This window comes from Eubalaena glacialis, chromosome 2, assembly GCF_028564815.1.
Source record: "Eubalaena glacialis isolate mEubGla1 chromosome 2, mEubGla1.1.hap2.+ XY, whole genome shotgun sequence".
In the NCBI taxonomy this organism is placed as follows: domain Eukaryota; kingdom Metazoa; phylum Chordata; class Mammalia; order Artiodactyla; family Balaenidae; genus Eubalaena; species Eubalaena glacialis.
This window is the reverse complement of record NC_083717.1, coordinates 26,452,587-26,504,194: the sequence shown is the minus strand read 5'-3', so window position 1 is coordinate 26,504,194 and position 51,608 is coordinate 26,452,587. Positions and strand designations below refer to the sequence as shown.

The 51,608-nt window shown below is 40.5% G+C and overlaps 1 protein-coding gene across 3 annotated transcripts; it reads right to left on the bottom strand.

The window, feature by feature from the left end:
* Positions 1 to 12,171: 12,171 nt before the first annotated feature.
* On the bottom strand, positions 12,172 to 50,138 carry LOC133084870 (dihydrodiol dehydrogenase 3). Of its 3 annotated transcripts, XM_061181665.1 has the most exons (11): positions 50,026 to 50,138; positions 35,124 to 35,173; positions 30,074 to 30,111; positions 26,402 to 26,569; positions 25,433 to 25,549; positions 24,201 to 24,278; positions 23,344 to 23,466; positions 21,636 to 21,745; positions 20,539 to 20,704; positions 18,113 to 18,195; positions 12,172 to 12,244 (listed from the first exon to the last, which is right to left on the bottom strand). In XM_061181665.1, the coding sequence occupies exons 1-11, from the start codon at positions 50,136 to 50,138 to the stop codon at positions 12,172 to 12,174; spliced, it is 1,119 nt and encodes a 372-aa protein (XP_061037648.1). The 3 variants fall into 3 exon arrangements, with proteins under 3 accessions (XP_061037648.1, XP_061037649.1, XP_061037650.1); XM_061181666.1 differs by lacking the exons at positions 12,172 to 12,244; positions 30,074 to 30,111; positions 35,124 to 35,173; positions 50,026 to 50,138 and adding exons at positions 15,850 to 15,892; positions 28,885 to 28,968; XM_061181667.1 differs by lacking the exons at positions 12,172 to 12,244; positions 18,113 to 18,195; positions 20,539 to 20,704; ... (4 more) ...; positions 35,124 to 35,173; positions 50,026 to 50,138 and adding exons at positions 25,340 to 25,342; positions 28,885 to 28,968.
* Between the last annotated feature and the right edge of the window lie 1,470 nt (positions 50,139 to 51,608).

The following is a 51,608-nucleotide window of genomic DNA, read 5'->3' as shown; positions in this document are numbered from 1 at the left end:
TACTCCAATATAAAATAAAAAGCTTACAAAAATCACCCCCTTTAAAGTATACAATTCAGTGGTTTTTAGTATATTCATAGAGTTGTTACCACTACACAACTTTAGAACATTTTCATCATCCCCAAAGAAACCCACAATCATTAGAAACAAGTCCCCACCCCTCCTTCCCTTCAACTCCTGGCAACTGCTTTCTGTCTCTATAGATTTGCCTATTCTAGACATCTGATATTAATGCTCTCATACAATATGTGGCATTTTCTGACTGCCTTCTTTCACTTAGCATAATATTTTCAAGGCTTGTCCATGTTGAAACATGTATCAGTACTTCAGTCCATTTTATGGCTAAATAACATCCCACTGTATGGATATGCCACATTTTATTTATATATTCATCAGTTGATAAACATTTTGCTTTTTCTACCTTTTGGCTATTATGAGTAATTCTTTTATAAACATTCATGTACAAGTTTTTGTGTAGACTTGCACTTTTAATTCTCTTGGGTATATACCTAAGAGTGGAATTGCTGGGTCATACAGCAAATCCATATTTAACATTCTGAGGAACTGCCAAATGTCTTCCAAATTGGCTGCACCATTTACATTCCTAACAGTAATTTATGAGGGTTCCAATTTCTCCACAACCTCCCAACACTGCTTATTATCTTTTTTTATTATAGCCATCTTATGCAGTGTGAACAGTCCTGCAATGAACATAGGAGAACTAATATCTCTTCAAGATCCTGATTTCAATTCTATTGGAACAGTACACAGAAGTGGGATTGTTGAATCATATGGTAGATCTATTTTCAGTTTTTTGAGGAACATTCATTCAAAGTAGTTGCATTATTTTGCATTCCCACTGACAGTGTACAAGCTTTCCAATTTCTCCACATCCTCTCCAACACTTATTATCTGTCAGGTTGTTTTTTTGTTTTTTTTTTATAATAGCCATTCTGACAGGTATGAAGTCATGTCGCGTAGTTTCAGTTTGCATTTTCCTGATGACCAGTGATGCTGACCATTTTTTTATATACCTATTGGCCATTTGTATGTCTTCTTTGGAGAAATGTCTATTGAAGTCCTTTGCCCAATTTTTAAATTGGATTATTAGTTTTGTTAGTTTTGTTAGTTTAAATTGGATTATTAGTATTGTTCAGTGTTGATGTATAGAACCACAACTGATTGTGTGTTTATCTGTATTTATCTTGTACCCTACAACTCTGCTGAATTTATTAGCTCTAGTAGTTTTCTTGTGAACTCTTTGGGGTTTCCTGTATGTTGAATCATGTCATCTGTGATCAGAGATAGTTTACCGCTTTCTTTCCAATTTGGATGGCTTTTATTTCTTTTTCTTGTCTAATGGCTCTGGCTAGAATGTCCAGTATGATGCTGAATAGCTGAGGTAAAAATAGGCATCCTATCTCATTCTTGATCTTAGGAGGAAAGCTTTCAGTCTTTCATCATACCATTGAGTATGATGTTACCTGGACTTTTTTCATATGTCTTTGTTGAGAATTTGGCTAAACTACTCTGTAATATCACTGCGTTGGCATCTGTTTTGTACAGCTAAGTAGCCTACAGGGGCCATAAATCGACACTACCCCCTCCAGAAAGCTAATGCCTTAAACAAGTGTTTTCTGAATGCCCCCCAAAGCAGAAACGGCTTATTTAGATCCCCGGGAAGCCACTTCAGCTTGTGAGGTAAAAAACAATGGCAGCAGCCTTGTTTGTACCTCTTCAATCAGAGCAGCAACCTACCATCAGAACACAGAACACTGATATGTGGAAGACAAGCTCCTTATTTCCCACCCTGGATACAGCAAACCCCACCAGAACCTCGGGTTTCCTTCCTCACAGCTGCCTGCCCCAGGTCTGGAAGGTGGGCGGTGGGTAAACACCACCCTGAGGGCTGTAACTGACCGGTACTAACGGCAATTTACCAGCCAAGCTTTGCTCTGGATGCAGCAAGCCTTCAAATAGACTCTATAGTTCCAAAATATTTACTTCAGACAGATTCTACCAATATAATTTTTTGTCAAGGTAGAGAGATGGATTCCTGGTGCTTCCAATTCTGCCATTTTTCCTGAAGACACTCTATAAATTCTTTGGGTTGATCTTTGAAAGTATTGTTTTACTCTAAGATCTGGTAAGATAGAAATAAAGTTAATTTTCAAAAAAAAACCTACTAATTTTTGTGTTGCAAAATACTAATATCATTTCATTAAAATCTGATAATAAAAAAGATGTTACTATGAAAATATACATAGTTTAGAATTGACTATAGTAAAAGCATATTGGAGAATGCAAATATATTAACAAATACAGAGATTCTAGTAAAAAAATTTACTAGAATATACTAAAGACTTTTGTCATTGATGAAATAGAAGACAAATACACCGTATATATACAGTTAACCCTCCAACAATGCAGGGGTTAGGGGCGTCAACCCAAGCACTGTTGAAAATCCACATATAACTTTGCAGTCTCCCTTTTATATCCACAGTTCTGCCTCTGTAGATTCAACCAACCGTGGATTACTAGTGTGGCACATATTTACTGAAAAAAAGCCACTTGGCCTCACATGGTTCAAACCTGTGTTGTTCAAGGGTCAACTGTAAATAAATTCCAAATACGTAAGTGACATAAAGTGTGAAAAATGAGAAAAATACAAGAAACTTCAAGACATAATCTTGTCTGAGAGAAGAGCTTGTTAAATAGACCAGAAAATCAAATGCTATGAAAGGAGAAATAAACATATTTGGCTATATAAAAATCCAAACTTTTAACAGAGTTAATAGGAAAATGATAAATTTGGAAAATATTTATAAACTAGATAACAGGGAGCTGATATAGCAAAAGCCAAGTAATTTATAAAAATTTGACTGAGGCTATGAAGATAAATTGCAAATAATAATACAAACCCAAATGTCCACGAGCATAGTAAAAGATTCACTAGTCGTTAGGGAAAAGCAAGTTAAAGTAACAAAAGAGATTTCAGTTTATAGCCACCTGACTGGCAAAATTTAAATGAGTCATAGTATCTATTGGGTAGCCGTGTGGATAAGAAAGTAATTTCGTATATTGCAGCTAGGTATGTGAAATTAAATGTGAAAAGCAATCTGCCAACAACTATTGAAACTAAAATTTCATAAACCGTTTAACTCATAAATCCTGATCCCCAGAAATGAAAGCGCCTGTGTAATGGCACATGTATAAGGATATTTTACATAACCATATTTAGTGCCAACACCCAGAACCAAGTGAACACTCACCCATAAGAAAATCAGTAAATAATTACAGTGACTTCACTCCATGTAGTATTTGCTCTGCTAATGCACTTGGAGGAATTTCCATGTGCTGAATACAGGATCTGGTTTTGTTAAAACATGACAAATAATTTCCATATGTTGTATATGTGTACATATATACATACATATATGTTTGTGTATATAAATGTATATATAGGTATATATTATATAAGCCTGGAGAAAATATAGGAAGTGCGTATTAAGCTGTTAACATTCATTATTGTGAAGTGTTGCTGAAACGAGTAAAGGGGGAAAAAGAGGGCATGGGGGACAAAAAGGGCAAAAAGAAAAAAATTCAACAAAAAAGCAAATATATGATCATTTACATATGTATTTAAAATTATATACTTATCTTTTTTCTTCATGTATAAATAAAATAATTCAGTAAGCAATATCAAATTACAGAGACAGCAAAGGATAAAGCACTCAATATAATCACTTAAAAGACCAAGAGGTGACACATACACACTACTATATATAAAATAGATAACTAATAAGGACCTACTGTATAGCACAGAGAACTCTACTCAATACTCTGTTATAACCTATATGGGAAAAGAATCTAAAAAAGAGTGGATATATGTATATGTATAACAGATTCACTTAACTGTACACCTGAAACTAACACAATATTGTAAATGTTATGAAATGTTGTAAAAAAAAAAAAAGACCAAGAGGTACGTACTATAATTCACTGTTGAGTTACTGGACATGGTTCCACACCAAGAAAGGGAGAATCCCTGACTTCAGAGAATTATTTCCTCTATGTAAAGATTTGGGTACTTACCTCTAAGTGGATATCTAGTATATATCCAACCTTGAACGTGAAAAAGCAGACGTAAACACTGAGACCGTTGCCCGGAGGACACTGGCAAGGTATTTATGTGCTCATCTGCCCTTGATTTTTGTTTGCAAAACCTACACATAGGTGCTGATTGGCACCACACTGTTTTTGAACCTCTCTTCTATGCCACAATTAAAGTCATACACAAAATCATGTATTACAATCAAAGAGGAAACAGTCAAGCACAGTTTTAAATATTAGAGAAAGGGAACAAAATCATCTCTGATGTTCCACATGGCAAACACCAACCCTTCTCGAACTGTGAAAACAGCCATGAATCTGTCTTTCAGGAACAGCTCTGAATCTGATCTGGAAATGCAGAATTTACCCAGACAGTATATTCCATTGGAGAGTATTGACTGTCCTAATATGGGTACAATTAGGCTGTCATTTAATTTTTATTTATTTATTTATTTATTTTTGGCTGTGTTGGGTCTTCGTTTCTGTGCGAGGGCTTTCTCTAGTTGTGGCAAGCGGGGGCCACTCTTCATCACAGTGCGCGGGCCTCTCACTGTCGCGGCCTCTCTTGTTGTGGAGCACAAGCTCCAGACGCGCAGGCTCAGTAGTTGTGGCTCACGGGCCTAGTTGCTCTGCGGCATGTGGGATCTTCCCAGACCAGGGCTCGAACCCGTGTTCCCTGCATTGGCAGGCAGATTCTCAACCACTGCACCACCAGGGAAGCCCTAGGCTGTCATTTATAGAGCTAAAACTACTGATACCATGATATGAATCAATCATGTGAGCAATGAGAAAAATGTTACTTCATTGGTTAACTTTTCACCCCTGACCACTAAGGGGAGCAAGTCCTCTGAAAATCCTTCACACCTTCTTTTCTCTTTCTTCCCTCTGCATTTACGACAATCCATTGTGGTAGGTGGGGTTACAGGGCTCTTGGATTCACCAAGACTCTGGGAAAATAAGTAGGGGACTCAGTTAATCAGCCCATATTATATTTGCAAAAAGACCTTCTCCAAGGTTATATTAAAACTGTCAAAAGTCAACAACAAAGAAAATGGCAGCCAGGGAACAAAGGATGGTAACCTACAAAGGAACCTCCATTAGGCTATCAGCAGATTTCTCAACAGAAACTTAATAGGCTGGGGGGAAGGGAGAAGGGTGGAATGACATTTTCAAAATACTGAAAGATAAAAACTGTCAGCCAAGAATACCCAGCAAAGTTATCATTCAGATATGAAGGCAAAATAAAGATTTTCCCAGACAAACAAAAGTTGAGGACCTTCAGCAACTTTTCCTGCTTTACAAGGAAATGTCAAAAGGAGCTCTTGTACCAGAAACAAAAAGGCAAAACTTTGAGCAAGGTGATAAGTAGACAGAGTTAATCAGAAAGTTGAAACTCTATATCAGAATAGGTTTTTTTAAAATGCTTTATTATAGCATAAAGGTTAAAAGGGGGAAAAAAGCAGAAAAAATAACTATAGCTACTTCAATTTGGTAACAAACTCACAACATAAAAGGGATAATTTGAGGCAAGAAAAACATAAAAGGGAAGTGGAAAAGAACAGAACTTGTATAGGCAAATGAAAATAGATGCTATCAGCAGGAAAAGGACTATTTTATCTATGAGATGTTGTATGCAAACCTCATGGTAACCACAAGACATAAACCCAGAGCAGAGACATGAAACATTAAAAAAAAAAAAAAAAAAAGAAACTGAAAAACACCATAGAAAACCACCAAACCAAAATGGGAGACAGAAACACAAGGAAAAAAATAATGGAGATATAGAGCAACCAGAAAACAAAAGATAACATGGCATTACTAAGTCCTCATCTACCAATAATCACCCTAAATGTAAATAGATTGAATTCACCAATCAAAAGACACAGAGTGGCTGGCTGGATTAAAAACCAGACCCGACTATATGCTGCCTCCCAGAGACTCACCTCAGCTCTAAAAACAAACACAGGCTAAAAGTGAAGGGTTGGAAAATGATACTCCAAGCAAATAGCAGCCAAAAGAAAGCAGGTGTAGCCATACTCATATCAGAGAAAATAGACCTCAAGCTAAAAAAGGTAACAAGAGACGAAGACAGACATTATATAATGATAAAGGGAACAATTCATCACAAAGACATAACAGTGATTAATATATATGCACCCAACATAGGAGCAACAAAACACATAAATTATTAACAGACCTAAAGGGAGGAATTGATGGCAGCACAATAATAGCTAACACCTCACTTATGTCAATGAATAGGTCATCCAGACATAAAGTCAACAAGGAAACAGAGGCCTTAAATTAAACATAAGACCAGATGGATTTGATAAATTTGTACAGAACATTCCATCCAAATGCGGCAGAATACACATTCTTCTCAAGTGCACATGGGACTTTCTCAAAGACAGACCATATGTTGGGACACAAAATAAGTTTCAATAAATTTAAGAAGATTGAAATCATATCAAGCATCTTTTCTGATAACTATGGTCTGAAGCTAGAAATCAGCTACAACAAGAAAGCTAGAAAAATCACAAATATGTGGAGACTGAACAACATGCTAGTAAACAAGTTTTGATTTCTTCTTTTCAATGAAGAAATCAAAAGAGAAATCAAAAATTACCTGAAGACAAATGAAAATGAGAATACAGTGTACCAAAATCTATGGGATGCAGCAAAAGTGGTAATGGGAGGGAATTTTATGGCAATACAGATCCACCTCAAGAAACAAGAAAAATCTCAAATAAACAAACTAAACTTATACCTAAAGGAACTAAAAAACTAGAACAAATGAAGCCCAAAGTCAGTAGAAGGAAGAAAATAAAAATCAGAGCTAAGTGAAATACAGACTAAAAAGACAATAGAAATATCAGTGACTAAGAGCTAGTTCTTTGGAAAGATAAACAAAATTGACAAGCTTTTAACTAGACTAAGAAAAAAAGAGAAGTCTCTGATAAATAAAATCAGAAAAAAAGAGGAGAAATAACAACAGATATCACAGAAATTCAATGGATTATAAGAGAATATTATGAGCAGTTATATGACAACATACTGGACAACCTAGAAGAAATGCACAAATTCTTAGAATCACGCAACCTTCCCAGACTGAATTACGAAGAAATAGAAAATTTGAATAAACTGATCACTAGCAAAGATATCGAAACAGTAATCAAAAACCTCCCAAGAAACAAAAATCCAGGACCATACAGCTTCACAGGTGAATTCTACCAAACATTCAAAGAATATTTAACTCCTATCCTTCTCACAATCTTAGAAAAAATTGAAGAAGAGGGAACACTTCCTAACTCATTTTATGAGGCCAACATTACCCTGATACCAGACCAGACAAAGACAACATAAAAAAAAAAAGAAAATTACAGGCCAATATCTCTGATAAACATAGATACAAAAATCCTCAGAAAAATATTAGCAAACTGAATACAACAATACATTAAGAGGATCATACATCATGATCAAGTGGGATTTATTCCAGGGATGCAAGGATGATTCAATATTCACAAATAAAACAATGATTCACCATGTTAACAAAATGAAGGATGGAAACCATATGTTCATCTCAATAGATGCAGAAAATGCATCTAAGATTCAATACCCATTTATAGTAAAAACTGTCAATAAAATGAGTATAAAAGGAATGTACCTGAACATAATAAAGGCCATATATGACAAACCCACAGCAAACATTATACTAAATGGTGAAAAAATGAAGACTATCCCTCTAAGATCAGGAACAAGGCAAGGATGCTCACTCTCACCACTCTTATTCAACATAGTATTGGAAGTCTTACCCAGATCAGTTAGACAAGAAAAAGAAATAAAAGGCATCTAAACTGGAAAGGAAGATTCAAACAAATTCATTGATTCACTCATTTCAGGTTTAGAATTTGTCTCTTCCAGATAAAGAGACATCAAATAGGTGCTAAAAACAATCACTCATTTAAATAAAAATTAAGGGCTTGCCTGGTGGCGCAGTGGTTGAGAGTCTGCCTGCCAATGCAGGGGACACGGGTTCGAGCCCTGGTCTGGGAAGATCCCACATGCCGCGGAGCGGCTAGGCCCGTGAGCCACAATTACTGAGCCTGCGCGTCTGGAGCCTGTGCTCCGCAACAAGAGAGGCCGCGACAGTGAAAGGCCCGCGCACCGCGATGAAGAGTGGCCCCCGCTCGCCACAACTAGACAAAGCCCTCGCACAGAAACGAAGACCCAACACACCCAAAAATAAATAAATTTTTAAAAAATAAATAAATAAATAAATAAATAAATAAATAAATAAAAATTAACAGCTGTTGTGTCTAATCTCCTGCTTCTTGCATCTATTGAAGTTTTCCTTTTTTCATTCAGATAATTTATTTTTCATAAGACTTCCAATTAGTTCTTTCTCCCATCTTTTTTTTTTTTTTTTTTTTTACTTACTTAGTTTTCTTCTCCTTTCATAAATGTTTGTCCCTTCTTAATTTCCTTTGAGAATGCCAAACCACATTATTTTTACATCATGCTCATACTACATTATTATTTTTATGTCTTCTTGTGTGATTTTTTTCCTATTTGTTACATCTTTTGGTTCTGTTCCATGGTGGTAGATTTCCTCATTTGCATCGTTATTTTTCATTTGAGAAACAATCTTGTGCCTGCATGTCTTGGGGTTTTGTGGTAACTCTTGTGGTTCCAGGTCTTATGTTAAGATTCAGGATTATTGCAGTCCAAATGTCAGGTTTCCTAACATCAATTCCAAATAGGCCAATATTGGTATGACCTTTTAGTATTTTACTGGGAGTATCCTAGCTGAATCTCTTGAATGAATTCCATGATATCTCAAGCCCATAGTGTTTGGAATTGCAATTTCCATGGGCTCTTGTTGGCAAAGACTATTTTTGACAGCTTTGATTCCAAAGAATAAAATACAGAAATTATCACCGAACTAGGAACTTTGTCCCAGTTGGCTCAGTTCTACAACCACAAAGCTATTCTTTCAGTCTGCCTTGGGCATGGGTGCCATTCATAAGCCATGCCATCTCAGGCTTTATCTTGAAACTTCCTATAGGCCCAGGGAATATCTGTTCTTTATCTTTGTGGTACTGCAAGTCAGCATGGAATGAAATAGTTACTTTGCTGTGCAGGTTATGAAAGAATTTTGACATCTCTAAATGCTGTGCAGGCAGGAAATATCTGGACAAAGAGAGCTGCCACAAAAGAGCAGAGATAAGCAAGTCAATTCACAGAAATGGAAAGTTCCTTGAGGTCTGATTCCACTTTCCTTAGGAGGGAAATACCCCTTTGAAAATGAGTTTCTCCAAAACTATTCCACACAGTCTCATGTGAATAAGCCTGGAAACCTGCTAACCTACTTTACTAAGATGTAGATGATGACCAAAGAATGGCCTATTTCCCATTCCAGTTCACCTCCATAGACCTGAGAACTATTAGAAACACTGACAATTTGACTACAGGTGCATCAAATCCTTTAACCGTGGTGTCATGAGATAATCACAAAATCTGACTCTTAGACTCTCAAAAAAGTTTTTTTTTTAATTAAAGGTAATAAACTGTTAGAAAGAATAAAAATTGGATAATACATTGTTTATTTTTAATAATAGACTATTTTTAGAGTAGTTTTAAATTGACAGGGAAATTGTATACAAAGTACCGCAAGTTCTCATACCCCCTCTCCCCGCCCCCCACTTTGCCCTGTTATTAGCATTTTGCATTACTGTGGGACATTTGTTACAACAGATGAGCCAATATTGATACATTACTATTAACTAGGGCGCATAGATTACATTACGGTTCACACTTTTTATTGTACAGCAGCTCTATGCATACTGAAAAATGTGTATTGACATGTATCCACCATTACTGTATACATAATACAGAATAGTTTCACCACCCTAAAAATCCTACATGCTCCACTATCCATCCTTCCCTTTCTCTCTTCCTCCAAACCCCTGGCAACATTGATCTTTTTACTGTCTCTATATTTTGCATTTTCCAGAATGTCATACGGTTGGAAGCATAGAGTGTGTAGCCTTTTAAGGCACTCTTTTTTCACATAGCAATATGCATTTAAGTTTCCTCCGTGTCTTTTCATGTCTTGATACTTTATTTCTTATCACTGAATAATATTCTACTGATGGATAAAATTATGTATCCATACCCAATGAACCTCTATATATAACCTGGCAATTATTAAAAGCTAGTATAATCATCCATGTACAAGGTTTTTTGTGGATATAAGCTTTCAACTTATTTAGGTAAATACCTAAAAACACAGTTGCTGGATCACATAGTAAGAGTATGTTTAGTTTTGTAAGAAACCCCAAACTTTCCTCCAAAGTACGGGTACCATTTTGCATTCCCAGCAGCAATGAATGAAAGGTCCTGTTGCTCCACATCCTTGTCAGCATTTGGTGCTGTCACTGTTTTGAATTTGGCCATTGTAATAGGTGTGTAGGAGAATCTTTTTTTTTTTTTTTTTAGTTTCCTATTCCTAATGACAAATGATGTTGGGCAAATTTTCATATGCATATTTGCCATCTGAATATCTTCTTTGGTAAAGAGTCTCTGAATATTTCTTTCTGTATTTCCAGAGGAGAAAAGTGAGACTCAAAGTTTAAGGACCAGTCCTTTGTCATACAACTACATACACTAAAGACAAGATGGACAGCAAACTTTCTGACTTCCAGTCTAGAGACTTGTGCACTAGCCTCTCTTATGTCCAAGCACTTAAATTATGTTTCAATCAAAATACGGTAACAAGGACCAAGAACTGAGACCTTGCCCTATAAGATTGTGGCTTATTCCTACAAATGATATTATATTTTCTATTCAAGATAAGTTTCCAAGCAGTAACAACAGTACAAGGCAAAACACAGGTGGAGTATTTCTCACCTGGCACTCAGCAGGCTACCCCATAGATGCCCAGAAATTCTCTCCTATCATTTTCCCAGCACCTCATCTTCAGGACCTTTTACATCAACTATTTCTTTGGGTTATGTCTTCCTGGAAGGAGGAAAGGAATCTTGAATTGATGAAATATACAGAGAAACCACTCCCATTACAATCAATCTCTAAGCAAAGCAACTGACAGTGTCCTTGACAGCTGAGTCTCACCTCTTCTGCCAAGCTGGGAAAGAGATGCAAACTAGAGGGAAACCCAGAATAATCGGTAGGTGACTGTATGATCAGGCCCTGATGTGGAGTGAAGACTGAATACTTTCTCCCCTTTCATAGGGGATGGTTCTAGCCTGGTTAGTAGAACAAAATGGGCCTCCCAGAGTCACACAGGAACTCAATGACTTGACAACCCACACTGGTTTCCACTCATATTAAGTCTATTTTCTTTTGAATCCTCAACCCCAAACTACTATTGTTACCTCCTCAGGTGCATAGGTGTCAAATTCCATACAGGAATGACATGACCATCATTAAGTTCCAAACACTGGCGTTTGGAACCATTACCTGTTGCTCCTCTGACTAAGCAGACACTGATTTTTTCTTCTGCCCTCACAGGTTATGAATAACAGGAAGGTAACACCCCAACTGTACTGACCAGCTATTAGGAAATACGTTGGAGGAGAAGCAAGGTTAAAGCAGTTCCCATGGAGTAAGAAGAGAATTGAAGCCAGTTCACTTGGTTGTACTTCTATCAGAGTGGTCTTAAGTAAAGTGTTGTAAAATAATAAAGACATCATTAACTTTTTGCAAAATTTTAACTCATATTTTTAATGAGTAAATTTTAAATTCCAGATACACTTACATTACTGTAAATTATTATAAGAGAATGTTGAACAATTATTAACCATATGCTGGACTAGAAACCCCCACATACCAATATCTTTCTTGTTTTTCCAATGATGAAGCCCCTTCTTGACCACACATCGTTTGAAACACTTAGCTATCTTACACTGCACTACACCACACACACACACACATACACACACAATTTAAAGGAATGATTAATGAGCGTTTTTCAAAATGTTAACCTTTAGTAAAGAAATAAAACTTCAAAATGAAAGAAAATTTGCTTTTTTACCTTTTCAATCAGAAAAAAATTATTTCATTTCTTCTTCTTTGCTTTATAATAAGAATATCCAGTCCTGACAAGGGTGCAATCCTGAAAAGGGTAACAAAAAAAGACTTGCTGGCAAGGTGCTTAATGGAGGTTAATTATTGATAGTTTTTGCAGTATGCAAACAGACTGTTGGAGGGGTCATACCTTTCACCCAGTGTATGACTTTTAAAGAACTATCACAATGTAACTCCCCCCAAATGATAAATATTTTATATAACTTATTATCTTGCTCAACATTATCCATAAAGGAAAAACCTGTAAACAAGTTAAATTATAATAAATTTGGGAGGAGTTAGGAAAATCATGAAACATTGATACAATGGAATGTTATGAAGCCAAATAAAATTTAACATGTACAGTGATGTCAACAAAATGCTAAGCTGTGATTTTGGAAATTGTGTGTCCATTTTCATTTGTCTCAAGGGATTTTTTAATTTCCTCTTTGATTTCTTCAATGACCATTGGTTTTTTAGTAGCATATTGCTTAATCTCCACTTATTGTTTGTTTAATTTTACTTTCTATAATTGACTTCTAATTTCATATTGCAATCAGAAAAGCCTCTTGATACAATTTCCATCATCTTACATTTACTGAGACTTCTTTTGTGGCCTAGAATGTGATCTATCTTGGTGAATGTTCCATGTGCGCTTGCAAAGAATTTGTTTCCTGCTGTTTTTGGATGGAATGTCCTTTAAATATCTGTTAAGTCCAACTGGTCTAATGTATCATTTAAGTCCAGTTTTTCCTTATTGATTTGCTGTCTGGATTATCTAACCTTTGATGTAAGTGGAGTGTTAAAGTCCCCTACTATTATTGTATTCCTGTCAATTTCTCTATTTAGGTCTGTTAATATTCGCTTTATATATGTAGGTACTTCTAAATTAAATGCATATTTGTTCACAAATGTTATAGACTCTTCTTCAATTGATGCCTTTATCGTTATATAATGCCCTTATTTGTTTTTTATTATGGACTTTGTTTTAAAGTCTACTTTGTCTGATATAGGTATTGCTAGAACAGGTTTTAGTTTTGGTTTTGCCTCCATTTGCATGGAGGATATTTTCCATCCCCTGACTTTCATTCTGTGCGTGTCTTTAGCTCTGGAGTGAGGCTCTTGAAGGCAGTATGTATACTGTTCTTATTTCTTTACCCAATCAGCCACTCTGTGTCTTTTGATTGGAGGATTGAGTCCATTGACATTTAAAGTGACTGATAGTACTGTACTTATTGCCATTTTGTTACTTGTTTTCTGGTTGTTTTTGTAGTTTTTCTTGTCTTTTTCTTCTTTTAGTCTGTTATCTTTTGATTTGATAACTTTATTTGTGTTATATTTGGGTTACTTTCTCTTTAATTTTTGTGTATCTACTGTAGGTTTTTGATGTGTGATTACCGTGAAGTTTATATATGTCAACCTATACCTATATCTACTTGTTTTATACTGATATCATTTAAGCTCTAACACATTCTAAAAGATCTACATTTTACCCTCTCCATCCTGACATTTTGTGGTTTTGATGTCATATTTTACATCTTCATGTCTATCCCTTAACTATTTAATTTAGTCTTTTACATTTGTACTAGTTTATTTAAGTGGTTGATGCACCACCTTTACTATGCATTTGGCTTTACTAGTGGGATTTTTCCCTTTTTATATTTTCTTATTTCTTGTTATAGCCTTTTCTTTTTCACTTAAGGGAGACACTAATATTTCTTGTAGGGTGAGTTTAGTGGTGATAAACTCAGTTGTTGCTTGTCTGGGAAACTCTTTAGCTCTCCTTCAATTCTGAGTGATAATCTTGCTGAGTAGACTGTCCTTGATCATAGGTTTTTTTTTCCTTTCAGCACTTTAAATATATCATGCCACTCCCTTCTGGCCTGCAATATTTCTACTGAAAAATCAGCTGATAGCCTGATGTGGTTTTCCTGGTATGTGACTCATTGTTTTTCTCTTGCTGCCTTTAGAATTCTCTATTTTTAACTTTTGCCATTTTAATTATAATATGTCTGGGTGTGGGCCTCTTTGGTTTCATCTCGTTTGGGACTCTCTGTGATTCCTGCACCTGGATATCTTTTCCCTTCTCAGATTTGGGAACTTTTCTGCCATAATTTCATCCAATATATTTTCTGCCTCTTTCTCTCTTTTCTTCTCTTTCTAGGACCCCTATAATGCAAGTGTTAGTGCACTTGATGTTATCCTAGAGGTCCCTTAAACTGTTCTTATGAAAAATAATTTATTCTTTATTGCTGTTCTGATTGAGTGATTTCCACTATTCTGTCTTCCAGGTTGTGAAAGCATTCTTCTGTATCACCTAACCTGTTGTTAATTCCTTCTGGTGTATTTTGTATTTCAGTTACTGTATCCTTCAGCTCTGATTGGATCTTTTTAATATTTTCTAGTTCTTTGAGGTTCTCATTGTGTTCCTCTACTATCTTCCCACATTCAGTGAGCATTTTTATTACTATTGCTTTGAGTTTTTTATCAGGTAAATTATTTATCTCTCTTTTGATAGGGTTTTTTTCCCTGAGGTTTTATCTTGTTATTTCATTTGGAACATGTGTGTTTTTCTTCTAATTTGTTTGGTCTTTTCTGTTTGTCTCTATGAGATTAGGCAAACAGTTACCTATTCCAGAGTCTAAAGGTGTGTCCTTGTGTGGGAGCATCTCTATGTGGTCTGCCTGTGACCAGTGGCATTGGTGGGATCTAAAGTGAGCACAGGCCATGTCTTCTCCCTAGGTGAGCTGGCAGCTGCTGTTTTGGTGGGAGATAGGGCTGGAGTCAGAGGGACCAGAGCCAGAGTTAGGTGTGAGCTGAGGCTTCTTCTAGGCTCAATGGCAATTGGTGACCTGTTGGGGGTAGGGCTAGGGCCCAAAGGGCTGGAGACACACTTCTGAGTTGCCACCACTTTCTCCCTGTGCATGTGATGGCTGTCTCTGCCTTAGCAGGGACCAGTGCCAGAGCAGGAGGGGATGGAGCAGGAGGCTTTTGGCATGCACTGAGGTAGTCCTGGCAGACCGGCCAGAGCATCAAGCAGAATCCAATCTGCTGTCTCTGTGTTGGGACTGAAAGCAATCAAGTCCGTGCACACGCTCTTGAAGAATGGAGTCTTGGTTTCTTACAGCTCTCTGGTAAGCCCCACTGGTTTTCAAACCAGCCAAGGGGGCTCATCTTCCCAGTGCCAGTCCTCAGACCTGGGGTGCCTAATATGGGTCTTGTACCCCTCGCTCTTTAAGGAGGATCCCTGAGCCTGTTTATACTCCTCTGGGTCACCTGCTAGGGGTGTGGGTCCTGAATGGATTGCTTCTCCTGCCCACCTACTAGGCTCTGTGAGGTTCTTTCTTGATAGCTTGGGTTGTAGAGAGCCATTCTGCTACTCTTCAAGTTGTCTGCAGTGAGAGTTACTCTATGTGTAGTGGTAGTTTTGATGTCTTCATGGAGGAAGGTGAGTTCAAGGTCCTCCGACTCTGCCTTTTGATCCCCCTCCTGAGTATCCTTACTTTGAAATCTTTATTATTTCACACACACCAAAACATGCAAGAAGCCTTAAACTAGAGACACAGATTTTAATTAGCTCCAATGATTATAGCAATTCTCACCACACCCCTAGAATCAATAAATTCTGATACAACCATGGCGGATCACTCATAATCAATATTCTTCAGAAAATGGATAGTCAGGGTGATCAGCAATGCTGAAAGAGAAGGAGGGATATTAATTTTATTAACTCTGTCTCACACTTGTCAAGGAGAGTGTTCCTCTGTGGATGCAGTTAGGATGCTCTAAAACTCTAAATTTACAACCAACTCATTTACAACATACATATATGCAGGCTCCCGGTCCATATGTCAACTGCATCTTCATATCCAGTTCCCACATTCACATGCAACATAAAAGCCACAGTGATATCTACCTTGGTTGGAATTACAATTTCTAAGAAGGTCTAAGAACTATAGATGAAATGCTAAGGTCACTTCAGCCCCAGGTGGAACATTTGGCCCTGGATGATGACAATAATCACAGTAAGAATTTTGCTGATCTTTTTCACACATCCATCCAACACATAAACATGGAGCACCCCCCAAAATAGAGGGTGCTCTGTTAAAAAACTTCTAATCTCTTGAGATATCATGTACACATAAGTAACTATACCGATAAAAAGGGATTACTATTTTCTTAATTTATAATGTATTAAAACACTGGTTATCAAGGAATTAGTATTACTGCTGTTTTCCTTTTTTTCCATGTTTTTACTTTTCTTTCTAAGTTTGTCTTTTTCAATTCAATTCATTAAAGAGTGCATTCTGAGCAATTCCACGTGCCAGGAGCCATGCTGTTGACCTACGTCCACAAATATGAGTAAGTCTAGGCATTCACAGCCTAATAAGGAGAACACAGAAGTATACTTCAAAGATTTGAGTACAGAAAAGTAGCTTTCCACCTTTTTTTCATTTATAATATCCTTTCTCAGAATCATGATATAGCTTTACAAACAAGAGAAAGAGTTTTGACATCTTTCATTTGAAACTAGATCTTTATCAATAATTTGTATTCCCTTCTCTCTAAATTCCCTTCCAAATTTCTCTGTTTGATTAGTCTTCTTTCTCTTCAGTCCTGATATCCTCCTGCTGTAATTGAACATGGAATTCTATGTTTGTGAATTAAGTCAAAGTCGAGGAGGTAGGGGCTCCCCAGGGGGTGGACTCCTGATGGACAAAGGCAACACTGAGGTAAGTCTTAAATCAAGAAACCAGAGAGACCCACACGATCTTATCTGGATGTATCCTGCTAAGGACACAGCAGTCACTCACTGGAGGGTCAGTTAAGTTCATGACCTAATTGTAATTCAGTTTGGTGAGATTACAAGGATGAGGAAATGGAGTTGTAATAGGGAAAAAGGTCCAATGAAGAGATAAATTTGGAAGAAATGGATGATGTCTTGGGAAAGAAATGCACATTAGGGAGAAAAGCCACCAGACATTTAGGGGAGGGGGTGGAAGCATGCCCCACTGTGCCTTCACAGCACCGACGCACATTGGCCTTTATGGGCTCCTCCTCCATAAAAATATTAACATGACATTTTACAATTGTGTTAGGATAAAAATGAATGTATCCAGGCTGGATTCACTGTTACATAGTCATTACTAATACAAATCATTTTCCCCTGATTTAAAAAAAAATAAAGGTGAAACATTTTCCTAGGTCCCTAAAAGAATAGAGGGCTGTAGGCACTGTGCCTTCTGTATCTAATGGGTACGTCAGCCCTGAGAGGAAGTACACCAGGCACAGAGATGAGGGGCATAAAGTAGTGAATTCACCACAATGTGAACTTTGGTGATTTTACTTATGAGTTGTCCTGGGCCCTGCTAACATTTTTGTTAGGTCAGAGACTAAGCCCTGGAAGAAACCTCTGGTCTGAGGTCTACAGGAAGCCCTGGTTTACTCCTACACTGGAAATCAGGCCTGCCTTCCTGGTTAGGGAAGCTCAGTTTCTCTGCTGACCTGCATGCTACAGAAAACAATGTGTGTGGACCTCCCTCCCACCACCCCCATCCCACCACCCCCATCCCACCCATCTAGGTCATCACAGAGCACCAAACTGAGCTCCCTGTGCTATACAGCAGGTTCCCACTAACTGTCTATTTTACACATGGTAGTGTATATATGTCAATCAAAATCTCCCAATTCACCCCACCCCTCCACCCCCCACCCCCATGTCCACAAGTCCGTTCTCTACGTCTGTGTCTCTATTCCTACCCTGCAAATAGGTTCATCTGTAAGGGGATATATGTATACATATAGCTGATTCACTTCTTTGTACAGCAGAAACTAACACAACGTTGTGAAGCAATTATACTCCAATAAAAAAAAAAAAAAGAAAACAATGTGTGTGAAATATATACAAGTCACTTACAAGAGTAAATCATAATATCGTACATTACTGTTGAGGCCATCAATTGCTTTCATGTCTTCTGGAGTCAATTCAAAATCGAGAACCTGGAAGGAAGGGAAGAATCACATTAACCTCTCCCCCAAGGAGTTGGCCTCCCCCTGGGAACTGGAGGATTTTCCAGCTGGATGGACGCAAGAATAGAGTACAGGGAAGACTTGCCTGTCCTCAGCTTCCAAGTGAACCAGCCTGGGAACACTTTTGCGGGGTTCTCCACCTCTCTTTCCCACTCCCTCTCCTTTTCTGCTCCATTTCACACACACACACACACACACACACACACACACAGTTTGCAAGGCATCAATCCCAAATCTTTCTAAGTGAATTACTTGTGACAGAAAACAAACAAAAATCTTCTTTTTCCAAACAAAGGGGCAGTTGGACAACCTGGACAGAATACTCGTACTTGACCAAACATTACACTGATTTTTCCTTCCCAACACCCCTAAGCATGACACAGCTTTGAGCTTAAGCAAGTATTGGAAGGAGGACCCCCCACACTCCGTGAAAACCTATCCGAGAAGCCCATACCAAACTTACTCATTCTCTATGAATAAATTGAACAAAAAAGATTATGTAAATGCCTTTGTACAGAAAGTTATGAAATGTATTTGAAATATTAAAGAATACCTAAATAATTAGAAATTCATATCATAGTCATGGAATGGAAATCTCAATCTTGAAAAGAAATCAGTTTTCTCTAAAGTGATCTAGTGTTTCAATGCAACATGAACCAAAGACTTAAAGATTTTTTCTTTTGCAGAAGTTGGTAAAGTGATACTAAATTTTATATAAAAGAACAGCTAGTCAAGAGCAGCCAAGACATCCTTAAAGAAGAAAAATGTACCGTTCTTTAAAGCAAGACTTATTTTCCACTACAATAAGACAGTGCAGCAAAGTAAATAGCTAACTAGAAGAAAGAGGCCAGAAATGTACTTATGGACACTTGATACATGACAAAGTTGACAATGAAAATCTGTGGGAAAATATGGACATTTAGGTTTCTATTTAAGTATATGTATATATATCCATTTTCATGTCATATTAGAAAATCAGTTCCAGGTGTATTACAGGGCTAAATTTGAATGGAAAGACAAAAACAAATTTTCAGGGTAATATTTCCCTGCCCCTTGAATTGGCCTGACCTGTAACTTGCACTGGACAATGAAATTTGCCAGAAGAAGTGGCGAGTCAGTTCTGAGCCTAGACATGACAAGGATTTTTTTTCCCACTCATTGCCTTGGTATCATACCACTGTGCTGAGATGAAGACCAGGTTAGTGGCCACAGTCTAGCCGACTATACATGAAAAACCATATGGAGAAGAGGGCTGGCTCCTCTGACAACAGCCAAATCCACCTGCTAAAGCAGCACTGCCTAGCTGCTCTGCATTTGACTGCAAATACATGAGAGGGTCCAGCCAAGGAGAGAACAGCTTAGATGAGTGCAGGCTAATTGTCATACCACAGAATCATGAGATGCATAAATGATTTCTGCATTAAACCCCTTAATGGGGGGGGAGTTTGCTGTACAGCTATGGCTAACAGTATAATAATCATCTCATACATATAAATCAAAAGACAGACAACCTAATAAAAATGGATGAAGTCTTGAACAGGAACTTCACAAAGGCAGAAACTCAGGGAGATTAGAAGTATGAAAATGAAACTACGTTACTATTCAGAGGAATGCAAAATAAAACCATGATGACATGGAGGTTGAAGATCACTGCTGTAATCTGCGTGCTCCACAAATTCGTATGTTGGAAAACTCACTCCTACTGTAATGATATTAGAAAGTGGGACCTTGGAGTGGTGATTAGGTCATGATGGTGAAGGCTTCATGAATGAGATTTAAATAATATCATATATCATATAAGAGACTCTGAGAGCTCCTTTGCCCCCCACTACATTAAGATACAAGGAGAAGCCTGTGACCTGGAAGAGGGCCCTCACGCCACCACACGGGAATCCTGATCTCAGACCTCCAGCTTTCAGAACAGTGAGAAACAAATTTCAGTTGTTTCTAAGCCACCCAATCTGTGGTATTTTGTTATAGCAGCCCAACTGTCTAAGAAAATCATAATTCAATTTCGTCAACTGAGAATAAAGAAAATAAGATATCACTTGCAGGGTGACAGAATAAATTGCAGATGTAATGCTGGAACTAAAATCTCCATTTTCTGTCCAATCTTAATCCTATCCAGCCATGCCACCTCTCCTGTTGCCACATTAGGAGGAGAAAACCATTAGGAATATACATAAGGCATATATGCATGACAAATAACAGGTAATTCATCTTGGCCCAAAGATAGTCTTGAGAGCTGGACAAAGAATGACCCTCGTGAAGGATATTATTTAGACCCCCTATGCCCACAGCCCCACTCATCACCTGCATGTTCTCTTTGATCCGCTTCTTATTGTAACTCTTGGCCAGGACCACAACCCCACGTTGCATCTGGTAGCGAAGGGCAATCAGCGCTGGGGTTTGCTTGTGCTTTTTTGCAATGGCACAAAGAACTGGGTCCTCCAAGAGAACTGGGTAGCTCGGGTTCACCCTGGAAGGAAATTCAGAAATGCTGAAGATCTGAGACTGAGTATTCAGTTTGTTAGGAGGCTTCCCAAACAGACCAAGTAAAGTAGGTCCACTCTAGACCACTGCTTCTCAAAATGTGGTCCATGGACCAACAGCATCAGTATCACCTGGGACCTTGTTAGAAATGCAAATTCCATGGCTTAACTGCAGACAAACTGAATCAGAAACTCAATTGTGGCACCTGGCAATCTGTGTTTACAAAGCTCTCCAGGTCATTTGGATGCATGATTGAGTTGAGATCAATGCTTCCACAATCATGGTTTTTTTCTGTTTTACATCTCAGTGGCTGTTTTTATTCTCCAATCACAGCCCCAAAGTAAGTACAAGAGCATGAAAGGAGAAAGAGAAGGAAAAGACAGGGATATTTTTTAGTTTAATTTTCTCAGGTATTGATAAAAATTGAGTAGTCTCAAAATGAGAACTATTCATTTCATCATTACTTACAGTGCGCAATAATTCTACAGATGTTTACAAAAATGGTTCAAATTGTAATTTTTTGGATCATGATAGACCTGGGAGTTACATGTTATTATCCTGATTTTATACATAAGGTAAGTGAAGCTTGGAGAGTCTATTACTAGTAATGTGTTCCTTAGGTAATAAATAAGTAAATCATGATTTAAGCTTATGTCTTAGGTCTCAACCTGGGGATTATATATAGATTTTAATACAGACACATGTTATTGATCAATCTACAACAGGACACATATAATATAAGAAAATTGGCTGGGTGATGGGAATACAAAAGAGAAGGATTCCTTCCATTCCTCCCCTCTCTCCCCCAAGCAAGTTGAGAGTTATCTCCAGAGCATTGAGTATGGTATGACTAAAAATATTTCATCAAAAACTGAATTTTAGGTAAACTCTCCATTGTCTTCATTAGGGTTCATTACCAATCTTTTAATCGTTGGGATCCCAGAGCACCATAGGCAACAAGAACAATATCGTTTGACTTGCAGAAGTCCAACAGTTTGCTCTGATTGAGATAAGGATGACATTCCACCTGTAGAAGGCCAACATAGAAGAGTTTCAGATTATATGAAATGGTAATGTAAATATGACAGAGAAATGTTAGAAGTTAAAAAAATCTAAAGAAAAAAACTGTGTAACATTAAATTTAAACTGGAAGTATCAACGTCAAGTAATGATTTTTTAAAAAAATACATTTTATATCTCTGTCCCTGAAAAGGTAAAAAATAATGACATTCCTGAGAACAAGCAACTCTAGGGACCAGATCTCAATTACTAAATACACTACCAGGAGACACGCCTAATTCCAGATCTGAGACAGGAAAACAACTGTTTGAGTCTTGGACATCAAATTTTGCAAAGAATTTGCTCCAAGGCTCATGAAGAAATGTCTGAAGTACTAAAAGAACCAGTTTGATGGGGATCCCACTGGTGACATTTGGGTAGATTTGAGCATCAAAAGGAATAATGAATAAAAGCAAATGTAACACTGAGAGTAAATAAAAATCCCTGAGTCCCAAGTGATGAGAGAGAGAGAAAGAACAAAAATATTTGCCTCCACTGATGGTGATTATTACAATAAATCCTTTCTCAGAAACTGAGAATTAAGGGGAAGGAGTTAAGTTTTTACCCTGTCTTATAAGAATAAGGTATTTTATGCTGACTTAATGACAGAATTTTATTTTTGCAATAAAATGTCAGGTAAGAAGATCAAAAAGGGTATTTAAGTTGAAAATATTGAAAAACATCCCAATGAAATAACTAATTCAGGTGAAAGTCGTTGATGGATTCTCAACCATTATGTGAAAATTTGGGGAGAATCTAACTTCCCCAGATGACTAGGTAATTTCAACAGGGAAAATACACATTTCCAAACAAAAAATCTAGCTACCACTAGCTTTACCAGGAGAACAAAAGTACCATCATTCACAGTGGGACAACCTGTCATCACGTGCTTCCTACTGGGGTGCATTTGAAGGGCACAGCATGCAAAGGACGTGTTCTTGTCAAAATGTTTAACCTTAAGGTAGTAAGGAGTTCAGCTCTATCTACTCATTTACAGGAATTGAGAATAGAGAAACAAATTAACTAACATCACAAGATGATAGTCTGATAAATCTATTATATTTGTCAAAAACCTGTCTGGATATCATGGTTAAAAAAAATGATTGAGTGACCACCATGCTAGGTTAAAAGAGCTTGAGAAACATGTCTCAAAGTGACATGTGAATTACAATGAGATTCAAGTCAACAAAATAAAAGTCAACAAAATTCAAGTCAACAAAATTGGATGACCATCCAATTTCTGGTCATCCTTTACAGCTCAGGGAAATGCCACCTTCCTCTAAGTTCTGGGTAACTATTCTAACCCTCCTTTGTCTCCTTTACCTTCCCTAAATTCCTACCCACAATTTAGCAGGAAGCCCTCCCCATCTTTTCCACCAAGACTTTATCACACAGAGATACCATTCTGGGTTCTATTCACGCCCTTCCAGGCAGAGGCTCTGCTCTCTAGAATCTTCTGTCCCACAAAGGTAGGATGAATATGAGGGGAAGACAAATGGACATCTGGCTCTACTGCAGGAAGGAGGTTATGAAGAGCAGAAAGGAGAGGAAACGGAGGCTGCTCACCTGGTTGCAGACGGGCTTGTACTTGAGCCCCGGCTTGTTCAGGATCTTCTCCAGCTGTTTGCGGTTAAAGTTGGACACCCCGATGGACTTGGCCAGTCCTGCATCCTTACACTTCTCCAGGGCCTGGGGAGGAAGGGGTGGTGAACATGATTTGCAATGGGCTATAGAGCAAGAATAAATGCTGAAAAATGCTAACACTGTCACCTGTCAAGAATTAGCATGGATTATCAAGAAGAAAAAAGGGGAAGAAGGTTGTGACACAAGAATAAGAATTACGGGACTTCCCTGGTGGCGCAGTGGTTAAGAATCCTCCTGCCAATGCAGGGGACATGGGTTTAAGCGCTGGTCCGGGAAGATCCCACATGCCGCGGAGCAACTAAGCCCGTGTGCCACAACTACTGAGCCTGTGCTCTACTGCGAAAGGCACAGAGCCTGCGAGCCACAACTACTGAAGCCCACATGCCTAGAGCCCATGCTCTGCAACAAGAGAAGCCACCACAATGAGACGCCTGCGCACCGCAGTGAAGACCAAACGCAGCCATAAATAAATAAATAAATTTATTAAAAAATAATAATAATAAATAAGAATTACTGTCTCCTCCTTAGAAAAACCCAGAAGAAGATATATCACACTGAAGGAAAGAGATGCTATCTTCATTGTCCCAAATTCTTCTCCGTTCCTCTCTGTGAACATTTCAGCAATGATTTCGTCCACACCACCCCAGCAATAACAGCCCTTTAAAGTTCATGAACTGCTGAATCTGATGGTCCACAGCCCATTCTCACAGGTGGAAGAAATGAAGGGGGTTCCCCCTCTCCCGGCTTCCTCTCCTGGGCTCTCTCCTCCACGGACTCACCTCCCACGTGCGACAGAGATCCACTGTGTCAAATATCATTTTTCCATTTTCATCTTTGGGAAAAAGTTCCTCCCCTGGCTGGAATAGGATAGAAGCAGTCATTTTAAAGATGTCACTAAATAATTTCCCCACACTTAACCAGGCTGCCAGGCACATCTAGGAGCAGGACACTAAACATCCATGAGGTAGGTGTAGCAACATTCTAGATCTCTTACACTTACTATATGTTTTAATAAATAGAATTTTCCTAGGTCCCAAAGGGGACTCAGAGTGACTTATGTAAAGAATGGCAATAAGTTACATGGCTTTATTTCCAGAAAAAAAGTGCAATCTTGACTTAAGCCTGACAATCAGATTTCCTTTTCCCTCTGAACATCTGATAGCCCTAGGGCAGTCACATGAATCAGCAAGGCTCTTTTTAGGTTAATATGGAATGTGGAAGATCCAGACATGCTCTCAAATGTTAATGACCATGAGCCTTGAACTGATCAAGGTTAATTTGCCACTGAAGGAAAATGTTGAGGTAAAAATAAAGCAAACCAAGAGTACTACAAAGTTAAGGGATAGAAAAAAAAGGAGACATTTCTGAAGAGTACTGCAAATCCTTAAATCTATCCATGGCTGGGACTTCCCATCTACATAGTCCAATAAACACTTTTGCATAGGGTAGCTTGAGTAGATTTCTGTAACTTCAAGAGTTCTATATAATGCAGTTCTTAATGGCTAAGTGCAGTCTACAAAACTCATTGTGAAGACAGCCAATGGTGTAGGCAAGGTCTCCCAAGTCCCTATAAAGGCTGCTAGGTTTAGACCCACCCAGAGAGAACACCACCAACTCTGGTCAATTTGAAAGGGTGAAAGAGGAGATAAACTTATCATGTTCAAGTGTAAGGCAGCTTCATTGCTCACCACTGCTGCACCAAACTGTGTGTTCATGAAATCCCCAAGAGGCTCGGGACCCTGTGTTGAATGCCTCTATTTTTATTTCCTCAAGTTTTTGAGGCAGAGGATGTGAGATTGTTGAACTCTTTTCTCTTGGAGGCATGGAAAGGAAATTAAGGATTCAAAGAAACCCAGTAAAAAGATAATCAGAAATTATGATTTTGGGACTTCTACTCTAGTGTAATCATCCCTACATCTTACTAAGAAAAATCTGAATTCAACCGTCCATGCAAGTTGATAGATATTCTCACACAAGAAATAAAATAGATGTGATCACACAAATCGCAAACCTTCAGAGCCGCTGGCAAATGAATAATATAGAGATCAACATAATCCAGTTGAAGATTTTTCAGTGACGTTTCCAAGGCTGGTTGAACCAACTCTGGTCGAAGGAAAGTGGACCAAAGCTGCAGAGGTTAAAGAATGGGAGCTATGTTAAATTAATGCCTTAGGTAATTTTGTTTTTCTTCTTTCACCTAAAAATTAGACATTTTTCCTGATTAGAAACAGATGACCACAGAGGAAAACCACTCTGTTTCTTTTTCAGTTCCATTTTTGATCTAACCAACCCAAGTAAACTTTATTATTTGATTGATTTTATCATCAGTACATCATTCACAATAAAAAGAAATGATCCAAGAAATAAAGAGTATTATCAAATAATTACCATACTCATCATCTGAATTATGTTTGATAGAGTTTAACAGCAGTTCACAAACTTAATCTAATTCTATGAAAGAATCAATCCTCTCAGCAATTAGTATCTGTTTGTTTACATAACTGTAGGAAAAGTGCTTTGAACATATTAATATGAGCAGAACATAATTCAAGACACTTTTGCTAGATCTAGTGTAATATACAAACTGCCTCTCCTATTGCTCTCTCTCATTGATGGACGTAAGAACTGAGATTTAGAATTTGAAGAAATTTTAGAAAGTCCCCTAGATGATAAGGAAAGCTATAATCTGATCACAGTTCTGTCTGATTCATTAGCCCATATGAAATCACACAACTCTGGTCTAGGCTCAGAGAAGTAAAGTGACTTTACCTTAAAATTAAAATTTGAACACAGCAATGATGAGAAAGCCATCATCACTCTCATTTTCTTTTTGGATACTAGATTTAATATACAAATATGTGTGAAAAAAGTTGTACCAATAAGCACAGTTCACCAAACAACTACTGGTCTTATTATATAATTGTCACCTGTGCACAATCACGTTGCACACATGTGCACACTCACACAACACACACAGCACCTTTGAAGTGTAGAATATGTCTTCTCTCTTCACGGTGCCATCTGCAATCTTGCTGCGAATGGCCTGTCCAACCTGCTCTTCATTTTGGTACAAATGAGCACAGTCAATATGGCGGAACCCAACATCAATAGCAAATTTGGTGACCTCCAGAGCTTCACTCTTAGGAACCTACATAAGCAACAAAGGTACTAGTTGGATATCCACAGGATTATGAGATTGCTAAGACGCAAGCTTTGATCTTCCCAAGAATCAACTTTTCTTCATGCCTTTGGTTAGTTCTGCATGTGTGGTGATGAACCCATAACAGTTTCCCTGAATGTTCCTGGTAAGTAATTAAAGTTGGACATCCAGGAAGTCCTTCAATCCCAGGCAATCACTGGCTCATCACTGGCATCAGAGGTCCCCAAGACCACCTCCAGTTTCAGTGATTTGCTGGAGGAACTCATAAGACTGAGCATAAAGTTGTAGCCATGGATATGATTTATACAGTGAGATATTTTAAGCAAAGTCAACAAAGGTATAAGGTTCATGGTACAAAACATCAAGAAACAAGGTGAACGCTTCTAAGAGTCCTCTGTCTACCAGTGTAGCCACACAGAATACACCAAATAAAAACCGTATCTATTCAAGGTGTACAAAGTGATGTTTTCATATAAGTATCTATTGTGCAATGATTTACCACAATCAAGCTAGTTAACAGATCCATCTCCTCACATAGCTAACTTTTGGGTGTGGTGAGAACACTTAAGATCTACTCTCTTAGCAAATCTCAAGAATATAACCCATTATTATTAACTATAGTCACCATGTTGTACATTAGGTCTCAAGAACTTATTCATCTTATAACTGAAGGTTTGTACCCTTTGACCAACATCTTTACATTTTTCCCAGCCATGTCCCCAGCTTCTGGTCACCATGCCTCTATGCTTCTATGAGTTTGATCTTTCTGCTTCTATGAGTTTGATTTTTTAAGATTCTACCCATAAAGAGATCATGCAGTATTTGTCTTTCTATGTCTGGCTTATCTCACTTAGCTTAATGTTCTCTGGGTTCATCCATGTTGTTGCAAATGGCGGGATAACTTCTTTTATAAGGCTGAATAATATTCCGTTTCTGTGATTCAGAATCTTTTCTTTTTCAAGGAGGTAGATACTTGGTCTAACTGCCCTTTGTTGGGTATAGTCCTGGTTTTCCTTAAATGCACGGGCATTCGGAGATGTACCCAGGAATTAACCATTGAGCTTCAGGAATAGCCTGGACCCTTCCCTCCCCTCATCCCACTTTACGCTGCAAATTAAACATGCCCTGGGGCTTCCCTCATGGCGCAGTGGTTAAGAATCCGCCTGCCAATGCAGGGGACACGGGTTGGAGCCCTGATCCGGGAAGTTCCCACATGCCGTGGAGCAACTAAGCCTATGTACCACAACTACTGAACCTGCGCTCTAGAGCCCGTTGGCCACAACTACTGAAGCCAACATGCCACAACTACTGAAGCCTGCATGCCACAACTACTGCAGCCGGCGCGCCTAGAGCCCGTGCTCTGCAACAAGAGAAGCCACCACTCGCCACAACTAGAGAAAGCCCACGCGAAGCAAAGAAGACCCAACGCAGCCAAAATTAATTAATTAATTTAAAATAAATAAATAAATAAACATGTCCTGTCTTCAATCTCCAAAGTGTCTCTGAATATTTCCTTCTGTTTTTTAGATGAAAAAGGTGAGACTCAAAGTTTAAGGACCAGTTCTTTGTCATGCAACTATATACTCCAAAGACAAGATGGACAGCAAACTTTCTGGCTTCCAGTCTAGCAAATTGTCCATTTTGCCCCTCTTACACCCAAGCACTGAAGATTATAGTTTAATTTAAAAAAATTACAAAAAAACAAGAATTGAAACCTTGCCCTATAAGACTGTAGCTTATCCCCTCAAGTGATATTATATATTCCATTAGAATAAGTTTCCAAGCAGAAACAGAAAAACAAGGCAAAACACAGGCGGAGCATTTCTCGCCTGGCACCTAGCAGGCACAACACAGTAGAAGAGCAATTCTCTCCCATTATTTTTCATTCACCTCATCTTCAGGACCTTTTACCTCAAATACTTCTTTTCGGAAAGAGGAAAGAGTTCTTGAATGAATGAAACATACAGAGAAACCACACCATTGCAATCACCCTCAGAGCAAAACAGCTGACAGTCAGTGTTCTTGATGGCTGAGTTTCACTTCTTCTGCCAAGCTGGGAAAGAGACGGAAACTGGAGGGAAACCCAGAATAATCGGTAGGTGACCACAGCTTCACACCCTGATGCCGAGGGAATACTGAATGCTTTCTCCCCTTTCATAGGGGATGGTTGTAGCCTGGTTAGTAGAACCAAGTGACCCTCCCAGAGTCGCACAAGAACTCAATGACTTGACAACCTAAGTCCGCTTCCACTCACGTTACATCCGTTTTCTTTTCTAACCCTAACCCCAACCCACAACTGTTACCTCCTCAGGGGCATAGGTTCCAAATCCCAGAACGGGAACGAAGTGGCCATCATTAAGTTCCAGACACTGGCGTTTGGGGTCCATTGCCTGTTGCTCCTCTGACGAAGCAGACTCTGATTTTTTCTTCTGTCCTCACAGGCTATGAATAACAGGAAGGTAACACCCCAACTGTACTGTCCAATGTTAGCAGAAGTATTGCAGGAGGAGCATGATTAAATCAGTAGCCATGGAGTAAGGAATATTTGAAGGCAATTAACTTGTTTGGGTTTTTTATCAGAATAATATTAAGTATCGTATAATGATAAATAAATCACTAATTGCTTGGAAATATTTTACCTCATATTTTTAATAAGTAAATTTACAATTCTGGATCCACTTACATTACTGTAAATTATTGCATGGGATTTGCTGAACAATTACTGACCATATGTTAAGACTAGAAACCTCCACATACCAATCTTTTTTGTTTTTCTGATTATGAAGCCCAGTCTTGACCAAACATCAATTGAAACAATTAACTATATTACAGCACACACACACAAACACACACAACTTAAAGGAGTGACTAATAAGCATTTTTCAAAATGTTAGCACTTAATGAAGAATGAAGACTGCAAATGAAAATAAATTTGCCTTTTGACATTTCCCACCAGCAAAATTATTTTGCTTATAGATGGGGGTGAAATCCTGAAAATGATACCAAAATCAGACATTCTAGCAAAGTGCTTACGGGAGGTTAATTATTAATAGTTTTTACTGTGTACTGTATGCAAGCAGAATCTTTGTTCATACCTTTTACCTAGTTAGAGAACTTTTGAAAATTGTCATGATGTAAATGATACTTTATATAATTTATTATCTTGCTCAACATTATTCATAAAAGAAAAACCTGTAAACAAGTTAAATTATAATAAAATTGGGAGGAATTAGGGAAATCGTGAAACATTGATACAAAGGAATGTTGTGAAGCCAATTAAAATTTAACATGTAGATTAATGTCAGCTAAATTGTGAGGTAGGAAGTGCTGAATTCTCCCATGGAAACATAAGGAAAAAAACAGAAACTTGCCATAAAACCTCATAGGCGTTCTGGAAAACAGTCAAACAAAAACCTAGAGCAACAAAGTGAACACCCAATTAGGAAAAATCCAGAACAGAGTGGTAGGACATTTCATGGTGTTTTTACTCACCTGTACCCTCCTCCTGCCTGGTGCATTGCAGTCTTGATCTGTAAAGAACAGCAGCTCAGCTCCCAGTCACATCCCTCAGACCAGAATGATCACAGAAAACCTTATTTGCAATGTCACAACCTATTTGGGGGCTGTCTAAAGACTGGTGTCTGCTTCACCTAACCCTAAGCTTAGACTGAAGGGCAGCTGGAATGGTTCATTACAACTGCAGGGGGATTATATATGCACAGATGCCAGGGAAAGGGGATTAAGGGAGGAGACATAGCATAGACCACATAAAACCCTGAGTAGAACTGGGGTGTGGATTTGGGGGATAGTAAGGCATTCATGTATTCAGGAGGATCAAAAAGCTACACAGATACCAGGCGAGATGCAGAGTCAGAAAAGAACTGAGTAGCCCTTTAGCTTTCCTGTTGGGCTGATCCCAAGACTAGGAGCATACCAAGCTAATTAGTGAAGGACAGTCATGGCATGGAACAAATCTTCAATGAGTGAGTATTTTCTTGTTGTTTCAGGTGCCCAATTGTAAACACACACACAGAGACACATACACACACACACACACACAGCATACGAGAGAGAAAGGAAGGGAAGGAAGGAAGGAAGGAAGGAAGGAAGGAAGGAAGGAAGAAAGAAAGAAAGAAAGAAAGAAAGAAAGAAAGAAAGAAAGAAAGAAAGAAAGAAAGAAAGAAAGAAAGAAAGAAAGAAAGAAAGAAAGAAAGAGGAAAACATGGTCCATGAAAGGAAGAAAATAAATTGGCAGAAACTGTTCCTGAACAATCACAGGTATTAAACTTAGTACACAATGAGTTTTAAAACCACTGTCTTGAAGAGGAGATCCAGGTGGCAGAGCAAGAGGATGCTGAACTCACCTCCCCCATGAGCACATCAAGATTACATCTACATATGGAGCGATTATCACTGAAAACACACTGGGGACCAGCAGGAAGGTTCTTACACAGCCAAGGCTGTAAAGAAACATCCACATAGAGTTGGGTGTGAAGGGAAGAAAAGCAATCAGATCAGGACTTGTGCCCCCCCCCCCAAGGAAGGACACAGAAGAGGAGGGGGATTACAGGGATTTGGTCTCGGAGATCCTCGCGGGAGAGTGAGCAGTTCAAACCACATACTGGGCACCACAGCCCTGGGTATTGATTTGTAAATAAAATACAAACTCACACATTTGTAAAGGAAAATCATGAAGGAAAATGTACCAAACGTTCAATGTAATGGGCTAGTTACAAGTTATCTTTATTCTCTATCCTTTCCTTTTTTCCCCCAAATTTCTGTAATTTGCATGTATGACTTTAATGATCAGGAAAAACAAACATCCTTATCTTTTTCATTGAAATATAGTTGACTTACAATATTATATTATTTCAGATGTACAACAGAGTGATTTGTCATTTTTATAGATTATACTCCATATAAAGTTATTATAAAATATTGGGTATATTCCCCATTATTCTAGGTTGTAGGGTTTTCCCTTTCAGCACTTTAAATACATCATGCCACACCCTTCTGCCTACATAGTTTCTACAGAAAAATCAGCTGATAGCCTGATAGGGTTTTCCTTGTATGTGACTCGTCTTTCTCTTGCTGCTCAAACCTGTGTCCCTTGCATTGGCAGGCAGATTCTTAACCACTGTGCCACCAGGGAAATCCCCCCTTCTTTCTCTTTTATGTCAACATTTTGACATTGAGACCTCAAAGCAGTAACCGTCTCTTTTCCCTCTGGAGCTGGATTGACCATCATGCAGAGCAGCCAGACCTAAATAGACCAAAGGACCTGGGACAATGAGTGTCTTTGTGGATCCAGTCCCTGATGATCAGGGGGACCGCCAAGACTTGGTTCTGTATCTAAAATACAGTATGTTTTTCAGCTTCTATTTTCCAAGAAAGATCACTTCCAAGAAAAACAAAGAACGGTGTTTTCTTCTTACTCATCTGAATTTGTGGCCAGAAATCATGAACACGATTATGCAAGACTTTTCTAGTTATCAGATCAAGAACAATAGATGTACTTGCTCCAGGACATGAAGAAATTGTTCTCATTGAGGACAGATTGGATGAACACCCAGCAGATGTTGAAATGCATGTTACCTAAGAAGAGCTCTTTGAATGCTTTTCTGAGAATCTGAGCATTTTCTTATACAAGAGTATCAACTCCTTCCATAATAAAGATGTTTATTGATGTAACACTTTATTCCTGCTGTGATCTGATGCTTTCACTTATTCTGTGACTGTGATTGGCCTTCAAGTTCCCTCAAACTCTGAGATTCTGTAAGTGCAAAAATACAAAGATGAAGAAGAATAGGTAGCGCCTCTGAAATATAGAGGGGAGGGAACAGAAGAAGGAACTGGGGGAAGTGACCAAAACACCTTGGCCACCTTCAGATGGAACTAAGGGTCACCCGGTCCACACATTTACTTTGGTTTTGGATGCACTGTATAGAAAACTGGAGTCAAAGGAAAAAACAGAAGAGTAACAGAGGTCACTTCTGAAGGGTGTGGAGAGAATACACCAAACTGTTCAGTGTGATGTTTGTGAAACAATGTATTTCCATTCCTATGTGTAGGCTGTTCACATACAGATTATGAGAAATTCAACCATGTCCAAGTCGACCAGTTGGAAGACACTAGGACTACTTCAAGGTGTAGATCCAAATGCTCTTAGAAAACTCTTTGAATTCAGTAGGGAAGAGAAAAGGTGGTCGTCAAGACAAACTCTTAAGGAAAAGGATATAAAAACCTTAAATTTTGCATCAATAGGAAGGGATAATCAAAAGATTAATTATGGAAATATTAAGCATGAAAGAGTAAGGGTCACCAAGTAATGTCTGGGACGGTTGAGAAAAGGCGATTTGAGATAAAGTTTTATGGTATTTCCAGGAAGTTCCATTCTATTCAACTTTATCAGACACATGATTTGCAAAGATCTTTTTTCCCATTTTGTGGATTGACTTTTCACTCTCTTGGTAGTTTACTTTGATGCAAAAAAACGTTTTGAATTTTGATGAATACTAATTTATGTATTTTTTCTTTTGTTGCCTGTACTTCTGGTGACATATCCAAATCCAATGTCATCAAGCTTTCCCTCTAGTTTTTCTTCTAAGGGTTTCATATATGTACCTTGTATGTTTAGGTCTTTGATGCATTTTGAGATTTGTGCGTGTGTGTGCCTGTGTGTGTGCGTGTGCATGTACGTGTGTGCGTGTACGTGTGTGTGTAAGGTAGAGGTCTAACTTCCTTCTTTTGCACGTTGATATGTAGTTTCCTCAGCATTGTTTGTTGAAAGGACTGCACTTTTCCCATAAATGATCTTGGCAACCTTGTCAAACAACATTAGCTATATTTGAGTTTATTTTTGTATTCTGTTCTATTTCACTGGTCTTTATATCTGTCTTTATGCCATTACCCACACTATTTTGATGATAGTAGCTTTGTAGTAAGTTATGAAATCTGGAATTGTGAGAAACCCAAATCTGTTCTCTCTTTTTACTTTACTTTTTCTTTTCCAAGACTTGTTTCTTTCTTTTCAAGATTGCTTTGTCTATTCAGGGTCCCTCGAGATTCCGTATGAATTTTAGGGTGAGATTTTCTACTTCTGCAAAAAAATGATGTTAGGATATATATAAAGTTCAATGGAATGTGTAGATCACTTTGGTTCATATTGTCATCCTAATATTAAGTCTTTCATTCACGAACATGGTTGTCTTTCCAATATCTGTGTCTTTACTTTCTTCAAACAAATTTTTTAGTTATACATTTGTCAACTAAAAAATTATTCACAACCTAAAAGTTGAGAGTTATGTTTTAGTCGGCAGAAATTTTTAGGACTTCAAGCCCGGGAGACAGCATCTCAAGTAACCCTGAGAGAACTGTTCCAAGGAAGCAGGGGGAAGCCAGGTTATATAGAAGTTTTGCAACAAAGGGCAGGTAGTCTGAATATCAAAGATAATTGTTAATTAACAAAAACCAGATTATCTCAAGTTAAGGAATTTAGCACTTTTCTATGTATGGGAAGATGCAAGAGTCTAGGCTCACTGAAATCACTCCTTTGCTATGCATCTCAGCTTCTGGGACCAGTGTCCTGTGTTTTCACATGCTGAGTTTCCTCAGGGCTCACCTTACGGAGTGGCTGCAGTCTGATGACTGCTAGATGGCAGGTATTCTGTTTCCTCCCTGAGTTCCCTCAGGGCTCACCAGCTCACCATAGGCTGTGGCTGCAATCACTGATGACTGTGACTTCCTTTGTTTACTGATATGGCAGGCAATATTCCATTTATCACATTTCTTTTGCCTTTTTGGTTAAGTTATTTCTAAGTATTTTTTTGGTAATATTTTAAATGGAATTGCTTTTTAAATTTTCTTCTCAGACGGTTCATCGTTAAGGTATAGAAATGTAACTGATTTTTCTGTGTTGATATTGTATCCTACACCTTTGCTGAAATTGTTTATTAGTCTAACGTTTTTTGTTTTATCTCTACGGATTTCTACACACATGATCATGTCATCTCAGAACAGAGGTAATTTTACTTATTTTGATGTAGAGTATTTCTTTTTTGTTTGTTTTCTTATTTTAGCTGGAACTGCCAATTCTATGTTGACTAAGAGTCGCAAAAGCAGGTAAATTTTCATATTATTTATCTTAACAGGAAATGCTTTCCAGAATGAAGAAGGGGACAAGAGGAAGGGAGGGAGAGAAGAGGACATCTTGAGTTATAAACAAGCATTCTCTTGTGCCACAAGTAAATAATTGCTTTTATTTCTCCTCACCCATTTGTAAAAGAGACGTGCCCCTGTAGAGAGAACAGCAAATATTTGCTCATCAAAGGTCTACCCTTTCTGACCCTCAGTTATCTAAATACATCTCTACAGGCGGTGCACCCCTTCCCCATGCCATTTTCGGGGAAATGTTTGCTACTTCTAGGAATGCCATTTATTATTTGCCTTTATCTCATCTGGTTTCCATGCCAAATGCAGACACATCTTATGATAAGCCTTAAAAACATAAGTGCACCAAGAGACCCTTGGTCTGTGGCCTCACCTCCGCCTCCTGTGAAGCTGGACACCAGCCATGGAAACACTGGAAGAGAGCTGTAAGAAATAGAATGATTTTAAAAATAAAAGCCCTCATTTCGTGAGCTTCCTTCCATCCAGTGGTACCAAAAGAGAGAAACTGCGAGGCTCAGAACCTGTGCAGGCAAAGCAGGGGATGTATTCTTAGCAGTCCTATTGTGCTATATCAAACAGCTTTGTTCACTGTGAGTCAGCAACATTTTTGAAAGAGGGAGGTTGGAGTTAATGGTATAGAAACACTTTTGGATGATCACGCTTGGTGAACATGAATGCTCTAATGAGGATTAGTGTAGAAGAGAAATGTCCTCGGGGAATGTGTCCATAGGAGCCTCTCTAAGCAATTTTAACATTTTATGTAAACATTACCTGTTGGTCAGATATAGTCTTCTTGTGTATTCCATGCAAATGGGACAGAACATTGGATTATGTAAGTGTAAGAATGTCCACTGAATGTGTAACTAGAGATGTTAAAACTTGCTCCTGGGGAAATGCAAAAATTCTGCAGCACTAACACGATTTGGGCCACTTTTACTAAACGTTGGGATTGGCAAAGGTGGGGCTGCAGTAAGTGTTGTAACTAGAATTCAGTTATTCAGTTCAGTAAATATTTACAGAGTCTCTCCTACATGGAAAACACTGTTCCTAATTTTTTTTTTTTTTTTTTTTTAGGTCATGCACGTAAGAACAAGCTTAAGAGTTTTGAAATTTGCTTTTGCAGGACTATAGCCTCAAATCTTGCCCTGGTTCTAAAATGACAACCTTCTTTGAAACAGGGACACAGGAGTAATTATTGCTGGATCTTGAAGCCCCTTGTCCAGAGGTAAACCTCCCAAACCATGACCTAGAAGACCAAGGATTACACATGGATTATGCCATGGAAAAATATCAGGAATTTGAGTGCATTTGACTCTGTTATCTGTTGGTTATAACACACTTGGCCAAGGGAGCCCAACAGATTGAAAATCTGGCTTTTCTAAAATGCAGACTTTGGGCTGGTCTAGGAGCCTGCCTTCTTAATCCAGATCTTCCTAAGAATCGACATCAGGGAATTTGTACTAGTTGCTGGGGGATCAGCCCCAAATAAAGACACTCCAACTTCAGACAATGGAACTGCCCCTTTGACACCAAAAATCTAGCTGATTTCAGCATCCTAAATTTCCTCCGCCCCCAGACCTTATACAATCCATGAACTGTGGAAAGAGCAGAGGCGCCCAGAGTCCAAAAAGCGTAATCAGGAGACACACTCAAGACTTGAGGAGACCCTAGTCTTTTGCTCCACCCCAAGAGCACCTATCCAGACTAAGAGCAGAGCCTGCAGGGCAGCTGCTTGCACCTATGGCCATCCCTGTTCCTGGTTTTCAGGCCCAGGAAGGTTAGACTAATCGTGGAATGAGAGAAATAGTAATAGCAATAGCTATATTTATTGATATTTTTCATCAGTTTTATTGAGGTATACTTTACATATCATGAAATTCACTCATTCTAAATGTACAGTCCAATGATTTTTAGTAAATTTATAGAGTTTTGCAATCATCGCCACAATCCCGTTTCAGAACACTTCCAACACCCCCCAAAAGTTCCCCTGTGCCCATTGGAAGGCAATTATTGCTCCCAAACCCCAGTTCTAAGCAACCTCTAACCTCCTTTCTGTCTAAAGAGTTTTGCCTCTTCCACAAATTTCATATAAATGGAATCATACAATGTGTAGTCTTTTATCTCCTTTTTTCATTTACCAAAATATTTTTGAGACTCATCCATGTTGCTGCATGTACCAATATGTTCCTTTTTATTGTTGAAAAGTCTTAGTCCAAAGTTTGAATACTTGGAACTAAAAAGCATCAGTCTGATCCCATATTCCTCCAAGAGTGGTTCCTAGATAACCCCTTTCAGAATCTCAGGGTTGCCTGTTAAAAATGCAGATTTGGGGGTTCTATCCCAAACTTCCTGCATCAGCATTATGCAGTGATGTATAATGTATTACTGGGGTAACTGTATTATACACAATGTATCAATGGAGGTGAGACCAGGAATCCATATACTTAATAAGCACCTCCAGGTAATTGGTATAGACCCCAAAGCTTGACAAAACCACCATCTAACCAGGCTTTTACAGGAAATCTACTAAGATATTTGAATATACCTACTCTGAGAAGTTTCCTCTCCTAGCAAAACAACCACTGTTACTTTAGACATTCTTTATCCTAATGTTTAAAACTTTCATGATTCACATTGACTTTTTATAGGTTATGCTGCATTTCATTAGTTGCACATTCTTCCACATAAAATGAAATCAAGGTGCATCTTAAACTTGACAGTAGGTCATCATTTAATGGGCAGAGTTTTTTCTTTCTTAGGTAGCACATAAAGTAATAGTGCATCTTACAACTGTCAACATCTTAGATTTGAATAATGATGGTACTTGAGGCTGAGAACCACTAAACTCTGCAACACCCAGCTTTGCAGGGCACATATGGAAGTATTATCGGTCGTGACTATGAATCCATCCTCATACATAAAAACACATATGAAAGTCTTCAGAGAAGATATAACACAAGAGCTCCCTGCTGAAAAGTGAAGAGGTCTTAGGGTGGATTGAATGGTGGCCCCCAAAAGATATGTTCACCCTATAAATGAGATATTTGGGTAAAGGGTCTCTGCGGGTGTAATTACGTTAAGGATCTTGAGATGAGATCATCCTTCATTATCCAGGTGGGCCCCAAATCCAAGGATAAGTGTCCTTATAAGAGACAGAAAAGGGGAAGACATAGAGAGAAGAGGAGGCAGGGTGAACATGGGGGCAGAGATGGAAGGGTCGCAGCCCCAAGCCCAGGAACCCCTGGAACCAACAGAAGTTGGAAGAGGCAGGAAGGAGTCTCCCCTGGAGCCTGCAGAGGGAACGTGCCCTTCGTTCTCCACAGGTAAAGACAACAGGTATTTCCAAAACGTTGAGCTCCTCCAAGGATGTGAGTGGCTCTAAGTATTCCTCAGTGAGACACTGATCTATCCGTGCTCTACCTTGGATTCATGATCAGAATCCTTATTAGCAAATTCTTATGCCACAGCCAAAGGCAGAACTCAGAGCATCCTGTGAGGAAAAAAGAGTTTGAATAAATTGAAAATTTTCATCCTGAAATAAACCGAGATGTAATGTTGGCAATGAATCATTTTAAATATTTGAGGTTTTCTTATACGGTCCCCCAATCTGTTATTCATCCCCACTTGGGACAGGATCAGAAGAGCTTATTTCAGTCAGAAGGATTTCAGTTGGACTCCAGGAAAGTGATCCTGGCCCACTTTGCAAAGAGAACTTCGGCGTCATCCCTCATAGGGTTGAAGGGTTGGTGGACACCACCCCCTCTGACTCATGTGCCCCTCTGGGAAGGTTAAGGGAGCCTCCTGTCAAGACAAATAATGACATTATGCAACCCTCATGCTCTGAGAGATAAAATGCATTCACTCTACCGTGATCTTCATCACCATTATTTGCTGAAACAAAGCAAAATCAACTTCCAAGGTAGAGTCAAGCTGACGTGGGCTTCTCAACACGGTTTAGCCAATGCTTCCCTCTCGTGTGTGGCCGTGACATTGCATGAGCCCAGGATTGTGACCACAGAAAGAAAAGAGTTTGAGGAAAACCTAGAGACGAAACTCCCATCAACAGGCTTATTTCACAGACAAGGAAACCCAAAAGACCTGGGTTTCACGGCAGGTCCCTCAGCCATGGCTGGCAGAGGTGACGGGCCTGCAGGGTGCCCGTCTCCCAACTTTGCTGCCTCGTCAGGGCAAACTGTGCAACAAAGGGCTCCATACAGGCAGCCCGGCTCCCCATGAGGCTTTTAGAAATTCCACAAACCGTAAAGAACAGTGCTTGTCCCCTAGGAATTTGTCATCAGAAACAGAGGAGAAGGTGATGACAAATCTCAAATAAAAAACAATCCGAATCCATGCAAGTCCTTGTGCGAGAGGATTTGCCTATTAAACCAGCAAAACTGGAGAGTTAGCAGAGACTAAGTTACCACCAAGTAAACTAAGGATTTCTAACTTCATCCTGGCAAGTTGGGTGGCTATTGAAGGATCTTCAGCAGAGGAGAATTATGAACTCTTGTCCAATTTAGGAAGGCCATTCTGGCTAAGCTGAAGGATGCTTGGAGACAAAAAGACCAGCAAGCCTTTGTTTGTGCGATATGGGGTATGCATGGTGAGGATTTAAAGACCCTCATTTTCTAGCTTAAAGAACTAAAGGGTCAACAGTACTATCAAGCGATATGGAGGACACAGGAGAGGAGCAAGAAGGTTTGTGAGGTCAAGGAATAGTCATTTCCATTTTGGACATACTAAGTTTAAAAGCCCTTTAGCATATCCAGGTGGAAGTATCTACTAGGTTAATAAACAAGCAGGCCTGGAGCTCAGTGGCAAAATGTAGATTTAGTTACAGATTTTGCACCAAGATCATAGCTGAGCCTTGGGGACAGGTGGGGCTGCCCGGGGGATCGTGATGGGAGAGCACCACCTTATAGGGTTGGAAAAATCCACAGGGGTCACGGAGTAAAGTCCGAGCTGTCAGGATAACAGCAGGGCCTCACATCACAGAAGAGAGGAAAGCAGTTCCAAGAAGACATGTTGTAAATACTGTCAAATGCTGACCCCCAAAAAGTAACTCCAGACTGCCCACAATACATCAAGGGGCTACTGGTGAAAGCCATCAACGATCTTAGAACAACACAAGTTGCTCAAAGAAGAGAGGGAGGCCAAGACATGAAGAGAGGAAGAAGGAAGATAGGATGGTATCCCAATATGATAGGATCGTCCTATGTCCTTGTGGTCACTGTCACATTCTTCATGGAGGGAAAAAGTAATTTTTCATCATATGAAATACTAGAGGTTCCAATGCCCTAAGTGGAAATTCAAATTAACAATAGGGTCTGAATCACAACCTGGCTCTCAGATTTGGGGGTGGGGTGACGTGTTTGGGAAAGAAGATCTCCGTGTCCCATGTTAAATGATGAACACGTGACACAAATGAGCAAATGAGCATCATGCTGATGAGGACAGGGTAAAACAAGCCTCCGCTGTGAGAATGTAAATTAACATTTAACATTTTCTAGAACAATTTTGCAGTGCATTGGCATGTTTACATCATTCAATATAGTAATTCCAATTCTAGGATTTTTAGTTAAAGAACTCTTCTATAATACAGAGAAAGCTTGATGTTTAGCTCAGGGCCAGTTATATTAGGAAAAACAGAAATCGAACTAAATTTTTCATAGTAGAGGAATCATTAAGTAAGTTATGTTACATACGTAACTGGAATATTAGGCAACTATTAAGAATAATGTCAATGAAGGTTTTTAATAACTCAGAGACAATATGGACACATTTGAGTTTGAACCCATCTCAGCCTGGTGCGCTCAGGTGACCCTGTCACTGTGCACTCACCCCTACTCCTTCATCATCGTCATAAGGTGACAATGACAAGGACAACAGCCCCACCTCTATCTTTGGCTCTGGATGGTGCTCACAGGATGGGAAGTGGGGGAGACAGTGAGCCACAGCAAAGCACCAAACTCAGTGCACTAGGGCAAAGCTGCAGCCACCTCTGGGATTGGAGGCCGTGTCAGGGCCAGCCCTGGCTTAGTGTCGGTGTGGTGATGACTGCCTTCTTCATTTTGGCCCCTTCTCCCCTGTCACTCCTGACCTTGCAACTCAGTCTAGAAAGAACAACAGGTGCAATCAACTGAAAGCTTCCGATGTGTCAGGTGACAAGGGATATTTTGACAAAGGCTATTGGAAGCAGGCAGGTTTTAGGTGCGATCTACAAACACCTCCTGATTTTTTAAAATTTTTTTCTTGTAGTATAGTTGATTTACAATGTTGTGTTACTTTCAGGTGTACAGCACACTGATTAGGTTATATATCTGTTCTTTTTCAGATTCTTTTCCCTTACAGGTTATTGCAAAATATTTAGTAGAGTTCCCTGTGCTATACAGGAGGACCTAGTCGGTTATCTATTTTATATATAATAGTGTGTATGTGTTACTCCCAACCTCCTAACTGATCCCTCCCCCACCCCTTTCCCCCTTGGTAACCATAATTACAAACATCTCGGTTCCCACTGTCAATAAGCCTGGCCTGTCACCCGTGCTCCCCTACCCGCCAGACCCACTTCATCTCTGAGACACCTTCTGGAGCAGAGTTCCTTAATCTGGGGCCCGCAGACGGCCTAGGAACAGAGTTCTGAGCGTCCATGAACTTGAAAGGCAAAAAAATCACATCCTCGTCTTCACTGAGCTTTAACTGAAGTTAACATCCTTGCCATTCTAACTGTAGACAGCAAACCACAGCGATTTCCACAGTGTCCGGGGCTCACCAACAGCATAAGCAGGGGTTCTCCTACCGCAGTGCAGTTGCTACAGATATCCGATCATTTACCCTCATGGCAGTTTTGAAATCACAGTACTTGTTAGACCTGCCACCAGAGCTGGCTACTTAATGCATCAGTAAAGAAGCTTATGTATTACCAGATAATAAAAATGTTTTGTTAACTGTTGTGGAGGCAAGAGAATGGCCTCCCCAAAATGTCCACGTCCTAATCCCAGAAACCTACAAGATGTTTCCTTATAGAGTAAAAGGCCTTTGAAGATATAAATTAAGGATCTTGAGATGGGAAGATGATCCTGGATTATTCAGGTGGGCCCCACATAACCACAAATCTCCCTATAAAAGGAAGGCAGGAGATCAGAGTCAGAGGGGAGATGTGACAGCAGAAGCAGAGGTCAGAGGGAGGCAATTGCTGGCTCTCAAGACGGAGGAAATAGCCAGGAGCCAAAGAAGGCAGAAGGCTTCTAGAAGCTGGAACCATCCAGGAAGCATTCTGCCCTAGAAGCTCCAGAAGGAACGCAGCTGACCCATTTTGGTTTTTTGTCCTCCAAAACTGCAAGATGAATGTGTGCTATTTTAAGCCATCGAGTTTGTGCTAATTTGTTACAGCAGCAATAAGAAACCAATACAACTGAATTTCAATAGGATTTGTTTCTTCTGCAATCCTGTGTATTTTTATTTTATTTTCTGGATTTAAAAACATTACTATGATAAGGGCCCATAGGCCTCACCAAACTGCCAGGGGTCCATAACACACACACAAAAACAATAGACCCCGGCCCTAGAAAGTAGAGATTCAGGATAGGATGAAATCCAGGGTGAGGTGAAGAACACAATGCAGTAAGAATGTAAGTTGAGTACATGATGCTATCTTTCTTTTTTTTTAAATAAATTTATTTATTTTATTTTATTTTATTTTTGGCTGTGTTGGGTCTTCGCTGCTGCACGCAGGCTTTCTCTAGTTGTGGCAAGCGGGGGCTACTCTTCCTTGCTGTGTGCGGGCTTCTCATTGCGGTGGCTTCTCTTGTTGGGAGCACAGGCTCTAGGCACGTGGGCTCAGTAGTTGTGGCGCATGGGCTTAGTTGCTCCGCATGACGCTAACTTTTGAGTTGAAAGTGTAATGATCTCTTTTTCAACCACATTCAAATCTGTACACCTGAGGCAGTGCTTTAGCTCATTCAATTCCTGCAAAAACCTGAGACACGGGTATCACAATGCCTATTTCATAAATGAGAAAGATGTAGAGTCTGGGTTGTGAAAGGGTTCTCCAAAGAGCTAAGAGGTAATGGCCTGGGGGTTTGAACCGGGTCTGCCCCACTCCAGAGACCAGCAGTGCCTCATCAGCCTCCTTCCCTCGGTCACCTCCACTCCCAGCCAGCCGGTCCTGCAGCCCCACGTTCCCTTACCTCCCCTCCACCTCTGGAAAGACATCGCCTCAAGTTCTCCGTGTCTTATGACGTGGACAAGCTATCAATCAGCTAATCTGAAAACCCGGCTCTGACTGACAGTCTAGTAGTCAGAGAAGACGAGGAGCTTCCACCACTAACGCCTTTTCTACGTGAGGAGTCAGGCGCTGGCCCCATCTCAGACTTTATCTACCTAAGCTCTCGTGTCCTGATACTCACCGTCCCTCTTGTAAAAAGTTCACCTCTTGGCTTCTTCAAGGTCCCTCAACGTGTGATCCTTGGTCCATGCCTCTTCCCTCATCCCCTCCCGTGTGTGCACGTCATGCAACGCAGCAGACTGAGTCGGGAAGTGTGAGAGGCATCAAGACAATAGGCTCTGGAACCAGGCAGACCCAGCTGGGAATCTCAGCTCCACCACTGACTGTTCACTGATTGAATTAGTAGCCTGTATGAGCCAGGAAATATTGCCCTTCCTGGGAGGCCGTGCAGATTAAAGGAGGCCACTTCCAGGCTCACCCCATGGTAGATGATCAGCACGTTGGTTACATACATCACGTGATAAGGTGTAGGTTAATGATGGGATATTTGCCGATGATCAGTAGTCAGGGCTAGGCTGGAGACCTGACGTTTGAGAACTGGAGAATGATGGCCTTTGGGACACGCTGCTGGGAGAGGCGAACGGCCCTGGGCCCTGGGTGTCCCTGCATACTCTTGCCGGGTGTACTGAGACTGTGTGGCCTCCCTGCTCTTTACCAAGGCTGTTTCTCAGGGTCGTGTTCACAGCAAGCAGTTTTCAGTGTGGAGTAACGTCTCTCCCCAAACAGCAGGCTCCTTCCGCTTGCTGCCAAAGTGGTGAATCCTCCAGGCTCAGTGTTCCTCTCTGTACAGCACACCCCCGACCCAGCATGTGGGGAATCCATCCAGGCCCCCAGAAGGTCAGTGGTGCTGACAGGTCAGGCAAAGCAGGAGAGAGAATGGACAGTGAGATTTGACAGCACGGAGGTTGCTAGTGTCCTTGAAAAGAAGGATTTCACGGGGTTGAGGAGGAGAAATCTCCATGGGAGTGGACTTAAAAGAGGATGGAAAGGGAGGGGAGATATTGGGTACTGGATATTTTTAAGCACTTTTGCCAGAAAGAGAAATGAGAAATGAGAAATTCACTTGCTCCCTCTAAGAAAAGCTGCTCTTAAATTACAGATTCTCTATTAAGAATGGTATAACTCCATACTGGTGGGAACAACTCATGAATACCACCTTGGTATGTTACCCATAAGATATTTACCTTTTATAAGGGAAAACAGGTTCTTAGGCCAAGCCTATCGTTCCTTTCTGTTTGGGCCACAGGCCAGCTGAGACAGATGTCATGCTGCCGTCATCTGGCCACTCTGGTGGCTAAATCACATTCCATGGCCAACAAGCTGAAACTCTGTGACCCTCTTTGTTTGATTGCCCCTTAAAGGAAATTTTAAGTGCAGTACAAAGACTTAGGATGTCAGATGCTAATTAGTTAATATTATCCTACACCAGGAAGAAACTAAAATAGCAACAATCAACCGTCTTGCCCTTGGAGAGGCCGTTAAATGATATCAAGTTCCCTATTAATTCCCGTAGCTCATGAGAGAATAACACTTATGAACCACCTTCTGATGCTGGCTGAAACCACAGAGTTTCTTTGCTGATCAGGGGCACCCATATTTGTAACAAGCATATTTCAAGAGTTGGCACCAGTAGCAAACCAGCTGTTCACTTCTTCCCTGAAAGGGAGTAGGCATTGAAGTTTTCTTTGTACCAGGAAACTATCCTTTCTCCCCAAATACCACCGGTGTTCTATGTCAAGAATGGGAAGATGGGCTAGGAGAGGAAGATTTTAACTGGTGGAGGGAAGAAGAAAGAGGGTTTTTAGAATCACCCAGCCAGCGTGAATCCTCAAGGTGACCCAGAGAAGCACTCTTGTTTCACTAAGGCCCAGAAGAGCTGGGTGATTCTCTGGAGCTCACCCAGGAAGTCCAAAACAGAGCTGAGATTATAACCCAAGTGACCTAGGGCTCTTTGAAAAGTGTCACACTATTCAACAGGGCAGTCCCGTCTAGGGGTACCCCAGTGGGTGGCCTGTAGAGCCAGACTGCCAGGCTCAAATCCCAGCCCTTGGGCAGCTTCCCGAAACTTTCCTTCATCTGCAGTAAACTGGACAAGCTACTTACCCTCCCTGGGCTGCATCTCCTAGGAGTGTTGGGATGTGTGTATATCCTAAGCCTTAGCTCATCATATCAGCGGCACTCAGTAAACGTTAATTTATTACTATTGCCTCTCCGGGACATTCCAGTCCAAGTGCTGGACAACGATTGTATCTGAAAAGAGCCTGAGTGAAGGAAGAACAAAAAGTCTAGCAAGAAATCGAACTCCTTGTGACCATGGAAAACGTCAACAAAAGTGGAAAAACCCCAGTAATAATTACTCTTTGCTGCAGGGCAAAGAAGAACAGCTAAGCCAGATTCCTGCCCTTGGGACTGTCGTGAGCTCACCGCAGACTGGATTCTTGAAGGACACAAACAGCCTCTTAGGGTGGCCTCAATGTTGAGAGAAGAAAAGCCAAGTGCAAAGTCCCTGGCTGGAAGCCTGGCAGCCAGCAGACCTGCCTGGTGGGAGGGGTACGGAGGAGGCCACAGACCTGAGCCAGAAGTTCAAGGCCGGTGTCAGCAGAGCTCAGGGCTGGGGCGGGAGGGGGGATGGATAAAGACACGGCTCAGCTGAGAACAGCCGTGACCTGCCTGTGGGTCCCGGGGAGAGAGTCAGCAAGGAGCTGAGAGCATCAGCACCCCTTCAGGTCCCAGGCTGCCGGCCACTTCAAGTCCCACCACCCACCTGCCAAATCTGAAGTCGTTTTGCTGAAAAGATAACAAAAACGCCCACTGGGCAATATAGTAAAAGTTGTACCATCTCAACATACGCTCCCCAGAGTCATTTTCCGTGCTCTCTCAGAAACTGCCTTAAAAGTGACTTTTTGTGAATTTTTCCTGTTTTTCACTTTGATATGCCTGAACATAATTCCAAACTTCTCCCATCTCATCCACCACACTTTGTGTTCATTCATTCATTCATTCGATGAACACTGCGTGAGCGCTCTGGGTCAGACCCCACATGAAGGAGGTGGAGACATGGGAGCAACTGACCCCAAAGAAGGCGCTGGTACCCAGGCTGACAATGCAGTGTGTGTCCTCTGTGTGTCTGAAGTCAGGGTCCCCAGACAGACTCTGAGACAGAGAGCTACATGCAGGTTTGGGTGAATGTTCTTGGAGACACACGCGTGAGGAAATGAGGACGGCGAGACTGGGTCAAGGGAGGAGCCGGCCGGCAAAGCAGTGGCAGCTGAGGCTCCACTGGGCTGAGGAGCTTTGCGAGTTGTCTTGAGTTTAGGCAGGGGCCAGGCCTTTGTGTACGGGCACCAGCAATCAGCGGCAGTGAATCACCCTGGTAGGACATACAAACTTGGGTGAGGCAGTTTCTTGCTTCCGGGGTCAATTTCCAAGTCCACCAACAGAATGGATAAAGAAGACAAGATATATATATATATATATATATATATATACACACACAATGGAACATTACTCAGCCATAAAGAAGACCAATGTCCATCGACAGATGAATGGATAAAGAAGATGTGGCACATATATACAATGCGACATTACTCAGCCATAAAAAGAAATGAAATTGAGTTTTTGTAGTGAGGTGGATGGATCTAGAGTCTGTCATACAGAGTGAAGTAAGTCAGAAAGAGAAAAACAAATATCATATGCTAACACATACATATGGAATCTAAAAAAAAAAAAAAAAAAAGGTCATGAAGAACCTAGGGGCAGGATGGGAATAAAGACACAGACCTACTAGAGGATGGACTTGAGGACACGGGGAGGGGGAAGGGTAAGCTGGGACGAAGTGAGAGAGTGGCATGGACATATATACACTACCAAATGTAAAATAGATAGCTAGTGGGAAGCAGCCGCACAGCACAGGGAGATCAGGGGTGGGATAGGGAGGGTGGGAGGGAGACGCAAGAGGGAGGTTACATGGGGATATATATATATGTATAGCTGATTCACTTTGTTATAAAGCAGAAATTAACACACCATTGTAAAGCAATTATACTCCAATAAAGATGTTAAAAAAAAAAAAGTTAAAAAAAAAAGAAGAACGAAATTTTGCCATTTGCAGCACCATGGATGGACTTGGAGGGTATTATGCTCAGTGAAGTATGTCAGACAGAGAAAGACAAATACTGTATGATATCACTTATATGTGGAATCTAAAAAATACAACAAAGTAGTGAATATAACAAAAAAGAAGCAGACTCACAGATATAGAGAACAAACTAGTGGTTACCAGTGGGGAGAGTGGGGGAGGGGCAACACAGGAGTGGGGGAGGGGAGGCACAAAATACTGGGTGTAAGACAGGCTACAAGGATGTATTGTACAGCACGGGGAATATAGTCAATATTCTGTAATAACTGTAAATGGAGTGTAACCTTTAAAATTGTATAAAAAAATATAAAAATTAAAAATGTTCCAATGGGGGATACAGATGTGAACCATCCTGCCCTCCAAGAATTTCTAGAACTTTAGACCAAATCATCAAGCCACAGTGGCCACACACACGCCCTTTTAAATGTCTGAAGAGGGTACATCGCGTCCCAGGTGAATGGAACAGGCCTTCCCCCAACGACCTTAGAAAATTCACATGAGTAGGGTGGCCCACTAGCATTCTCTCCAGACAAATGAGGATGCAGACAGCCTGAGCTAATGCTTCACCTTCACTGAGCGTTTAATTACCCAGAAGAGCATCTATTGCCTCATTAACTCTCTAACTGTGACCATTACAGTTAGAAACGCAAACACAGCAGCCGGACAAGGCAAATACAACCCAGCCATTTGCAAGGTTGAAGATGGAGGCCTCGTGGCCGACAGGTGGTGGTTACGTGGGCAGCGAGTTGTCAGCTAATCCTCCCCGGGTGAGCAGGGCAGCGAGGCCCTCTGTGTCTTCAAGTGGGACTCCGGGAAAGGGGAGCCAGTTCAGCCTCCCTGTGGCAGCCCCAGATGCTCCCTTTCTTTGTTCTGCTGAGGAGCAGCCTGGAAATACTGAGTCCAAGCATCTTGGTCAGCAGCACCTGGTCATCACACACCTGAATGAGGGGGGCAGGGGGGGTACAGGTGCAGGCGGTTCGGAGGGGAAGTTTGGGGTGGGAGGCTGCAGAGAGAGAAAGGAGGGCTTTGCTGCGTCCTACGTTGATGAGTAGAGCTGAGTCACTTGGAAGAATGGGCTGCCCTGTGAAAGAAGAGCAGAACTTGTCCACTCCCTCATTTTATAGAAAAAGGCACTAAAACCCAGAGAGGAGGCACCACTTGCCCAAGGTTACACAGCTCGCTCGTGACAGAACTCGCGTTAAAACTCAGATTCCCTGATTTCCCCTCCAGGGCTCTATTCACCTCCCCAAAGAAAACAAAGGAAAACAAGAAATGTGGGTGACAAAGTAAGCAAAGCGACAAAACTAGGGGGGGGGGGGAAGAGAAAAGGGTGAAAGATTCAACTGGGAAAGGAAAGGAAACAAGCAAAGAACAATCATCAAAACGATGCTGATGCTAAAATTCCTGTGCACAGGAAGAGCCAAGAAAGTGCTGAAAAAGAACAAGATGTGGAGCCCGCCCTCAGATTGCAAATATTCTGGAGCTATTGCGATTCAGCGTGTTAACAGAACAGTAATCAGCAAATACGTCAATGGAACAGAATATGCAGCCCAGACACAAAACAAAGTAGATGTGGAATTTAGTACATGTGTATAGACATCATTTCAGGCAGTGGCCATAGGAAGGGGGAGGGTGGAGAAGCAGTCACTGATGGGTATTAGCACTAGTGGCTGTATAGTTGAGGGGGAATTAAGTTAAATCCCCACTTCACAACATTTCCCAAAAAAATGAGAGATGGATAACCTCAGTTAAAATGGCAATATTAGGCAACATCTGAAAAATATTACAAGAAAATATAGGGGAATCTCTCTAGGAGGATGGGAGACCTTCATAATTAAGGCACAAGAAAGCAAAATCAAAAGGGAAAAGACTGGGCTTCCCTGGTGATGCAGCGGTTGAGAATCTGCCTGCCAATGCAGGGGACACGGGTTCGAGCCCTGGTCTGGGAAGATCCCACATGCTGCGGAGCAACTAGGCCCGTGAGCCACAACTACTGAGCCTGCACGTCTGGAGCCTGTGCTCCGCAACAAGAGAGGCCGCGATAGTGAGAGGCCTGCGCACCGCGATGAAGAGTGGCCCCCGCTTGCCGCAACTGGAGAAAGCCCTCGCACAGAAACGAAGACCCAACACAGCCAAAAATAAATAAATAAAATAAAGAATTAAAAAAAAAAAAAAAAAAATGCCAGGTCTTTAAAAAAAAAAAAAAAAAGGGAAAAGACTGATCAATTTGACTACATCAGAATTTAAAACTCCGGTTTCCTAATAGAGACCACAAGGAAAATTAAAATCAAGGGACAAACCAGGAGAAATATCATAAATATCCAGTAAAGGACTTAAAGCCATCCAATATAAAGAATTCCTAAAATCAATACAAAAGGACTATAAAAATAGAAACCATGGGCAAAGGATATAAGCAAGCAACTCAAAGAAGAGGAAACAAAAATGTCCAATCAACATATGAGAAGCTGATCAACTCGTGATCAGGGAAATGCCCATGAAAACAAAGTGAGATATTTCTTCCCGCTCATCAGCCTGAAGAAAATGTGTGTGTTTGATGACACAGAGCATATGGAACTTGTACACTCATACCCAGCCGGCGGGATGAAAACTGGGTGTAACCACGGTGAAGGGTAAATTAGTCAAACCTATTGAAGCTAAATCCCCCAATTTTCACTTTCATGTTTAAGCAAATGAATACATTACTAGTCACTCTTGCAGTAAAGAGAGTCACTTTGACCATAAATCAGAGACCAAATGTCAGGCAAGGATCCCAGTCAAGGAAGGATGTCTGCAGCATTTTGCATCTCAGCCCCCGGGTGGGACTGGGTCAGGGCCCATCAGAGCCAGTACCTGAGCAGGAAGGTAGGGAGGGCAACCTGGGGATCAACATCTCCTCCCTCCTCCGTGGCCTTCAGTGCTGCTGACTCCCTGGCTGTCCCAGGTGAAGGAGGCAGCTTCGCCATCAGGTTGTCTCATTTTCCAAACTCAGTAGTGAATTTGTTTCAGTTTGGCAAGTGAAGCAATTACATTTCTGAGTGGCAGGGGTCACTTAGGGCTAAGTGAAAAACTTGACTCTGCCAGGCAAGAGAGATGTGTGTCATTAATCATGGCCTATCCCCACACGTCCACAGCTGAGCTCCGCATCCCCTCCCTTCCTTGGGCTGACTTATTCTCCATCTCCTTTCTCTGTGCAGAGCGTCCAGAGATGGTCCACTGGGGGCCCAGATGGGAAGGTAAGCCATTTAAGCGTTGGTCACTCAGGAAATTGAAAATCTACCATGACGGTACTAGGGCACAGAGAGTGAATAGATTTCCTGTAGCGTCTGGACCCCAAAGTCTCTGGGGAATCACGTCAGAACCAGGTGGGGAACCAGCAAGGCTGAACAAGCAAGAGTTGAGAGCAAAGCAGGGTGTGGTGGAGGGCAGGTGGGGCACTCCATAAAGTCAGGTGTTCAAGGCCCTGGATCACCTGCCTCCCTTGGGAACCTGTCTCTACCTTTCTAGATTGTTCCAACTTTAAAACCCGAATCCCAGGTCTCCTGGTCATGCCTGACTCTGCCTCTCGCTGTCCTTGGCTTGATGATCCTCAGTGTTCCCGAGCCCACTTCCCATTTGTGTCCTAGGAGTACCCGCCCTGCTCATGGTCCAGTAACAGTAATAATTGTCGTTCAGTCAGGACGAGGCACAATGTAAGCACTTTACGTGAGTTATTTATCAGCTCTGGCTCTCTCACGTAGGTGGTAAATGACCACAGACCCCAGGGCCTGCGTCCTCTGGGCAGTGGTGGCTGGTGCTCCATCACCCCAAGGACCTTTGTCCAAACATACATGCCAGGACCCCACAAAATCTTCTGAAATGGAATCTGTAGGGATGGAGCCTAGGAGTTCCTTGGATAGCCGGAAGGGTGACTGCTGGACACATCCTGGTTTGACTGATCCCACTACCAGGAAGAAGCCAAACTCCTTCTTCTGCCATTAGACCCCTGCAGGAGCCCCCATCAGGGCACCCGGTGTATCTGGCTTCCTCCTGCAACCTTCTCCCAAAGTTTTTTATAAACATCACTGGGGGGTAAGCATTGGTTCAGATAATCTACATCTCTTTCTTAGACTGTGCTCGGAAACTCCTTTGGCAGAGACCAACGGATCCCTAAGAGAACTTTTGAGTATGTGACGCCCATCACTCAAAAGGTCTTCAAAATAAAAATGCTGATGGCAACCAGAAATAGAATAGTTCTGCCCCCAGCTTTCATGGTAATAAGGAGAAGCCTGTGAATCAGCTACTCTAAAGGGCAGAGGGCGGGGATGTTTGAAGCAAAAGGGAGATGAAGATCTATCACCTGATAACACCTCCCAACCCACCAGCCTCTTTATGCATTAAATAGGAAAGTAATTAAAAATAATAATCGTATCTGGGCTATTGTGCTGGGAAGAATG

Excerpts from the sequence above, each read along its gene's own strand:
- LOC133084870 (XM_061181665.1), bottom strand. The coding sequence starts at position 50,138 with ATGGCGAAGCTGCCTCCTTCACCTGGGACAGCCAGGGAGTCAGCAGCA. Across the intron at positions 35,174-50,025 it reads CTCCCTACCTTCCTGCTCAG|CTCTCTTCCAGTGTTTCCAT; the intron begins GTACTGGCTCTG and ends TATTTCTTACAG. Across the intron at positions 18,196-20,538 it reads GGATCAAAGAGAACATGCAG|GTTCTCGATTTTGAATTGAC; the intron begins GTGATGAGTGGG and ends CCTTCCTTCCAG.